Below are 60,948 nucleotides of genomic sequence, written 5' to 3'. Positions count from 1 at the left end.
GACTCACACTGGGTAAGTCAGTCTCTTTGTGTTGATATCATAATTATGTCTGTTCATACATTGAATAATAACATGTAGACTTCAATTTACCACAAATATATCACATATTCTGCATATTATTGTCATTTTCGTTATGAATAATGGTAGTTTTTATGTACCGCAGTTGATGCAATTTTATGATAACGTATTTTTTATTTCACTTAATAAATGCATATTCTAAAATATGAGTAAAATTCCCTTTTGCTTTGTGTTGGTATTGGGTCACATGGTTTATTAGGAAACTTTAACATACATACTATACTTAATACATACAATATTTTGTATTAATATACACAATATTACACTAAGAATATCAATACACTGATAAAGATCGACTATAACAATTCGATTATCAATAATGCGCTGATGATTTGTGAATAAATTGGCTAACATACAAATTGTTTAGAATAAAATAGTCTTTTATCATTATCAATACTACGGAGGTGTGGGGGCGGTATACAACCCTGTTTTGAAACTCGGGAAAATAAACCAATGTCTCGAGTACTGCGCTTAGTTTGTCAAATGTATTTTAAATATTTTTTAAATGTATGTAAACCCATCTTCGTATATCACATTTCCTAACCATTTTCTGTCCAATTGTCAAATAAAGTGTTGTTGTAGTTATTAAATCTACAAAGTATCACTTAGTTTACTCTTAATTCTTAACTTATAGTTAGCGATATAAACGACAGGATGCGATGTGGAATCATCTTTACTAGCCTCACTGGGACCATTTTTCGGAAACTTGTATTAGAAAGCGTTTTAGTCATAATGTACACCGCGATATCGATCACTGAATAACGAGCACAAATGTAATAGCTATGCCACACTTAACTATAACTAGCTCAAACCATCTCAGATAACTGCTAGAAGCAAATCCGTTGTTTCTCCCCTGCAGTCAAACTTTGCACAGATTCATCCACTTATTGACGCTACTATTATAAATTGGAATAAGATTGATTGATTGCATACATTATTGTGCAATGAAACACCCATGGATTAAGTGTAAACCTAAGGATTTGCAAGTTAGTGACACTAATTGGAACTAATTTTATAGAAACGTTGACTAAAATACCCAAGACAACTACCTATTTTGTAATAAATACAAGCAGAGAAATCGTTCACTGTCAAATAGTTTTATTGCAGTCAATATACCAAATATGACATAAATGACATTAACAAATAACGTATCGCATGTAAATAATACAGAATGCAAGGGAAAATAAATATATTGTAAATCAAAGTAAACATCTATTGCGTGTTCGACTCGTGTCGGCGCTCACGCACGGCACCAAATCGACCAGCTACACATCTTTCCTTCGGTCATCGGGCATATGTCCATAAAAATAACGGATTTTATTACGACATACATTGTGGGAAAAGATTTTCCGATCTGTGATGGTGAAACTTGTGAACGTAATAACATAGTATTTACCTTGCTATATAGTCGGTATTATTTACCTTGCTATGTAGTCGGTATTATTTACCTTGCTATGTAGTCGGTATTATTTACCTTGCTATGTAGTCGGTATTATTTACCTTGCTATGTAGTCGGTATTATTTACCTTGCTATGTAGTCGGTATTATTTACCTTGCTATGTAGTCGGTATTATTTACCTTGCTATATAGTCGATATTATTTAATTGCTTTGCTCTCTACATTAAAGCATCTACTGTGAGTTAACATTTTGAATGACTGATTTGGGATTTAATCACAATAAAACTCGTTTATAGATAAATAAATAGGCTCACATACTGTAATTTTCGTACGTTTCCACAAGTCAATAGAAAAATAGCATAACTATATTGCATACATTTATCAAAACATAACTTACATTTGTAACAATTTATTGTAATATATATCGTAATTGATGTGTAAGGTAACATACGCCTTGGTGGTTGGTCGTAGGTAACCTGGTGTACCTTGTCAAGTCATATCCATTGTTATCAACACCAGTCGTGATGTAACCATATTTTTTAGATGTGGGTCGTAAGAGTTTATGAATTGCAACATCGGTTCACGATATCATCAGATTTAATGAACAACACAGCACAACACAACACATTATATCGTAAATACCTTCTGCTATACATCTCATTGACGTCATATAATTATTTACCGGCAAGAAATTTAAAATATTATTCATATATATGGTTTAAGATTTTAACAACAACAATTATGACTACATTTCATAAAAGGATATTGCTATTTTAATTTATTTGTCAGTTGCACTAGGGGAAGCATTGTATATTGCGGTCGTCATAGCTCTGGGATATGCAAAATAGAAATCTTTTTGATGCAAATCTTCTTCAGTAATGAATGTCATCTTGATCTATGCATCCGAGAGTCAACTCATCAATCATTTATAAGCCAAGAGGGCATCCCTTCTCTCAGGTAAATTGGCCAGAACATTATGTTGAATATGAAGTACAAGAGAGGGAAGACAATACGGGCAACCTTGTCAACAAACAGGGCCCGTTTCCGCCAATATCGGGATGCATGTGTTCCACATCGTTCGCACTTCTCGATATTAATTGCTTGAGGCAGACATTTTTCGACGGCATCAGCCAGGTCATTGCCATCTTTCGTTTTCTCAACATTTATTTTTAACTGAAATGAAAAAACAAACAACAAAATCAAGAGTAGAACTGGATGCCACATACTAACATATTCTGCTAAATCATGTGTGTAAGCAGTTGGGGCATTAAACTTACCTTCGCAAATCAATGAAGGTTAACCATGTATGTGTTATATTATAGTTATTTTTGGTGTTAATTATGTACATGTTTTAATCCTATCCTATGTTTGTAGTAAACTAATTATGCAAGATACATCTAGTCATACCCAGCAGGACAATCTACTGATACATGACAGACACGTGTGAATGATGGATGAATGCTGTAAGCTGCAAGACATATTTGAACATTGATGTGTGAACTAAAATATAACACCCACAGCTTATACACATCACCTGGGACTGCATTAAGATGGTTGCGATTATGCTTGAGACATTCATAACCTTTTAGTAAATCAAATATCAAATCCGAATACCTTTTGAGAAATTATCGCGAAGTAGCGTTTGTAATACTCGCTAGATTTTCTGAGAGTCTATTGTTTTAATTGCAAGCGAAATAATGCAGACACATGATGCAATTTATGTCCGCACGAGGAATCAAATTAATAATGTTACGTAATATATTACATCTAATATTTTGAATTACGTATACCTTTTCATTAATTATTTTAGAACCCGTTGTAATTATTGATTGATAAGTTACAGTGAAATTACGATTGCCTCAATATATCGTGCATTGTATGACTCTCGGCGATTGCGTGGTATTCTGATAATACTCTAAAGCCACATCAATTAGTGATTGGAACGGTTTAACATGTATTTTGAAACACGTGAAGTATACAATAATAAACATACTAGCAAAACGAACTTGAATGTAGAAAACCCCAACCCCCTGTCAACGTTTACTTAAAATTTTTGGTTTAATTAAGTGAGATTTGAATTTCAAAATGTGTTCCCTAAACGTTTCTATATACATGTATTAACATGCTGCTATTTCTGTGAACCCAATTTCAATATTTTGTTATCAAATCCAACTTACGTCAGTTTTCTTCTTCTTTTCATTCTTTCTTAGTGATGACACGAAATTAACAAAGGCAAATTCTACCAGTGACCCGAATACAAAAAATAAACATGACGACATCCACACATCAACTGCCTACATAAATACAAAAAAAACAACAACAATTAGCATCAAAGTCATATTCTGTTGTCTGTATTTTACTTTGTGAAAAAGACGATTAATTTACTTATCTCGAATAAAGAACATATAACCACAAAGAAGGATTTAACTTACTGTGACGTAGGATACCTTAGGAAGATCGTCTCGTACTGCTATTGCCATTGTTGTTATGGTCAGAACTGTTGTTATACATAACGCAACTCTAGCGGGCGCTGCTTCTGGATTGATCCAAAACGATACCCATGATAGCACCACAAGTAGAGAACTTGGAAGAAACGTACTTATAATATAATACCCAAGTTTCCGATGAAGTGTGTAGTGTAATTCCAAAGCTGAGAAATTACCTGTAATAAGAAAACTACTACACCTATAACGGCGATCTGCTGCATGTGTGAATAATTAGACATCGTTATAGACATATTTCAACATGTAATAGACGTTGACTTGAATGAGAATGATATGCTCGTTCTCGTCATCTGTTTTACCAAACCTCATTATTAGAACAATTTAGTGTTAACTTTTGACAATAAACAAAATTGTCCAACTAAAGACACATTGGGCATTAGGCCAGACTTTTTTATTCCTTGTTTTTATGAGGCAATTTTTGTGAGGAGGGCGGAAAAAAATACAATTACTAGTAATTCTTTTTTTTCCATTAGATTTGTGTGATTCTTAAAGAATTGTGAGTGAGATCATTGATCGGAGAGAAGAAATGAAATACAATTTTATTCCATTTATAACCTTGTAAATAAAAGTCTGGCCTTAGCGTTGGTGTGTCTGACTCAAATCTTTAGCATTTTAATTTCACCATTACATTTACCATCATAAATTATATTCAAACTTAACGTTCAACACATATAGTTTAAATTATTTATATAATCCCCGGAGGGAATTACGTATCAATCATATCATCCTTTTTATAATAAATTCGGGCGTCATTAATATGATATATTGTCAATGAAAGAAACACCAGCAATTCAAATATATTTGCAGTCAGCCAGGTTTTACGACAGTATTCAGGCGAGAGACGATTCGCGAAGGTGTCAAAATTACCGCGAGCGAGCGATTTGTTTTACTAGTCACGCGTTTTTCGCAGCTCGAGCATACATTCAAATATAATACGTAATTGTCACAAAACGCCAATCAATTTTAAAGACCTCGACATTGTTTTATAATACATAAATGCCCTGGCACAGTGAACAAACAACTATATGTTTACGCCATACCCACGTGGAATTGGAATTTTGTTGAATTTCTTGTTACAGTTAACGAACAACTTAATGTTTACGCCATATCCTCGAGAGATTGGAATTTTGTTAGATCTTTTGTCACAAATAACGAACTACTAAATATATACGCCATATCCTCGAGGGACTGAAATTGTGTTTCTTGGCATAGTGAACGAACTACTAAATGTTTACGCCATATCCTCGAGACATTTGTATGGTATACATTTGGAATAGTTAGATATTACTACAATTCTGGTATAGTGAACGATCTACTAAATGATTACGTCTTACCCTGGAGAATTCGTGGAATGGAATGGAATAGAAGATGTTCTACTAAATATTTACTACACGGTCCAAAGAGGGCGAATATTGTTGAAACAAAATTTGTATATAATTATTGAAATACATGTATCGAATCCCTTTGATATACAATCTTATAGAAAGTGTGAGAATAAAATATTGTGATGATCTCAATCGTGAGTTGCTAGGGTTAGATTCGATATTCCCTAAAGTGGTTAGACAATAATGCCTTCTTTTTTGAAAGAAAAAAAATGACTCAAACACAACACACCAAATGAATTAACTTTTTTGTGTTCACGATATATTTTATTGTTGCGGAAATTTGGCGGCTATAGTTTTTTGAAAATAAATAAATAAGCTTATTATTTTCACACAGTTGTAATATGTCTTAAGAAATACATACCGGTCAACTGTAGACAAACTGTTCTTAGCGCGATTACGATAAAAATGTCAATAAGTCAATTAACCAATTAAAATATTTGGCGGATGGCGTGAAAACATTACGTACGTTAACTGAAAGTCGGGTAACAACAATTAAATATGTTTGCTGGCATATTCAAATGTGTTATCTTAAACTCTTGGAAATAGTGTAAATTAATCTTACTATACCTGTATGATACATATGGACAATCTCTATTGTCTCATTTTCTAGAATATCAAATTGTTGGAGCTCTAGATCATCTTCGTGTTGTACAGGACGGTAGTCTGTCCACACAAATACGAGTTCATCCACTGTGTAGCTATCTGTGGTGAAAAGTAAAAGAAAAAAATGATCAGTAAAATGTCAGTTATTTCATGAATTGCTGCTAGTATCTGTGATTGTCAAAGGTTTATTTTAATTTAGTGTCTGTAACTGTGTATAATTACATCATTCACTGCCCACTGTATCTATACCTAGTTTGAAAATCTGAGATTAGATTATCCACTGTGTAGATATAGGTATTTTAAAAGTGTTAATGTTACATCATACTCTACGTTGGTATCTCTACTTTAGAAGGCCGAAGGTTACGTCAACCCACTATATGGTCATTTCCAGTGTAAAACATCTAAGGTTCCATCACTCACTCTGTAGATATCTATAGCGGAAAGTCCCTTGTGTGATAGTCGACCATAAAGCTATTAGTGGTGATTGAATGGAATATCTAATAATTATAAGAACATAACCACCGGAACATTGCTTTATTCACTTCTCGTTTTTGTAATGTTCAATTATTTATGCATGAATATACTGTGTGCCAATCATATTTCTTGATATTTTGCTGTTAGTAATTAAGGTTGTTTACAGTCAGGTAATTATGTTGTGTATAATTCACTTTCATCATGTAAATGTATGTATGGCCACACTGATTTAATTTTATGGATCCTTTGAAGACCCCGAAACTAATGCGAAAGGGCAAAACAAAATCCTGCCAAAAAAAATGCTGCTAAAACCACATGACTACGGAGCTGTTATTACGAATTGAACCACAGTGTATCAAAAAACAACAACAAGTCTTTATTTGTAGGAGGCACATGTTGATGTACACATCTTGTACTGTATTACTGTCACAGGTATCATCACCTTTGATTTTAAAAAGACTAGAGGATAAGGATAGCTTTACCAAAGGCATACACATCAACTCAATAATAAAGAAAAACTTACTGTGTTGTATTGAAAAAAAAATAATTAAAAGTGAACAATAAGTTTGTCAACAGCAACCTGGAAATTACCTTCTTTGACATTCAAATTACAGTTCTTAAAGTGACACTTCAGATAGACTAAGTGTAGACACAAATGCTCTAGAACTACTTCAACTATGTAACAAATTATAAGAGGCTCGATATTGAAAAAAAAACACCAACAGAGAGTCAACAAAAATTTTGATGCAGAAAATTATGTACATGCATTTTGATGAAAATTTGTCATATGATCAAAATATTACTGACTGTATGTGCAAGCAAATTATCCGAATTAGAAAATGAAAAAAAAAATAACAAGAAACTTTTGTTCACCCCGAAAGGGGACTTCGGCCTAGGAGCTTCCGCTGCTTTCGTTGCAGTTTTATTGACTTTAATGCGGACAAAGCAACCGAATTGACTTGTCGTCTGACCTAATTTTAGGCCACCATACACCTCCATTTCTCTCATCGTTGCAGAAGAAACGCTGGACAGCTCTGGACAGTATGTCCTTAAAGCTACCGATCTCTCGTATAGCTGTTGTGTAAATGTCACATCTCCCTGGAGAACGTCGATTTCGTACCAGTCTACAACAATCCCTCCGTTTTACCTCTGAACTTTTATGCTCACGTATTTTGGTGGTGTGGCCGCCATGATGGATCATTTATGACAAAATTGGCATGTTTTGAGACAATCTCCTTCCCATAGGTCTTTGAGCTTTACGTAACGCGCATCTAACTGTGCGGAGTTTGGTTTTGAGGTAGTCCAAAACGAGTTATACGACAAGTCGGCGCTTTGCGACAATATGAGTCGGCAAGTTCTGGACAGAAAACCGATCAGTGGAGACTCGTCGTCGGAGATTTTTTTTTTGAGAACAGGCGAAAACTAATGCGCGCGCGGATGTCATCCATAAAATTAAGTCGGTGTGGCCTAGAGACTATGGAAATACAGAAGAAGAAACAACTATTAACTATTTCGTCAATAATAAATCATCAATGGGACCAATCCCATTATTTTAATTAACTTCATTAAATTAACTAATGCAAAAAATTAAAACAATTTGTGTTCTGCTCACTACTATTTGTAGACGTGCTTGTGCTTTAAAAGACGTGCTACTGTTAGTAAACGCTATATAATTCGGAAATAACAGGTACATTTAGATGGAAATATACTAGGACGGCCTGATGGTAGGCATCTTCGCCAGCCAAGGGCCATTTATTCGGCCAAAGCCTCAATATTAACCCTTGGCAGATTTCACCACGATTTACTGTATGTCGCACGCCCTCAAACGATTATTATAATATTCACTTCGGCTCATTTGCATCACCCACTCAGAACTCACGAAAAAAACGACACATTACTTGGTAAAACTAAAATGGCGGAATCAAATGGACGTGTTGCTAGCTTTTTTTGTACCTGGGAGAAATGACGTATTTGTTGCAAGCACAGTCTCTCTAGCGACTGTGTTGCAACGAAGACCGGATCGGGCAAGTCGATATGTTATCAGTTTCGACAGTTTTGTCAGTTTGTGCACAAATATTTACACATTCCATTCCATCTTTATTCGCTTGCCCACAAAACATTTTCAACGTTGGAATAACACATTTTGGAAACGTGTCAACCTTCTGTTCTTGACTCAGCGCAAAGCCTACACGCTGTCAGTGTTTTAATAAGTGATGAGCTCCCCGACCTCCAGACTTATGATACAGCAACTCTGATTGGTGGCGCCAGCTGCTTGGTGCGCCCAATCAAATGACTCAATTTAGCTGCAGTGAAATACATCTTTTCCAAACACGATCACGCACGGGTTCGTTGGCCGGTTAAGAATGGCCGGCTTTAGCGAAACTGTGCGATTCGGACGATGGATGGTAAGTGGATTTAGAAATTTGACGCCATAACAATATGTCACAGCATTCGTGATGTTCAACGGATCATGTTAGTCATTGCAATTGCGCGTGATCATTCCTATTATAGGCTCAACCAGTGAGACAAGCGTGTTTTCGAATACACCAATTTATTTATTATGATACCTACTTTTTTGTACGTTAAAAAAGCCATAAGATAATACAATAAAGATAATACAAATAACAACAGGTTAACTTGATCTTGAATATAGCTGTTAATTATTGATAACATCCCCTGATACGTCATGAGCCTATCGCTATATATATATATATATATATATATATATCAGTAATTTTAATGAAAAAAAAGTACATTTATCTTAGTAATAGTGACACCTGTTGTTTAGTGTGATGAACCCCCACGGTTGGGTACAGGAGCATAGAAGTTTTTAATTAAAATTGTTTTCCATAAGAAAAATGAAACCATCATACATGGCCTTATAAACAGCCTTTTACTTCATAGTGGGGTGGGTGGAGTAAAGCTGTGATTATTTTTATTACTTTCTGACCATCTAGTTTGCCATTTACCATGTCCATATAAACTAAAGCTCCAGCCAATATCAGATTTGACTACTTGTTTCAAGCTATGGCACTTGGAAATGAGTGTTGTGACATGTGGCAAATGTCCAACTGTCTTGGTTAATAAGATTGGCTATATTTCAACTAGAAACAGGTAAACCAGTATACCTGTATGTACGAAGCCAGTGATCGTTATTCAAGCCAAAGAAACTGCATCTATTTATATAAATACACATGGACAGAGAATATTTTCTTGGAGCACTAAATGTGACAATTGCCCTACTGTCTGTGATAAATATACCACACCAGCTACATAGTGCCCGACGAGGAGTTGGGTAGGTAGTGAAGAAAAACATTGACTGAAGCCTGGCAGAGGACTGAATTGTTGTCAACAGCAACAAACATACTGGGAAAGTCAAAGACAGTGAAAAAACAAACAAACAAAAAACACACAGGCATATAAATACTAACTTTCTAGGATCTTTATTGACTCCAAGTAATCCAGAGTAGAACGAGATGAATCAACGCTATACTCCGCCATCTTTATTTTAATATTAGATGCAACCATTATTCTGTAGGGGACAACGGGTCATAACTTGAGGGGAGTTAACACCCATGATTTTTAAAATGCCTTGATCAATAAGAGTCTAAGTTACAGGGAACATTATTTTCATTTTTCAGTGGACCAATAAATGCATTTGACAGGAAAATAGAAAAACTCTACCACAACAGCAATTAGAACAGCTTGCTGCATTATAAGTATCACTTCCCTGTCAAATTAGTGGTTCATGCTTATTTGAATCTGAACATAACAGGCCAATTCTATCACACCTTGCTAGGCTTGAACTTCCATCCAATCAGAGCATTCCAAATGAACATGATTCTCCACAAAACTAGAGGGCGCTCTGACCAAAAAATTGCCATGATCTAAATAAAAAGAACTGATATATATATATATATATATATATATATATATATACATACATACATACATACATACATAATGCAGCAGCACATAACACGGCGGTAGTAATATAGAATATGAATTGTATTTATGTAATACAGGTGATATACGACGTATGTATTTTACTAATATTCCTATCTGATTAAACCTCGTCATGCATGGAGAGCAATAACATAACTCATTTGCCACATTCAACATACAGTAATATGAATCATTTTTACAGTGAAACATTTATTTTAATCCAAATTGATCATTTTTGCCATTTTCGTGACACTGATGTAATTTCATTTCAGATGCGATGAGCAATAAAAGATCTGATTTCCGGAATGCGGATTATCCTTCATTGTAGCAGATGGTGCCATATCTAACAAGTATATACAATGTCGAGAAGCGCAGTTTTGTCGCATTTCAATATGAGGAAGGTGAAAGGTAAAACTCAGATAAGGATTTTGTAGCAATAAATTTGCATTCAAATATATATGTATAATGTAAGTATTCGATATTGGATGTACTGGTGCTTTTATATTTTAATGTATTCACGAATATCATTGCTCCTGATTTGAAGCCTAATATAGGCATTTGATGTGTCTCATTGTACACTCAGAACAGTATATGATTGAATTATACACGCAGTGTTAAAGATAGTTTCATGTTGTTAATATCGTACGATTTTGATATTGTCCAGAAAACAAGTAATATTAATTAAACATTAGAAAAATGAATAGAAAAGTATGAGTGTCTCGAGAACTGTAAAACCGATATTTTAAAAAAAGATTACCATGTTGACAGGAACCTTGGGCTAATCTGCACTGGCTCGGAAGGTTGTAAATGATTAGCTAGTTTGAATTTGCATAACAATACTGACAATGAACGTGCATTCAACGCCACAAGTTTTTTTTGTTTTTTTAGCCAATCAGAATTCATCTTCCGAGCCAGTGCAGATCAGCCGGGAACCTTCGATGGTTATTCAACGCATAGTCAACTTTACCCCCATTAATCATCATTGTTTACAGGGGAATAAAAGAACTGCCTAATAGGCCATCTGTGCATGCCCAGACGATCACGTGTTTAATGTGATCGTAGCAGATTTGTGACATCTGGCTTGCATATCACTACATGGCAAACTGTTTTCTGCACTGTATTTTAAACCACAGCCCTATTCACGTACATCACGTCAGAAATAAATACTTAACAAATTAACTATCGTCAGACATGGTATTACACAACATCTTGTTTTGCGTGTTCTTGCGTGTTGCGTGTTTTGCGTGTTCTTATTTTATGATAGCTTTTAGTGAAACATTATCAAACTTTAAAGATAATAAAACAGTCAATAGTCCATAGTGTAATATCATATGGGACAAGCATTTATCATTTAAGCTACCTACTTTCAACCTCCATGTTTTTCATTTCTGAGACTTCTACACGCAGGGAAGACGAACCTATATTCCCCAAATTAGTGCCGTTGGTACTCGGTGAACCAACGTTTTTTCCCCGAGGAGTAAAAACTTGCACCTCCCGATTTTGCACAGAAGTACTCCATATACAAACTTGCTTACGCAAACGTTTCGTGGTATAACATGCGAAGCGATGGTTTATTGCTTGATTTTAATGTGCTGAATAATCCAAATATCTAGCTGAATCGAGATCACACACAGCTATGAACAGTGTTCAACTGTTCAAAAGTTACAATACAAAATATTATCGCTCATTTTGTAAGAACGTGTACATAGTGTATTATCACATCTCACTGCTGTTACGCATGCTATGATTGGTTGAGACTCGGTCACATGACATGGAATAAAAATGGATATTACATGGTATATTGCCCGCCAAGTGGATATTACATGGGTATATCACATGGATGACGTCACTGAAATTACTGCGCAACGATACTGCGCATAACAAATTGTCGTTCGCTGCACTGGTGCTGCTCTGGCCGCTGTTGCTTTCGGGGTTGCTTTCAGGGTTTTGAAGGAACTTTAGCCATCCGAAATAGACAGTGAACGTGCCAGAATGGATATTAAGTAAGATACTCTGTTTTGATGTATAAGGTATTTTTTATATGGAGCGAAAATGTACGGCAAAGCCGCCACTGAAACGTCGCAGCCGGGGTCGCTGCAGCGCGTTCTATGCTGTGAGCATTTCTACGCGTTCCACGCCGATGCTAACCGAAAACACTCTAAAGCTGTGTTGGCTTGTGAATAGGTGTGGTACGTTCGCGGGAAAGTAATTTCAGTCACTTCCAAGGCACTCTGACATTTTTATCTGTAGAGTCATCAAATAACTTGCGTTTGAGAATTTCTCAATTCCTTTCAAAAATGTTATTCTCGATAATTTGAGTGATCCACACTGCTGAAACACGGTTCAAATAAAAAGACTATACATGGCTGAAAATAACATTTACTGAGTGTATTTCGTTGTTTTTTCAGCAAACAATGTATGTATGTTATTGAGTAATGTGAAACTTGTTATAATAGATAAAATAAAATATTGCATACTTCAATATAAGTGTTGTTATTTTGTGGGAGAGCGGGTGTGAGTGATGTATGGTAGCTGTGATTGTCATGGTGGATGTCTGTTCGATGTGATAAAATAAATAACACATGGTTATTCCGGCAATATCACGATTTGTTGTCTGACCATCATCCCTTGGGCTGGCAACAAATCGTGATATTACCCTCACAAGCATGTGTTATTATTTAATGAATAAAACAACACATGATGCCAGAATCAGAACAAAAAGCTAGAATATACACACATTTTTGGGAATTTTGCTATGCTCCCACCCTCGCAGACGTTCTATGAAATGAATTTCATGCCCCAAAATTGAAATTAAACGAGAATAGCATGGGAGGTAATATATATACAGTAATATATGGCAAATTGGACACTATTTAGTGATTTTCATAACGTGCATCTACCTCTTCAGCGCCCCTCTCCTTGTGACAGTAGTACAATTCAATTAGATCAATCAGTGATATATTCAAAAAGATTATATACTAACTATGGAATAATAATAATATTCTCCATTGTTGTCAAGGAGTATATTAGTATACATGACAGAATTTACGATGTTTGGTCTCCAAACTATGCCTGGAAAATGGGAAGCACTAGGTCAACAGACGTACACAACATATTTCGCAGTCATTGTCGAACTTATTACACTCAGTATGTAATAATTAAAAAGACATGCGTATATACATTAGTTGTGGTGCCTACAAGCAGGAGTATGTGGCATATGATCGAAATGAACTGAACCAAGCTCCAGGGTAGGTTTGTTTTTGTTTTTGGCGAACTGCATACTAGAATTGTTGACATCCGGTACACTCACAAATCTACCAGATATTCCAGTTTAATGTGTAATACATTGTATTATTCTGAAAAAAAACCACTTTTGTATTTTTATTTTAAGGTATATTGAATCACATTACAATGCCAGCCAGCCTAGTTATCACATTGTTCAATGATTGGTTGATTTTACATAAACACACGTTGCGTACTTTTGTGTATAATAAATGTTTATATAAGGTGGCTTTTGTATTTGTGTATGAACTGGTCTTGATAATGGTAATAAAGTGTTTGGTATTTTAATCATCCTTCTATAAACCCACATTTTCGATGTTTTCGAAGTAAAAACTGTCGATTATCATTCACTACATGTATTCAATTTATCCGGTTTTCACGATTTAACGTTAGCTAACATGGGGCTTTAACGGAATTCCAAAGACAGCACTTATTGGAAAATAATGTCTTGAGTTTAACCTAATGACCAACGATGATGAATCACGTTGACAAGACTATTCTTAGAAACAATTATGGTTGCAAGAGCACTGTTGTAATTGCTTACTATTGTGTACCCGAGGTCCAATGAACAATATCAATATAAATATTAATACAATCATAGTACATCACGTATGCCGAACGGTTATTATTATTCAATCAAAGTATTTAATAAGCACGAATATGTACATCGAGGATGTATTCGTGGGCTTGGACATTATAAATGAATGCTACTACCTTGTCAAATAAATTCAGTAGCTTGTCAAATTAGTGACCACCGAAAGCGTTCTAGAAATCATGTATTTTGATTGCCCAAATCCGATTCAGGTACACTAGGATATAGACTAATTAGTATTATTGTTGATACTTCACTATACACGCTTTTGAGTCCAAACCTTTATTTAATTAAGGACTGCACTTGCAAATAAGACAATCATTGCTAACGACATTAGCGAAATACTACACAATAAGAAAGTTACTTCCACCATAGTCCCTTTCAGTTTGTTCCTATTCTGTCTCACACATCTAGCCATGCAATAGCCTCTGAAATATTTAAATGAAAAAGGCATTTGCAAAGTATAAATATTGACAATAGTTATAGTAGTACCAATAAACCAATCTCCAATTATCAGTAGTCTAGAAAAAATATACTGACAAAATGGATGGAAACAGAACATCACAAACCCCCACAAGGGAGTCAGACCAGGTGCACGTTAAGGGTAAGCATCTGATGCTGGCATGCCACACCCACCGTGATGTTCCAAAGTCATGTCGGGGAAATATTTTACTGGACAAACAGCAAGTCACAAGGACAAACACGACCACATACATCAAGCAACACACAAATCTGCAATCATGTTACAGACAGGAATCCCATAGGAAGCCACCAAATCATGATGGTGACCAAAAAACTTCTTAAATGCACGTTTAAGTCGAGGAATCAGAAACCCTTGGCTTATCAACTTGGCAGTCAATAGCCGAGATCTGGTCAGGAAATCTGAATACCTAGAACATGCTCTCAAGTAACACACAAGCTGTGAAGTATAAACTCCATAAGCTGGTGATGTAGGAATGCTGCTATCGATAATAACAAAATTAAAATCGTCACGCTTGTCATACAGCCTAGTATGCAGTTTTCCACTGCTGTCAAATTCGAGTAGTAGATCAAGATATGAAGCAGAATTCAGTGTGTCAGTAGTATCTTTAATTTGAAGTTCATTAGGATAAATAGCATGTAATTAACTACTGAACTGGGGATTGTTCAGTGACAGAACATCATCAATATAACTAAATGTGAAATTGGAGGAACGAGTCAGTTTCTTGGCTTAATCTTTCATTAAACCTTCAATAAATTCCGCTTCATAAGAATACAAAAACAAATCAGCAAGCAACGGGGTGCCACGAGAATACCAACAGTTTACTGAAAGATTTGCCCACCACAAAGAACAAAATTAATATGTTGTCAATGAGAATTTTTTTACTAAATCCTCTTTAGTATATTTCTGATTTGAATCGAATGATTTTGAACAAAGTAGCAAGATATATGATTCAAGACTAAATACTTACATCGACGTCTGCCATTTACGTTAAAGAAACATTGAAAAATCAAATCTTTAAACTGGGAATGTGGTATAGACGTATAAAGTGTGGAAAAATCATGTGTATATTATGGATATTACTGAGAGAACGAGATTTTAAATTTTCCAGCAACTCAATTATCATCATAGTGATACACTGTGTGACTAGTCGTTTTCCTTATTTCCTTATTATTATAACAGGTGATATAAATAGTGTGCAGAATGCTGGTCATCGAATGATCTACCACCACAGATGCGATGCGATGTTATATTTTCTAAAAGTGGTAAATATCAAATGCAGATATGCAGAATTATAAACAACTTTAAAAAAACTTAAAAGATCATATACTATGTTATCAAAATGTTACCACACAATGCCATACCATACCATACCATACCATACCATACCATACCATACCATACCATACCATACCATACCATACCATACCACATAAGTAATTAAAATTATACAATCGAATAGGAACTGATTGTGTCCCTCTACTTGCCGACTTAGTAGTAGGCAAGTCTATGGTAACATAATGTACTGTGAATTATTCAACATTTTCTGCAGGTCATACTGATAATCACAAAATGAGTTATTTTAATCGCTTCGAGGTATCTGTATCAATACTGGCATGTCAGGTGTTTCTCGGTCCGGGTTAATTAATGTAGCAACATGGGGGGGGGGCGAGTTAAAACTATGTGAACAGTACATCTCATAGTTACTAACCCGGGAAATATAACAATCTATACATAATCTGTAAGCATGTAGTGCACATGTAGTACCGAAGTTTGTCGCCCAATTTTGTAATTGAGCCTTCTTGACTATTTCAACTATTATAAACACAGTTATTTTAGTTTCTCAATCACGCGAATGATCGTATTTACCTATTCAAGCTTTCAGATAAAGTACAGGTTGTTGTAGTAGCATGCTTAGTAACTTAGTAAAAAATATCTGAATAAAATTCAATTCCTAACTCGTGTTTCTCTTACTACCCTAATGGCAAGATGCTCTGAATTATATTTTCATAACGAACTAAAGACTCTTCTTAATTGGGCAATGACATATTGCCTTTATACGTGTGCCTTTTAATCTGACATTTGATAGTAAATTAAGAAACTTTCAATGGAAGCTCTTACATAACATTTTGAGATGAAACAATAAATTATGTAAAATATGTTTAGTTCCATCTGCGTTATGCGGTAATGATAAGGAGACTGTAATTAACTTTTTTACGATTAAAGCATTACCAATAGGCTCTGGACAAAACTCGCTAAAACAAGAAGTAAATTATTGATGGGGGACTTTGCTTTGCCTGAACTGGTTAATTTCTTTGTATTAATGTGGAAGAGTTTTCGATATTATTTTAGATGTTAAATTGTTAAATTCAAACATAACATAACACTGTTTGTACCATTCTGTTTTTGTCTTTTGTAATGCAATACATCGTATTTTTATTTTCTCGTGTATCTTTCAATTATGTTGCTGAAATAATAACAAAACACATGCCATTAATCAAATAAATCAACAGCTTTACATTTCCATACTGAAACATATTTTGTATAATAGTTGTACCAAAAGAAATGCTGATAAGTCTTGGGTCTTGTCTTTTTCAGAAGACACTGAATGTTATCTTAAATAAAAAAAAACCACACATTTCTCCTCACTTAGTGGGCAACAGCGTTATAGCATACATACTTCACAACACTTTCCTGAGGTGGAAATGATTTTCGGTGTTTTGTTCTCGACGTGATCATCACTTATTCACATGGTTGTACTGATATATTTATGTTATTATTTGCCTATAGGCATGACATTTCAAAATACCCTTATTTCTTTTTATACGCTTACATATTAGATGCGTGTTAGCCAGTCATCTCATTTATGTTGAACCATGAGTGTGTGACGTTTCGGTAACCTCGTATAATGGCAGTATAGTGCTTTATTATGTCAATATATAAAGCCAATATATAAGCTTGAACAATTCATTGCATAAAATAGGCATTATGGGTAACACGCAAACCTCACAATATGTGAAATATACATGCATACAAATATTTCCTTGCGTGCTAAAATAGAGAGTGTTAACTCCGTGTGCTTTAATTATTAATATCAGAACTAAGTATATTGCACCAATTTAATATTTCGAGAGCCAAAGCGTCTGCTGTGGGAACTTTTCTCACCGCTTCTCTCGGGAAGACGAGTGGGTGTTAAAATTGAGATGAAATTGAATAGCAGCGCTCAGCTGGTATTTGTCACTTTTGAACATAAAAATAAACGAATGACTAAGCATTAATAATATTTTAAGAGAAGACCCGGAGTTATTACATTAACACGGACAGGGCGACTAACTTGCCTCATCGCATGTTTTACTAAAGCAAACACAATAAAACAGCATGTAACACGACACGGGTGGAATTTATAGCTCATTTATTGTAAATTCATACACGTATGATACAGTAGAATTGGTTGTAGAATTTTTGCTTTGTTAAGGCCAAATATATCCTGTATAAATTGTGTGGAAATGTTATATGTTGCCAACACCTGTCATGTTTTTACACAATTCCGAGCATGATCACTACTAACCTCCAACTGCGTTGTACAGTCATTGTTTCTCGCATTTTGAATTTTCGCAATATTGCAGTTTTATTTAGCTTGCATTCAGTGTGCATATTGTGATCAGTATTAGATTGAATACAAATTAACATTTACAATATGTAGTCGCGACTGTTGATGCATATATATTAGAACTATTAAAGCGTAATCAAACAATATATTGTACACATGTTGTACACGTGGCGTGGTGCCGATATCGGCCAAGACGCGGAACGACTAACATAGACCTTTGAATAAAAAATATTCTTAGACGGTATAAGTAAATATTGCTGATACGTCTGTTAGTATTTTTATATCAGCCGTTTCTGATCTCGCACAGGAAATTAACATCGACAAATTGTGTAGTTCGCCTAAAGGAAATAAACTGGGCGAATTTCCCAGAAGGCTGTTAACAAGAGATTTGTAAGACATGACGGACATTTTCCTATCTCACTTGGAATATATTTCTGTCCTTTGGGCTATTGTCAGGTTCACGATGACGTGGTCATATTTAGTCCGTGCCAGTCATTCGTCAACATTGTAAAAAAAAAATCGCCTCATGATCAATAGATAACAAAGTGAATGTACAACTGAGATTAATCTGATAGCATAACATAGCATGAGCTTGTATTGGCTAAACAGATCAAACGAATTCATTAACGTATGTTAACAATTTCAAATACAATTTCCCTGCATTCATATATCTATTGGGGCATCTTTGAGGTTTTTAATAACTGTCTAATCCTTTAGACATCTGGCATATGTGTCTGATCACTTAGGCATCTGCAATAACCACCCACAAGATTATTGGCGCCATGGAGAGGGGTGACATGTGTGTGATTATGATTCAATACAGGCTATCCATAGGTGTCGACATGAAGCAAATTATCGGTCTGCGTGCGTGAATGAAATGCAAATGTCATGACAGACATGTTACATTATTCAATTATAACACACGGTTGGTTTGCTGACCATGCTTTGCGAATTATTCCAATTGATACAGAAAGTCGTTGAAACATCACAAAACCAATTATGTTCTCTTGTACGAGACATATACGTATATTCACTGCAGTTAGGTATATAGGTAGGCACACAACAAACACACCAGACGCATAAATACCAATACCATGTTTCTAAAAACTAATACCATTTTCTGGGAACCAATGTCTGTTAACCGAATTGGAATTATACATATGTATTTCCATATGATTTGTCACGAATGAACGTGGGGTTGATTTGACTGAAGCATTTGTAATTCTCATAAATCATCTGTTTTACATAATCAGGCACAGGTTTTGTATATTTGTATAAGTCAATCTCATATTATTGCCTGTAATAAATTATATAACGGTGAGTAATGCCATTGACATCTGACCCGAAGCGATATATCATAGGCGCTAATAATAATTTGCATACCTACCAATTACGTAACTCAATATACAAATGTACAAATGTTAGCAGTGTATAAATGCACAGTGTCATACAAACTGTTGTGTGTTGATGAGTGTCGGGTGACCTGACTGATTAGGGCATTACTTTCAAGATTTAAATTTTGACGATGGTGTATTAGCTAATAAATTACACATGTTTGCGACCGTAAAACACATTAGCCCGGCGCCGTGGTCATCATTAGAGTGAAAAGTATTCCATTACGCAATGTCCGTGTGGCTTGATGACTTTTATGTTGAAAACACACACAGTGTATCTTCGTTACGTGTGTCTGGGTAGCTATTAGATGTTGTCTGTAATGGCAGTATCGACCATTCGTCACATGTCAACGACGCGACATTTTAATGCAAAGTGTCGTTAAAAGTAAATGTCCCATTACACTTAGTTTCTTAGTTTGTTATTAGTTTACATGAGTGCACATAATTAAAGCCGGGGGGTCACCTGCGCATGTGGCAGACGGTCAAAGCCTGCGTTTTCAAACAAGCGTCTACCTATGAGCCTTCACGTTTTTAATGTGCGTTGTTATCGTCGCTTGGGACTCAATTCCCGCGCATGCGTAGGTGACGATTTTGTTTGGTTAAATATATTGCAGTTACAATTTGTGGTAAGGGTAAGAAAATTAAACACTATACTCACAGCTTTCCATTTTCAGTTTGCAGTGTTGTTCATCCATAGGGAATCGACTTAACTGCATATGACAAGCCACTGTTAAAGTGAGTCTGCAAAAAAATGTAATTATTACTATACGCTACGCAACTAAAGAAAAAACATATTTCGTTCTTAGAAAAGTCTGTGCTAAGAGTATGTGGAGGCATATAAAGTGAAAATGTGGAATAATCAAAATCAATTACAAATTTAAGATCAACCTTTCAAACAAAACGCCTGGCGACTAATATAGGTTTGCCATTTGAGATGCGGAATGCGAAAGCTGTTTATTTTAATTATTTTCGAATAACGCTCTTAGTAAAGAAATAAGAATAGCAAATTTTGATTGTACATTTGTTTTTTAGTCCAATTGAACAAGTTTGATTTAATTCTGATTATTTGAGACATTCAATATTATGATGATTTATGAAGGTTACGTGATCAATGGACCCATGTATTTACATGGACCCCCCCCCCCCTCGAGCACATTATATAGATATTGAGTTATTTGTGGAAAACCAGAACATTGTGTTCGGGTACGTATGTACCAAGTTTCATTCCAATGCAAAAATTGTGTTTTTAGATATCGGTAGAACATTTTAAAAATGTAATAATTATTATATAAATTATGCATTGATGTGCACTGACTTATTCAAAATTACTCATATCGTCTTATAATTACCTCAGTATGCACTCAGACAGCAGTGGATAGTATACTATGCAACGGTCGGTGGTAAAAGATCCGGTGGTAAGGCCGAAAATTTACTAATTATAATACACATTGGTAATAAATAAGCAAAGATTTTAACCTCAAACTAATCAGGTCTGTGCCTTTTCCCAGAGCATTTATGTAACAAGTTTCATTGAGGTGAGATTATTGGTTATTCAAACAGTAGACATATGTTTATACACATATCCATACATGGTTACTTCAAAGAATACCATTGTGTACTTCATACACGAAAGTCAATATTTGATGTATAATACTGAGTGAATAAAGCAAGGTTTGCCTGAGCATGTCAATGCAGATATATGCAATGCATTATGGGAGATAACCTCTAATTGTAAATAATGACAAATTATTATCACCCTGGAAACACATAATAAGTTATGTCAATTTTCTGAAAAGTTGTCATAATATCAAGATTCATATCAAATACAATTCACGATTTTCATTTCGATGTCACCGAGTACAATACTAAAATATGCATAAATAATATCACCATAGAAACATGTGTAAAATGACCAATTTATCATGACATTTCGGTCGCTTGTATCTGGAAAAATCGTCCGATGGGTGACTCCAATTTTATGTTTCATCTTCGATATCCTGGGGGTATTAAGCTATATTGACGATGGTATGACGGACAAGACACATAATCTCCTATTTGGCAGGACAGTTTATCATTGTTTCGGGGAAATATCCCATTATCTAAAGATAATTAGTCAAATGACATAAAACAAGGATTATAGAGATGATATATTGTTTATTACGCATCATAATTGACATCTTTTTAGTGGGTCCCATGGAAACGGCATTAACTTATCATTATTATTATTATTTTACGATTTAAAGTTCACGAGTACACATACTCACATGCGTATCAGACAACGATATTGAATCGGAATACATGCCTTATCTTGTTAAAATGTCATACGTAGTCACAGGTGTAATAAATAATAGTATTATACCCCATAGCCCTATTAGCAAATAAGATTCATGCAATTGGTGGTCGAAACATTTGCGTATTGACTTTTCAGCGGTCTAAGACGTCATATAATACGTCATAAAAATACTGAATCACCGTTGATGTTTGTCGGCGTTTTCTCTTTTCACCTCTAATTTGTTAGCAGGTCAAACAACTGCAATATTTATCGAGTAATGTTGTATGTGAAACCAGGAGATAAGCATCTAACAACATGATTATACAGTCCGACGTTAGTCACCACACTGTATGCGTAGCTAGCGCTGATTACTTAAATATCGCACGGCATTCCAGGATTTATTGACGTCGTATACCTACGAATAATGCTTCTATTTATTTCATCAAGTTAATTTATTACTCGTTTTTTATCGAACATGCATGTGCGTATTATTAAACTGTTCATTTAACCGGAAATGTGTTGTTACATTGCGTTTTATTTGTACTGCAGTGTGTTGTTTTTTGTTTGTCTTAATTAGAGTGGTTCGTGGAATATGAAGTGATTGTGCACAAAAAAGACGCATTTCTGATACAATTTTCACACCAGATGTAATACAGTCTGTAATTTCTTATTTTTCTTTCAAAACCCATGTCACACAATCCATATTGATAAAATAAACAAATACGTACATGAACGTATACTACTCTATAACGCGAGTAAATTTATTCAATAATATATCGTTAGAGCAATTTAATTTTGTAATGAGCAATATTACTTTTGATTGCTTTTCTATTATTTATTTTACTAGACTGATTTATTCACGGTTATTATCATTGGTTTTGAATTTTGTTATTCACATTCCTTCATGTCAGGAAAAGATATCTTGTACAAAACGCAATTGTAACGTGACATCTTTTTGACTCGCATATGTCGGAAAATAATATCAAAAGTCGTTTAATTAAATTTTACGACCTACACACTCTGTAATATCAATGCATCTTGTACTCACAGATGTGAAGCATAATTCAGAAACATTAGAGAATCATTTGTCCCGAACATTTACCTAAATTAGGACAAGTATTATGGCTCACCTGGCATGTATAACAAATCTTCATTAGATAGTTGTTTGGTTGGTTACCATTACAACTCCGGGTTCCTTTTGTCAATGGTGAGACATACTCAAAAAAATATTTTAAAATACAGAAAACAGGCAAAATCGGAATCTCCATAGTATGTATTATATAACTTTTTACGAAATCAGTTTCTAATCAGTTTAGATTTGTGCATATAACAGTCATTTTAATTATTAGCATCAACATTTTTGAGTGAATACAATGTGGTTAAGCAAACTGTCCATTATCTCGACTTGTGGTGTTTTTTTTGTGTTTTTTTTTTAAATAGTATTTTTGTGTCAGGGGACAGTTCCGGAAATTGAATTTCGCTGTTTTTTGTATGTGCAAGTTGCAAGTGCTAGTGTTAACACATAGTGCATTTTTGCCATATTTATGGTTGGGACTACATGGCAGGGCTGTGTCGCCATCTCTCTATCAAATGGCAATTTCAATGCGTTATCCTGGCGTCAACCAGTCTCGGTCGAACACAAGCACCTGCGGACCTTAACCAAGGTTCCCCCAAAGCCGCATTCGTTAGTGAATGAATCACGGCTAGTGGAATATGCCTTCTCATTGAGTCTGTGGCACACTCACAAAGGGCAGGGGTCGACCCGTTTGATGTTCAGCCTAATGTAGCATTTGAGCTTGGGTCTAACGGTCTTGTGGTTTTCAGTTGACCCGGACGTCATAATAATTATCTCTCACAATTGATGTTCACGCGAAACTGTCATACACTGTCTGAGAAAGAAAAAGTAAACTAACAATCACACCATTGAGCCTGCATCGATTGAACAAAGTATAATTTATATTATTTTGGTATCCGTACACCTGCATTTTGTATAACGGAAAAATATGTCAACTTGGTCATAAAATTAATCTTTTTCGTTCGCGCTCAGTAGACCGATGACTAACATTGAGCCCCATTGTCGTTACTGGTTACAGTAAATGTCATTTTTTGTAGTCACGTATTATCAGTAGCATTAGCGTGACGACACGAGTGGTTTACTGCATTGTTAATATAATTCCTACTTCCATCCTGGATTAGTCACGTTAAACAATATACATTATATGGCATCTACTCATCAAACCGTGGCGAAAATTAAAACTTACCAGGTAGACATGAATATGACTTAACAAACACAGTGACATTCAATGCAATTAAGACATAACAACAATTTCTAGTGTTTTAATCTTCGGCAATTTCTAATATATCAACAACAAAAATGTCACTTCCAAGTGCCCACGAACCTGCATTGAGTTCCTCCACTATGCACAGTGATAGTGAAGCATGTTAACATAGAAGATAGAACATCGTGACAGAAAAGCTTGTCTTGTAGGAACATCAAATGTGATGCATGACTGTTTCTTATATGTTAAGAAAGATTTGTCATGTAAGTACTTCAAGAGTGCTGCACGACAATTCCGTGTACGTTAAAAAGATTTGTTATGTATGTACTTTAATAAGAGTGCTACACGACAATTCCGTATACGTTAAGAAAGACTTGGTAGGTACTTTCATAGGAGTGCTAAATGACAATTGTGTATGTTAAGAAAGATTTGGCATATAGGTACTTTAATAAGAGTGCTACACGACAATTCCGTGTACGTTAAGAAAGACTTGGTAGGTACTTTCATAGGAGTGCTAAATGACAATTGTGTATGTTAAGAAAGATTTGTCATATAGGTACTTTCATAAGAGTGCTACACGACAATTCCGTGTACGTTAAAAAGATTTGTCATGTAGGTACTTTCATAGAAGTGCTAAATGACAATTGTGCATGTTAAGAAAGATTTGTCATATAGGTACTTTAATAAGAGTGCTACACGACAATTCCGTGTACGTTAAGAAAGACTTGGTAGGTACTTTCATAGGAGTGCTACACGACAATTCCGTGTACGTTAAGAAAGTCTTGGTAGGTACTTTCATAGGAGTGCTACACGACAATTCCGTGTACGTTAAGAAAGACTTGGTAGGTACTTTAATAAGAGTGCTACACGATAATTCCGTGTACGTTAAGAAAGACTTGGTAGGTACTTTAATAAGAGTGCTACACGATAATTCCGTGTACGTTAAGAAAGACTTGGTAGGTACTTTAATAAGAGTGCTACACGACAATTCCGTGTACGTTAAGAAATACTTGGTAGGTACTTTCATAGGAGTGCTACATGACAATTGTGTACGTTGGGAAAGGCTCGTTCTGTAGGTACTTCAAGAGTGCTACACGACCCGGGTACATAAAGAAAGGCTATTCATGAACATACGTCAGGGGTGCTTCATGACCATTTCTTGTACATGAAAGATGCCTCGTTATTGATTCATGACGTGGCTGCAACATAATCATTTCTTGTGCGTGAAGGAAGGTTTGTTATATAGGTGATTATGATACTGTTTTTTTTTACGTGGAGGAAGTGACCCAGCGTCAAAGGTACGTGATAGTTTCTTGCATGTGTTGAGACTTGTTGACGCCTTGTACAGTAATTTCTATTGATTCATTTCTTTATGCAAGTTTCATGAATATTTTGCTAGTGATTTTGATGCTTGATTTTGGTGTTCTAGCATGAAATTTCATCAGGAATTCCTAACACACCTTTGGAGCCCTAAGGCTTAATAAGTCCCTGTCATTATAGCACAATCATTATAAACTCATCACATTCTCATTAGATTTCCTATTGAGATCATGATCGACAGTTTTCTCTTCGCTTTCCACGTTTCGCTACACTATTTGTTCACCAGATCAGTGTATTGATAAATTGGGTGTATGGGTAAATTGCATTATAAGTAAACAAGTGACATAAAAACAATTGAACTAACATAGTATAATCTTCTATTGTCCACTATTCAAAGAATATATACTGCGAGGGCATGACAAATGTTCTCTGATATGTACACTGTAATATGACGTGAATGTAGAGTTCTAAAATACCCTGTTTGGCCTCAACCAGAACTATTAGACATAGTGTTCATTGACAAAATGTTATTCTCTACAATGTTCATGACCTGGGATAGACATTTTACATATATTGTCCTTACGTTCGCGTGTGAAATAACCATACAAATTATTGTTCATACTTTGAATGATTTTGACAGGGATTAAAGGGTGGTAGTCGTCGTGCCGCGTCCTGTTCGATATGGAACTCATAGCGACGTATACAACGCGTGTAAAATACATTGTTTGTTTATATGAAATTCGAACACGTGCTGCGCGACGACCACCGCCCTTTAAGTAGTTATATAACCATGCCTTTTAGTTGAACATGTAATGACATGACACCTTAGTGTGAATATTGATAGTTATTTTGACATCCCACTACTTTCCACGAGCAAATGTTACGATGTGGTGTTATTGTTCGATATGATTTGGATAGAAATCACAACGTAAATTGTTTTTCGTTGCTTTTGATTATATTGCCTACACCGCTGGCGGATTTGTGAGAATCAAAAGGTTTGCTAGGATCAGTTCTCACTTGTTATTCGAATGTGTTACAGCGCGGTGAACTTGAAAGGAAACTTAAACAAACAAACATTATAACATATACATAGACAATATCATGATAATCAAAATAATATTACAGAAACAATAACAGAGTCCCTGGTTTATTATCTGACCGATAAAGACGATAAATCTGTATCGATTATGATCTTCTCGTGACGTCAATTGTAGGGATCATGCAAGTAGACGAAACTTCGGCGAATCACACCATATTTGTTATTATTTCCATAAATTCACAGTATGTAGTGATTTTGTCCTTCCATGGAGAATTTGTAATACTGTTTATTCTATGCTCCTATTCTTCAATGTGTTTAGTAGGTGCTTGGTGTTCACTATTTGACAGACTTATTCTCATTGTGTGAATGATTGTGTTTCTTCTCACTTATGTGACGATGCATTGATGGCATATTCCATATACCAGCGGACGTTAAATTGTTTTCCAGTACAAATTCATGTTTTTTTTGTAATGTTTATTTTCATTAAGCAAATATACATATTACATACATTCTATGTCAGAAAACTAAAATAAATAAAATCGTATTTGGATTTGGTAAATTCGACATAAAGTGACTGTACGTGTTTAGTTTGGTTACGAATAAGATATTTGTTAGATTTACTGTATGTGAATATCATTCAACAAAGGTTCGTTGTCATGGACTTACACACACATGTAACGTATCTGTTATTATTTTATGTTGTATATCTACATTTCCAATTATTCGGTGTCCTTTTGATCTGTCACAGATGCAGAAACATTATTAAAAAAACTGCTTTCGGTAAATTGAAATAGGATTGCATTATTATCTGCAATCCATTGATCATATGCGTGTATACAAATCACTTATTGTATTCGTCTCAGATATTTATCCACATTTCCATCAACAAGGTGTGAATATTGTTTCTGCACTGTTCCTTGGAACGTCGAATATATCTGCCTCCCTTCCCTGGCTATTTCTTATTTTATTGCACGATGTAACGTAGCACTAATTGATTATGTATTCATATGAATACAAACTGTTTATAAGCCTATAACATAAGGTGCATTAAGTTTAACCTTTCACCCATTGTTTTTCACTTGTGCGCATATGCTGTATTCAATTATATATTTACATGCCTAATGCGAACAATATTTAAACAAGCGACACACACGTTTCGATTTGAAGACCACGACAAAGCACCGCGTCGCTATAGTTAGACGTGCACCTAATTACGCTATTCCAACCACCGTAAAAGACGGCTCGAAATGGCGTGTAGTGTACGCGGATGTACAGTGACTAGCTAAACATGATAATTCATACCCGCTACTGATTTTACATATTTTGCTAATGTTACTCATATTTCGAGCAATATAATAAACCCCGAGTTTTTAATATTTATATATAATCCTACAACGGTTGACGTCAGTAGATACGAGTGATTTGGTATCAATCCGAGCCTAAGAGAACATGGTGAAGGAATATATATGTATCACGTGCATATTTTTACAGTACAATATAGTAAAACGGCGGAGTGTTGACAGTAGAAATATTGCTGGAATAAAATCTAATGTATGGTGACATTTTTTCCGGAAATACAAACGGGAGCTTTCTTTTAAGCAATTGAACATTTTAAATATTTACAATTATACTTTCTATACCTTACCTACCTGGTACTATAAAGTATTTCCCCAGATGGAGAAATTCGAAGTAGCACATTGTCCCTTGTCTGGTCATGGAAGTGGGAATCTTTCTCGTTGGTGAAGAACATATCAGGAACCCAGATACGCTCCAAGAGTTCACTAGTTGGGGGTATATGTTGCTTTACAGCATTGTACTCTAGCCGTGTATCTACCCATGTCTGTCGTAGGACAATTGTGATTCCGTAATCCTGTAAAGAAATGTATGAAAGAACATCTTTGTAGGATATATTATGCAACAAATTCAAATTATAAATGACGTAATCAATGTTTGTATTTGGATAAATTGCCATTTTAGGGTACAAAATTGGCAAGAATATTAGGTAAATTGGATTATAAAGCAAAACAAATTGGCGTGCATATGAAACCAGCATTGAGCAATTGTTAATTGTTCTCAGTTGTAATGTGTGAATAAAGTATATGCATTTAGGTGCATGAACGCTGAAAACAGAATAAAATATTCTACATGAGTTATAAATAAATTGTTCGAGCGGGATTTCACCACGTCTGTAATTTATAAAGGTTATTTTTTTTTATTAAATATTGTTTCAAACTTACTACTTGCGTCCTTTTTACTTTAGGCTGGTCACGACATATTAATGTTTGACCCCAATACTGTACAAGATTTAATTTAATTGCCAACATTGTTAAAGAACCCAACTAAGAGGTTGACGTTACCTAATTTAACTTGCTTGTGTGCGTATAGTAAAGATACCTTACGCATGTTGGGGAAATATTGTTAATGACCTCTTGACAAGCTATATCAGTTACAGAAAAAACTATTCAGTCTGAAGACGCATAATTTCTTGCGAAATTGAAATGTACTATGTGTACGAAAACGTATTCATGTATAGATATATAAATCTTGTTATTCCTAATGATCAATGATTTGAAATTTGTTCTTCCGGTGTTTAATGTTTCAAGAACGCATTTAAGACATGCTAGTTAATCCAGTGTAATCATTTTACCCACGACTCATTTATCCTAATTATATTAACTGCGAGTTGATTTTTTTTTCCAAAAAAACTAATTTATTGTGATTTTATAGTCTTTTCATTCTCCCACTGTGTAATTATTATGATTGTAATTGATTCAATTGTGTTCAGAGTGAAAATAAAAATAAAACAGATATATCGATCTGTCTACCGAAGGGTTATATTTGAAATTATTCTTTTATCAGGAAAGTTATATTTATTTTATATAGAATTGTTCGAATTAAAAATGATCATCATTGACTAGGTTTGCCGCACAATTACCGTTACCATGGCTATAGTCATGCAACCTTTATGTATGTTGTATGCTCCGAAAGAAGCTTAAAATATTAAATAATACTGATTGTTATATGCCACAGTATCAAAGTAATCTATCGTTGTAATCTTCCCTCACAAATGATTGATGAGACAAATACAATCTTTTTATTGACAGTGGCGAACTAAAAGTAAAACTCGCATCACTGTATTAATGTGTTTTTTTAAATAAAAATCTTGTTCTAAGCTGAAGGAATTGCAGCTCGACTTCTATAAAGTAACATACACAATTACATGCATACATAGCCTAGCATCAAGAACAAGATTTGAGTGAAATATAAAGAGCCCTTGTGAGTTTCTACTAAATCCTCAATTATTATTCAGGTATTTTTTGTTCACTGGAGTTCACTATCTTTTAAATAACCACACATGCATTCAACATTTCCCACCTCGGGTATGTAATCCAAATTTCAGGCACATTTACGAACATATAAACATTTCGAATTCGAAACTCGTAAACTGGCATTTCCTCACCTTTCTCGTCTCTAACAATTAGGAAAAGTGGACAATGCCGTAACTGATTCGCACATGCTTCTTATACATAATCGCTGTTCGAAATGCTGTTAGAATCACATATATTGGATATGATTTTGCAATGTGAACAAAAATGTGCTTTAAATGACAAAAATCATTACTTGAATTCTGAAATCGATAGTTGGCATGATTATTACCTAATTATTACAAATATTTTGAGACACAGCATTTTTCACAGGTAGGTGGTAAAATGCTTCAATGAAACATAAGTTTGGTTATTTTTTCGACCATATGTAATGTAGCCAAAAAATGAAGATCTCGCTGCACATGTGTCAGCTGTCATTATCAATCAGTGTTTACATGGTCTACATAAGTGCATTGGGACAGTATAGAATCACAATTACTATTATAGTTGCCAACAGGCCTAACATTTTAATGAGACTAGTTATTCAATCTCCGACGAAGCCTTATATAATAGTTTATGAAAGTTTTCATTTTGAAAACTCTGGTATGCACATATTCTGAGTTGCAATGGTCTGTCATTTACCGCATGTCCTTTTTTTGTTCAGACAAAGGCGTTTCCATGGCAACGTACGTAAATTAGTAATGCATGTCGGTGATTCATATATTAATTTTGTAAGAACAAGAGTCCTACTCAACCGACGAGTTCGTAATCGACCCGTGTCCACTCACTTATAAAAGCAACATTGCATCAGAAGCTCTGTGACTGGCTTCAATGGGTTGTCATATCATTTATTCTGTACGTTTTGTTCACCAATTGAATAATTCACGCTCACACTAACTAACTAATTATAAACAAACATACGTGGAATGCAAATAACACTAAAAGCATGTATATCAAGTCAGCTGCGAATAAAATGATCGATGATCAAGTTATATTACGTCCTAGTTCGAATATAGAGTTTACAGTAAGTATACAAAATATGAAGTAGATGTTAATTAATGGTAATAATCTTACCATATAGCTGGTGATAAACGAAACATTGATGAGACATTTGAACAGCAGATGATAAACCGAACCTCGTTATGCCAATACACATAAAATGTCTCTTGTATATTAAATATTAAATTATATTTATCACAATCTGCGCGCACAAACCTTGCATTCAATCATTCTATTCACATGTACAATCAATTCATAAATTATGCTTAACCCCGTGATTAAATCATATAAATTGCAATTAGATATAAATTAACAGTAACAAGTTAAAGATAAATTATTGATAATTAATATTCTCTTAAACTATGATTATAATTTTCTGACACGTGTATGCATTATGTTGTTAACACATTGTGTAGTTATATTATTTATGTGAGATAATTGTTGACAGATACAAATTACATTAACGGACTACCGTACATACTTTGAATATAGTAACAACTGCCCTAGAATAAGTATTTAAGGTAGTCACGTCAGACGATTTGTAAATGTAATTTAACATTTGATGTGGATCACGTAGGTACGACCATGATATATTTTGTCACTCCGAAAAACTAAAGCAAGGGGAAATATACATAATTTAGTTTAAATTGTTCTTTTATGATTGTATAATTCTATTAACATTCGAATATTCGCTCCATCGAGACCATGTAGTGTTTTATGATTACAAGAATGCATATACGTCGTGCTAGTTAATACAGTTTAATAGTTTTACCTCTGACTCATTTATCTTTATTATATTATTTAGTGCGGGTTTATTTTTTCCAATAATCTAATTCATGGGGATTTTTTAGCCCTTTGATTTTCCAAGTGTGTCATTATTCACAGAGAATGCCTGTAATTGATTCAATCGTGTTCAGAGTGGAAATTAACTGAAACAAAAAAAACAGACTGTATTATTCATATGTTATTAAATAAATATCATGTTCTTAGCTCAAGGGAAATGCAGCTAGACATCTATAAAATCACATACACAATTACATACATACATAGCCTAACAAGAACAACAAAATGTGAGTGAAATATAAATGGAACTTAGAAGATTCTTCTAAACACTAAATTATACAGCTATTTTTTCACTGTCTTTTCAATAACTACACATACATTCAAAATTTATCATCTCAATGCATTAAATGGCATAACACACCGGGTATGTAATCAAAATTACAGGCAAATTTACGAACATATGAATATTTCGGGATTCGAACTCTCAACTTGTGAACTGGCATTTTCTGTTGTTTTTTCTCGCCTCAAACAATTAAGAAAAGTGTGCAATGCTGTAACTAATCATGCTTCTTATATATTATCACTATTATAATTTGTCACAGATATGACATAATATTTTGCAATGTAAAACAAATTGCTTCAAATGACAAAAATAAAATTTACTTAAATTCTGAAATCGATAGTTGGAATGATTACCTAATTACAACAAATAAAACAGTAATTTTCAGAAACTTCAATTATAGTACAGGTAAATGCCAAAGTAAAATAACTTTGGTTTGAATATAATTTCTTTCATATATAATTTAGCCAAGAAATGCTGTAAATGATAATGCACAAGTGTCAGTTGTCATTACCAATCAAAGCCCTAATGAATAGGTCTGTTCCTAACAGAAACAGAGTATGAATTTGATTTTTTGAGTCAAAATAAACGTAACGGTATAGGTTCGAATAATCTGCAGGCTAAGTGGTTCTTTGATTGTCAGTTGAATATATAGTTGAAATATAATCACTTGATGAATGTCAAATTAAAATAAGCTTTTATTTATTTCCAGAATAAGTTATGCATCATGCCAATGAATGACATTTTTATTTTTACTGACGTAAACGTTTTTTTACGTCCATAAAATATGTTCAATCTATGTTGCAAAAATATTGTATTGAAATAAGAATTACGAGTAGATAGTAGTTTCTAGATGGTATTTATGAAACATAAAAGTAATTTTAATTGAATCACGAATATATACATAACATTCAGTTCAGTTTTCCGGAAATCCGATTGAAGTATTATTCAAAACATGTACATAACTGCTATGAGAGGTATATCAACTTATAGTGACATAATGATAAAATAACCATTGTAGATGAGCCAGCTTGATTTATAGTGATTTGATTATTTGTCACAGATAGAATACAAAAAGCCTTGAGACTTTCTCGCATTAAAGACACCGCGGGAGAAAAGATAAAGCTAAAATAATATGTAACACGTTCCTTGAGTACTTGTTAACGTGTCTTTAGAAAAGTGAAAATAACTACCCAACCATATAATATTGAACAAAAGTGACATATCAAAATTACTAGTCCATGATTTAAAACAACACCTAGATACCACGTTAAAACAGTGAAAAAAATTATACATGGAAGTATGAAAAGATGGCACATAGTATTTTTGAAGCCTCTATTTGATAGTAGATGACTCGGCAATACATTTCCATGGTGTTTTATGATACCGAATAAAACTATGCAAGGTACCCACGCAGTTATGTCATCCTTGATACTTGTATATGGCATAAATGACTTGTGAATAACAAATGTTTCAGTTTCGTTAGAGGTTGTATGTTCTTTGGTAGATTTACTATTACATCGAGTCAAAGTTTTTTAAGGCACTTATATTAATGTGACTTTCAAACAAATACCATGATATTGGAAGCATTATCTGTGGGAATAACATAATGTATCATTAAGATCAGACAGCCGCTTGAGTAGATCACAACTATGGTCATTTGTGGAAGAATGTATCAAGTTCATTAATGCGAAACACGTTTCATTTATCGCCTTCATCCACGCAAACAAGATTAATTTAATGTTAATTTGTTAGATGTTCTGAATAAACTGCTTCGATTTTATATAGTCTCAGAAGGTTTTGAATGTAGAGTTGACGTATGTTCAGCTGTCATCGAATATAAATATGGATCCCATGACGTTAACTTCACGGCATCCATGATTAGACAGATAACCAATATTGAATATGTTGTAATTACACTGGTAAGACATAATCACAGGACATGGAGTTCATGAATAACTAATGTTTAGTAATTTAGTGGGTCATGCAAATTACGTTTACTCTACTCATTAGTGGTTTCGATATGTTCAGGCATGCATTTGTAAATACCGAGTATTCTCATATTTGTTTTCACTATGGACCTTTTGCATTTCTATGCTCGTGTATTACGTAATGGTTTTACTGAATAATAGATAATGGCATTTAGTCCTATGATACCACTGTGTCACTTATTATTAGCCATAGTTTGTTCAGACAAAGCGTTGTCCTGGCAACGTAGCGCATAATGATAAGTGAATTAGTTAAGCATTTTGGTGACTGGATTCAATAGGTCGTCCTATAATATATTTTGTACATTTTGTTCAACAATTGAATAATTCACGCATTCATCAAACATTTTAACTCCATGTTGCAAAATATTGTATTAAAATATGAATAGATAGTATTTTCTAGATGGTATTTATGATATACACGGCTACACATTAGTTATTCATGAGTTTCATGTGCTCTGATTATACCTTGCTCGTGCAATTACAACATATCCAACATTGATATACCGTCTAGTCGATCGATGATCAAGTTATACTATGTCCTAGTTCGTATATACAGTTTACAGGAAGAATACGAAATATGAAGTAGATGTTAATAAATGGTAATGATCTTAACATAAAGCCGAGTACATATACACTTTATATTATTTATAATATTTAATTTTTAAGAATGAAATGCAATTCACATCGCACAACATGTGTCGTCGATTGTGATAAATGTAAACATTGATGAGACAATTGAACAGTAGATGATAAACTTAACCTCGTTATATGTGATGGATTCATAAGTTATTGAAAATATTGAATTATATTTATCACTATCTGCACACACAAAACTTGCATTCAATCATTCTGTTCACATGTACAATCAATTCTGATTGGATTACGGTCCCTTGTGTTTCAATTCATAAATCAGATTACACCCGTGAGTAAATCAGTTAATTTGTGACAATTGGCAAACAGATATAAATTAACGGTAAAAAGTTAAAGATAAAATATTGATGCGATTATTATTCACTTAAATTGTGATTTTAATTTTCAGACACATGTATGCATTATGTTGTTAACACATTGTGTAGTTATATTATCTAAGTGAGATAATTGTTGACAGATACAAATTACATTAACTGGCTACTGACTAGCATACATACTTTGAATATACAAACAACTGTCCTAGAATAAGTATTTTACATAGTCACTTCAGACGATTGTAAATTTAGTTTAGCATTTAAATCGCATAGTTTCCATCATGGTAGCTTTTGTTACTCTTAGAAACTGAAACAAGGTGAAATATACATAGTTGTTTTTAGGAACTAATGGGCAATGTACTATAATGAAAGGTGTTCTATTGTGGGAAATGAACGTAATCTGTTGAACCAATGAATAAGTGACAGTTCTATTATTATATCAAATAGCAAACTTAGCTGTCACTCTGGATTATGCAAATTCTACTCTTGTTTTGTTCGCGTAATTAACATTGTTGATAAACCCCAAATAACAAACTAATTAAATCTGTGTTGACTTATTTACAGAGCCTTTTCAGCAACAACGATGCTAGGCAAAATTAGCCAAGAGTCCCGATGTTGTTTTATTTGAACAATAAATCATCGCCTTGCATGATCTACCACGATATTTTGCATCGAGGCACGATGTTTTAGTATTGGTATCAGCACGGGACAGTGGGATGTAGCCCGAAATAATACCCCATCGCCTATGTTGTTCCTGACCTATACATTGGCTGCTTCAATTTAATGTAAAGTAATAGACAAGGCCAACACCATAATTCTCACCATCAGCTAACACTGATCACCCAAAAGCCAGAAACACACCTGCTTTACGACTTCATTACCAACAACTCAACAACGACTTTGAAGCTTTAGTGTCAGCTGCTTTGAAGTCTGAAGCGGGGAAATTATGGCCAGTAGCACCATTGCATGTCTCGCATCACCGACGCTGATGACGATTGACTACTCGCGGTGTTAATCACCACGCAGGTGTATACTAATCACCACGCAGGTGTATACTTGTATCATATTATATTATTATATTGATTGTGTGCTCAGCAGAAACAAAAGAAAGCGTTTTGGATGAGAGTGTTGTTTGCGTTGTTTTGAAATGCGACTTCTAATTTAAACCTAATTCCGTCCAAATATGATAAAATCCACAATTTATTTTATTTTCTTAAAATAATTAAACAATATACCTGGAGTAGTCATAGCATATGGTATTTATTATTCGGGTCTAAGTAAGATTGACGTAGGATGTATAGTCAACATCGACAAACCATGTAGGGAGAGTTAAGTTTACATGCATGATCCACCATGTTGAAGCTAACTACCACATACGAACATGTAAACACGCAACAATGAATTTAAACTCGCAACCACGAGAAAATGCCTCGCTCCTGTAAGTAGATGCGCACTTCATTGGAACAGAGAAAAGTCTGTTCAAAATGGCGTACAATTAACGGGGTTCTAAAGTCATTTGCAGGATGTGTTTATGCTGAATATCCGACGTCAAAGACATCCACATGATTGATTATCGATTGATTGGTTCAATCACGTAGAGACATCACTGGCAGGTGGCGATGCGTAACATGTGTTGATGTGAGATATTTTCTGATATTACACTTCATACAATAGGTGCGCTGCGATACAGTTCTTGAAATATAACACTACACAGCTTAGTGCAACGCAACACCTTTACGCAGCGCAACGAAGCACAGACTAACAGCATCACAATATTACAATAGTTACCATTGTGACTTCATTGATGTTATCAATCCTGCTGATGAGCATATCTACTGTCACATTCACTGGGTCACCTGTGTGAAAAGTAAATAACAAATCAAAATTATTATCGGTATTATCAAGGTGTTCTAAATATAATATGAGGTTATTACGAGGATACCTCAAATTATGCACGAAGACAGTACAGCGGCAGTATTGACAGACGCGCTACTGTCTGATTTCGCATTTCATATTATGGTACAATGAATATGCCCTGTAAAATACGGCAAATTACGACACACTGTAACCTATGGCGGTACGGTAACATATGTAGAATAATTGTATATATTAAACAGACTAATGTTGACTAGTTATGGATTGATATGATTTAGGGTACAAAAACATAAACGTGCAGTTATATCAATTCCCAAAACGAGTTTAACGGCTCACATTAGTGGATGTATTACTCCGCATCACAAAATACTCTCCCTATTTTGAATCACAGTGTTTACAAGCTTAGCATGAATTTATAATTACAAATAACAACCACACCGGAAGCGTCTACAGCGCCTTGCTACTGCAGGCGGAAGCGCTAATCACAGAACCAAATAGTAATATAATCTAAAAATTTATATCATAATTTTATAATGATCTGTAATGAACACGCACACAGTGACTACATGGAAATACACGAGCCTCCGGCGACACAGACATCCGATAGCATTTTCAATATACACATGTACTCATGATTCAGTGCGAACTAGATATATGTATTCAATTGGCAGACGAAACAAGAATGTCAAAGTACAGCGCGCGCGGGTGCGTGACGATGGCGATCCTACAGGTAGTAACTCCAGCGAATTTTTTTCTTCTGTCGAATGACTCACATCTTCTGCGTGCGAAACAACAATTATAACACATTGTTGTTATTCCCAATAGGGTCTGCATTTGGTAATCATATTACCCTGAAATGTTCATTCGTCTAGCCTGTCAATATGGGCATTCCCTGTGGTAAGCTATTCTTCATTTGTGAAGCCGTGTATTATTAACGTTGCTTTGACAGCGCCTGTTCACTTTTTAATCACGGTTCATATGTTACGCATCGCGCCATTGGACAGTATTTTAACGTCACAGTCGATCTATTAATGTTATCAAATCACAGAACACATTACAAAATCGATTCATGTACGCTAATGAGAACAGATAGTTGGATCGAGTTGTTTTCAACATTGGTATTCATAGACTTCCAAAACTCCCGACAAATCATTTTCGAACGACTTGTCAGAATTAACATTCATAAACAGGTCAATAGCATCCTGCCATAATCACAAATTTGTTCTTTGTTGAGTAGTGACGTTTTGATTGTATTTTATAGTGGAGTCTTCGAGAATGTGTTCTCAGCTGTTAAATACTGTGGCAATTAGTTGATATTGTGAATTTTTATACCGAAAGATTCTAAACAATTTGCCGTCGCATTGAGTATCAAATCTCATATCGGAAAAATGCGAGTATCTGGCAGACGTATGCTGTGATGCTGTATACAACTTAACCGGGATGTCAAACTAATTTTAGCAGAATTCATGGCGTATAATACTAATCATTGAAGATTGTTAACACGTACATGTTTTAGAAGGTAATAGTCATTTAAGTTGTCGTGATGAAAACATAACATGCTGACTCGTACCTTGAATTGCATTTTTAAATTCAATTTTAAATTCACAAATATAACTATGTAAAACGTGAACTATTGACATTATATTATATAATGCAATTATGTGTAATCACCTCTGTCAGCACCCTTAACTCACCTCAAACTCTGCAAATAGAAATGTGCAATGCCTAGTGATAAGGAAAGGAAAATTGGAAACTACCAGGTGATTTACATAACAAAGGATGTTTACGATCTACGGAGTTGCCTACGTGAGACAGCTGCTAGCAAGACCACATTCTGATTAGCTCATGTGGAAACCCAGGTGGTGACCCTAAATCTGGACCATTTACGCCTATAAATATGACCGAGGACAGTTGGGGTCCATCATTTCAACTGAGTTCTCTGTGTGTTGCTACAGCTGCAATATTGTGAGACAACTGATACAGGCTTCAATCATATTACTGTGAGATTTGTATGAACTGCTCTGCGATCTTATGTTTTCAGCGGTGTCCTCCAGAAGAACAGCGTTCCTCTGCAAGCAAAAATTTCTTCGTTGTTGTGTTGCAGAAGCCATTGACTGTCATCCATCTCTACATCCTGGAACTGAGTTATCACTAATGCACACTTCCCTAGGCAATCCCATATTTCAATGAATGTACTCATTGTATTTTTCTGTGCTTTGTTTCTTGTAATTACTGAGAGATATTAAAGCCAGGGGCTTTAACCTGATATTTTGGTGCATGTGTATTTCATTTCCAGTACTATTGTCTTGTCTATTGCCCATTGTGAGTTACGTGGGTGGCCCCTCTCAATAGCAATAAGCAGGCCTTGCACCTATATGCTGAAGCTACTACGATACGTGCGTGATGATCATGGCAATTGGCTCTTATGCATCTTATTCCAAAATAATTATGCTTCAAGGAGACGTTCTTGAAATTAAAACAATCTGCTTGAAAATAAGTCGACGCACGAATATCCCAGGGTATTGTACATTAACATGTAATTATCGTATTATTAATATCATTATTGCAACGGGCAGTTACACAAACTTCTTGAAATAAAAACGAACGTAATATAATTATCCATGTCGAGGTTAGATGTGCCTTACATTAACGAAATAGGCATGCCGAATGGAATTACATATCTAATTTTATGTATAACAACAATTATAACCCCGAAAGAAAACAGCCGGGAGAGCAACGGCGCTACGAACGACAATTTTGTATGTGCAATATCGTTGCACAGTATTTTCATGACGTCATCCATGAAATATCCTATGTAATGTCCACTTGGCGAGCAATATACCATGTGACATCCATTTTTATTCAATGTCATGTGACCGAGTATCAAACAATCAAAGCATGCGTAAAAACAAATGTGAAATGTGATAAAACCTTGTAATAGCAGCTTAGTGAGTGGTGCGTCGCATTCGACATAGACATTCTAGTGTTAACAAGAATAAGCATTACTTTTTATTAAATGTTGTATTACAGTATCACGAATGTGATATCCTCTCATCTCCCATATCTACATACTAACGCCGAAAACATGGTTCGTGGAGCGTTTATCTTATTTGTATGCACGATATATTTTTGCGAACACATATATAATTCATTGACTTATGCGGTTAAAGAGATTATAATTTGTAGCCGTTAATATACTTATGGCTTAGCGATGCACTGGTAACATTGTAACCGTCCCTTGGGTAAATTTAATCCCTAACGTAATCACCAATTATACTTTGGTTGGGAGAATTATATAATGTATGGCTTTATCACATATACCCGAAACGAACAGAATATTGAATACATTAATGTAACGAATAACAATCAAGCATACTGAGATTATCAAAAGCTCCCATTTGACCAAAATACTTTTTAATACACATATTAAAAATTATTACAATGCTTTATCACATTGAATTTGTCATCATATATGAGATAACGTAATTACTACTTTATAAAACCCGACTTAAGATAAGTTGGACAGATTATTTAATGGTGAAATAAATTGGTTTATTGCGCCTTGGGTGACTCGTATTTTCAGTTACACACAAAGGAAGGATGCCTTGGTTTAGTTGTTCATTTATCGCATAATGATCGCAATCCTATACGTTCACATCAAACCTATTTTGTGAATATGTTGAAACTAATCCATGCCCACGTTAAAGTCTGACTGAGATTGAGAATAGCGATAGTTTTGTTTTACTACGATGTTCTTTAACTGAACAGATAACAGATATGTCAACTTCACTATTTAGACACTTTCTGTGACAAGTCATACAGGCTACAACCATCTTTCTGTGAGACTTGTATGAACTGTTCTGCGATCTCCTGTATTCAGAGGTGCCCTCCAGAATATGAGCGTTCCTCTCCAAGCAAGACTCCTGTATTTCTTCGTGGTTGTGTTGCAGAAGCCATTGACTGTCGTCCATTACTACATCCTGGAACTGCGAGTTATCACCAATGTACACTTCCCTAAGCAATCCCCTTATTTAGTGACTTATTCATTGTATTTTTCTGTGCCTTATTTCTTGTAATTATTTTAAGAGGTATTAAAGCCAGGAGCTTTAACTCGATATTTTGGTGTATGTGTATATCATTTCCAGTACTATTGTCTTGCCTACCCCATACTAGCAGTGAAAGAACCCCCTGTCCAGTGTGAGTTCTGTTGGTGCCCTCTCATTAGCAATAAACAGGCCTTACACTGTGACACTTTCTATATCTTTAAATGACCTTAAAAATAAGAAAAGGTCGGAGAACAGGTTACGATAAGGTTTATTAACAGGTTTATATAGTTATTTTAGTAATCATGTGATTATTGAAACGACATTTCAAGGAAAAATAATCTTACTGTGATGTGTTAAATAAACCGAGCACGAACACATCACGAAAAGCTGGAACATTATCAATTGAGTATATTGTAGCACTTTGACAGATTATTTGCTTGGTTGTTTCACATAAAGCTATTTCTCTCTCTGCATGCTCTTTAACTATACAATTCATATGAATTCATACACATTATGAGTATATGCTATTGTTTAGCTGCACTTGGAAGGTTGACTGTGTCACAGGTGCGTAGTGCCAATGTTCTGCTTACGTGATTGATCCAATCTGATTTGACGTGAAATATTTCCGGCTCGCTCAAAGATGGTAATACGATAGAATAGACGTAAGGTTGTCGATTAGTTAGACTGAAACGTTTGTCTAGGAGGAGATTTGGTATCAAAATAATATTTCGAGTAATTAGAAACCATCATCTTTTGTACTGTAAAAGCAAACGCATCATGTTTACAATAGCAGGATATTCAATAGTTACATTATTTTACTTAAATCAACAACACAGTTTTTAATTAAATCGAACGAATCGATACGAAACTGTCTCACGTAAGTAAACAAATGTATATTGCATCAATCAGTGTTTAGATAAATTATTAATAAAGCTGTGATGTAAATTATTAAATTTCACTCTATAGTATGTCCTGTATTTACTACGGTGAGAAAATACGATTTATAGAATACCCAGTGGAACATGTTTTGACATTCGGGACGCATTCTTATAATTAGAGTCTCTATTGGATTCATTAAAATTGATTTGATATATGACTGATACATACTATTTTCAGCTCGTCAATTTAAGGCGCGGTCGGAAACACCTTCTGGGCCGTGTTGTTTCGAATTTGCATTGGGTTGCACATAATTTGGGTGAAATTTGACAAAACAATACTGCGGGCACAGGATTATTTTGTTCATTTACAACGAGTATTTGTATTTGTTGTTAGGAGCAGGTGATTTTCATGTGTTAATTTCATATGAATTGAACCCTAGGAAATAAACTGACTAACTGGGGGCACATTTGAGATGGTCGAGGGGGTCTCAGATGTTCAGCTGGCAATATGAACAGCGTTTAATCTCCGCTCTAGATTGTAAACTGATCAATCTAAGTGAAACTGACTTGACATCATTGAATAAAGCCTTAAAGTGTGCTTTCAATAACTACAAACTCACACAAGACACATTGTAAATATACAACATGTTACACAAGTAATATTGATGTCCCATATGTGCATGTCGTTTTACTATTGAAAATAAATATATATCTATACTCGGAGTACGTTGGATAGTGGTGCAATACACATATAAATATTATTACAGTATTATTAGAGTATTACTGTATTAGCTTATAGTTTATGGAGAAACCTTGGAAATCATGTTATAATATTTATGGTAAAAAACCCACATATTTAGGCGTACATCCATCCTATGATAAACACATACCTTACTTTTTTTATAAAATTACTGTCCGTCTTATGTGGTGCAATTTTTCAAGGGCTTTTTAGGCATGGTAACCACGTGATCACGTCAGTAGTTTGATATCATTGTCTGATTACCTGTTTGGCATACCATTGTTGAAGGCTGATTTAGGAATAAGTGCTGACTGTATGTGAGTTAAGTTCCCACGTCCACCGATGTCTTTTCGTAATATCGCCATGTTTGTGCAGTATGGCGGTCTTTACAACAAATGTTGATGTCATTACAATACGTATAACTTTTGAAGAAAGATTGTGGTCTCTCCTCGGTCGACATGCCATTCGTTTTTGGAAATATAAAAGTGAACGAGTACATATAGTTTACCGGTTACCCAAGCTAAGCGAATTGGCGACATTATAATGATTCAAGATCACATGTCATCCTAGCACTGTGTAGCGATATACAAATTTCCGCATCAGCATTTTAACATCTCACTGATTGTCTTCTAGATACTAATGATCATCATATTAACCTGTAACTATCTAATCTGTAGCGACTTGAGAACATTATGTAATTTCAACGCATCAATGATTACATTTACAAACCTGTAATAACTATCAGATTCATGTAATCATAACCTCAATACAAAATTCACAACAATTTTAGATAAGTATGATCATTCTAAAAATATGATTACTATTATTTTTTTATTATGACGTATGCAACTTTCAAGCCATTACTCTGCACACAAATATTGAAAATAACATTATTTGTAATATATAGTGAACATTTATTTCATTAACATAAGTGTTTATCAAGTGAATTTATAGAATTGTTTTACCGTGAGGTCTTTCAACTGCAGCGTATTCTTCTGCTTGCCTTGTATATGCGTTTGAGAAGAGACCCCTTACATCACAGCCTTGGAGCATACATTCTCGTGGTCGATATATATTATTACATTAAACACATTTATTACAGCTTCAAGAACTTAATTGCTAACATACTACTAAAATTGAATTTTACTACAACGCTTCATGACACCGCACTCGGTGACTGGCGCGGTGAAAGTCCACTGGGAATCATTCTGCAATGTTTATAATTAGACAACTTGACTTTATTCACAATGCTGCGATTAATTTGTTTAAGTGTTTTGGTACTGTTATCTACATGCTCTCAAGGTCATAGCTATGTATATATTAAACAATGCTTACCGTCAAAGTTAGGTCGTATTCTTTTGTCATAGGTCTTTAAAAGCGTGTTCAAAAATGTTGATGTCGACGTTACGTTATGGGATGAGTGGTCGCCGTCTTCCTCTGTATTAGCATCAGTACTAACTCCATGCACGGCCAACGTGAGAAGAAGAAGCAAAATACTCCATAAACGCTGATTCTCCCTTTTTGAGTAAGAGTTGTCGCCGTACGTGTTTTTCCCTTGTCGAGGCTTACGAGCAATCATAGTGTAGTTGGCATAGACAGTTCCAAGCCGTTCTTACTGATAGGCTTTGATTCAACAACAACGGTATAATGTGACAGGTGGGCAATGCTCACTCATCAGAGGACACCAGTGCGGTTCTCCCGGCGAACACCGACTATAGACTGGTTATGGTAATTATATGCAAATGACTGTAACGATGGTGACGAATCAAACCAGCAAATAGGTGGCCCAATGGTGCTCTGTCTTCTGACATACAGTCTAATGGCACCGATTCATCAAGGCTGTCACGAACTTTTTATGCAATGCGTATAAGCAGAATGCGATTATATGACCAACATCCAATAAAAACATGAAATGTTATAGAGCGCCACGACATTCAATATGGAACGTTTCAAAGCGGTTGAACCTGTATGACGTTAATCGCAGATTATAGATTATAATAATAATTGTTGTTTTGAAAATAAATTATTAATGGTTAATACATACACAAATCAGCGAAATGATTAAAGCTAAACAAACGTTGTATATGTATTATGTTTATTATCTCGTTTCTCGCTTGGCGCGATCTGTCGACAAATACACACTCGTTGCAGCTGAACTGAACTGTTCCTAAAACTGACTTCCCTAACAACGCTACGGCAACCAACGATTCGAACCATCGTATAACACGGTGAGCTGATATAAACCGTAAAGTCACATCCCGAATCATTAGTAATTGCCTTGATTTCAAACAAATTGACTCGATCCAGCGGCTTGTATACCGTATGTATGTGATGGCGCCGGCGGTGCGTATAAGTTGCAATTCGGTAGCAGGAATCTTCACGTTGTCGTCAATGAATGAAATTCCCTGACGACCGATCATGTTAATATTCTTCTATTCCCATGTTATTACTTATCCATTTTCTTAACGTATTTTTTATAATTTGATATATAAATCATGTCATGGTCTATGGGTATGATAAATGCTCTTTACAGTTCAATGGAGTCATGACATCAACTAGTTGAGGGAATTTGTCGCTATGTATCTCTATCACTATTAATGATGTTATCCTTATTGTGTAAGAGAATATTATAATATATTCGGCTAGTTTGTTTTGAATATTACTTCAATGGAAATTAAGTGACACGAAAAAGTAATATAAAGTAAATTTTGCCATTTTTTGTTACATGTGTTTGCGGTATCACAACGACAATGTACGAATGAACGATTGCTCAACGCTGAATCTTCTGTCTTCCATTATCAACATTGGGGGCGCTACACAATCATGTGTCGAAAAGTTAATGCACGTTATTGACATGTGGTTTATTATCGACGCTGGTTTTAAACAAGTATTACCTTGAATGTTTGAACTCTCAAATTAACGGGCACTATGTTACTTGCCGTCGATTAGATATGTATGTGTGTCTTATGTAAATGGACATTTTTATAGTTAATTTGTGGTATACGTCACAGCTCGATTGCTCACTCGTGATTGCCATTGATTAAATTACTTAGATAGTGTGTTTTCCATTTGAGTCATTTCTCTACAAATATTGATCGTTCGTCTTTATGGTCCCACGTCACAATAAGACGCGGTGTAGACGATAATATAGGAACTTAAAAATTATTATGGTATACCTAATAACTGTTTTATAGCATCGAAAAAAAAACGTTTTACTTCCCTATAACAAGACAAAATGAATGTGAATTGATTTTTTTTTTTTTGATGTTTCGAATTTATTTCAGCGTGACGCGAAATGTCGGTATTGTGTATCCTATTGAATAAAAATCACATGTACACATACACTACGTTGATTAAAATAACATATATACTATGGTGAATAAAATAACACATACACTACGTTGAATAAAATAACACATACACTACGTTGAATAAAATAACACATACACTACGTTGACTAAAATAACACATACACTACGGTGAATAAAATAACACATACACTACGTTGAATAAAATAACACATACACTACGTTGAATAAAATAACACATACGCTACGTTGAATAAAATAACACATACACTACGTTGAATAAAATAACACATACTCCATGGTGAATAAAATAACACATACTCTATGGTGAATAAAATAACGCATACACTATGGTGAATAAAATAACGCATACACATACACTACGTTAAATAAATAACACATGCACTATGGTGAATAAAATAACACATACACTACGTTGACTAAAATAACACATACACTACGGTGAATAAAATAACACATACACTACGTTGAATAAAATAACACATACACTACGTTGAATAAAATAACACATACGCTACGTTGAATAAAATAACACATACACTACGTTGAATAAAATAACACATACTCCATGGTGAATAAAATAACACATACTCTATGGTGAATAAAATAACGCATACACTATGGTGAATAAAATAACGCATACACATACACTACGTTAAATAAATAACACATGCACTATGGTGAATAAAATAACACATACACTATGGTGAATAAAATAACGCATACACTGTGGTGAATAAAATAACACATACACTATGGTGAATAAAATAACACATACACTATGGTGAATATAATAACGCATACACTATGGTGAATACAATAACACATGCACTATGGTGAATAAATTAACACATGCACTATGGTGAATAAAATAACACATGCACTATGGTGAATAAAATAACACATGCACTATGGTGAATAAAATAACACATACACTATGGTGACATGCACTATGGTGAATAAAATAACACATGCACTATGGTGAATAAAATAACGCATACACTATGGTGAATAAAATAACGCATACACTATAGTGAACAAAATAACGCATACACTATGGTGAATAAAATAACGCATACACTATGGTGAATAAAAAACACATACACTATGGTGAATAAAATAACGCATGCACATACACATACACTATGGTGAATAAAATAACACATACACTATGGTGAATAAAATAACACATACTCTATGGCAAATAAAATAACACATACACTATGGCGAATAAAATAACACATACACTATGGCGAATAAAATAACACATACACTACGTTAAATAAGATAACACATACACTATGGTGAATAAAATAACACATACACTACGTTAAATATAAAATAACACATACACTATTATGGATAAAATAACACATACACTATTATGGATAAAATAACACATACACTATGTTAAATGAAAAACAACACATACACTATGGTGAATAAAATAACACATACACTACGTTAAATAAAATAACACATACACTACGTTAAATAAAATAACACATACACTACGTTAAATAAAATAACACATACACTACGTTAAATAAAATAACACATACACTATGTTAAATAAATAACACATACACTATGTTAAATAAAATAACACATACACTACGTTAAATAAATAACACATACACTATGGTGAATAAAATACCACATACACTACGTTAAATAAAATAACACATACACTACGTTAAATAAAATAACGCATACACTACGTTAAATAAAATAACGCATACACATACAACTATGTTAAATAAAATAACAGATACACTATGTTAAATAAAATAACACATACACTACGTTAAATAATAACACATACACTATGGTGAATAAAATAACATATACACTATGGTGAATAAAATAACACATACACTATGTTAAATAAAATAACGCATACACTATGGTGACTAAAATAACACATACACTATGCTGAATAAAATAACACATACACTATGTTAAATAAAATAACACATACACTATGTTAAATAAAATAACAGATACACTATGTTAAATAAAATAACACATACACTATTGTGGATAAAATACCGTATGTGTACACTGAGCAAATCTATTTGGAGAATGGATGATATATAATATATAGGTTCTACTGTGATGTGATGATTTAATGTGTCTTTTTTTCAATTACTCGGTCGATGACTTCTGTGTCAAATTCAATTGATGAAATCAGTTCGGAGCAAACTACATTTGAACGACTTTTGTTTAATTCCTGTCATATAAAAGATAACAGCACAGAACGGAAATTCCCTCTATTATTTCCGGTCTCGATAAAATCTTATCATGCAAACCGCTCTTTTTGAGTCAGCCTACATAAAGCAGATTCTGTATCTTCTTTCTGATCTCTCACTGTAATGTATCCGTGCCGTTCAACGAATAATTTTATACAAGAACGCATGAAATTGTCGTGTAATGTGACAATATGACATTCTTATGGAAAAAGAAGATGATCGATTTGGAATAATAAATGCTATAATTTTACATTCACGTTCATCAATAAAAAAAAAAGGGACATTTAAAGGGCGGCAGTAGTCGCACCGCGTCCTGTTCGATATGGGACTCACAGCGACGTATACAACGCGTGTAAAATAGATTGTTTATTTACATGAAATTCGAACACGCGCTGCGCGACGACCACCGCGCTTTAAGTTCATAAAAAGAGTAATTTAATTCGTGGGTGAATACTTTATGAACGGAGGATACACTACAAGTCTCGAGAGAAGGTTTCGAAAATGGTAAGATGGATGGATTATTAAAAACGATTCATCCATGTAACAAAAACGAAGCAATTCCAATTGCTAGATATGGTTTGTTTATTTTAATAGGTTTCAGAATTTAATGAAACTAAAAAGTTTACCGAGATTACTTCTTTAAGGCAGAAGCCGATAGCGGTTGGTGGGATTGAAAGTATCACATATATGCAGCTTTATATCACACATGCGTTTCAGCCGACATCTGAAACTACCAGAAATATTTGAATTGATATCCTTTATAATAATTTAAAAAGTATTGTGTTAATTCGCAATATGGCGAGATACTGCCTTATCTTGCAATAAAGTCAGCCATTATGTCAAAAGGTTTATGTGCTTTCTTGGAAAAATCGTGATTTGTATTACACAGTGTGAATATATAGGGAATTATTACACTGCTTTACTAAACTGCCATGATTTATAAATGATTTTATTATTTGTTTCCAACTATTAATTAACTATTGAATTAGAAACATGTCCCTGGCACTCTAATTCCTCGAATACGTGAACAACCTTCGTAAACCACTGTACTGTACCGTGTATGAATATTTCAAGGACACAGCAAAATGACACATTTGACGTCAGATTGCCCACAATACTTATTCGACGACAACAACACGTATACTACACCTTTGTCCACAACACATGTAATACACAGTTGACGTCAGGCTGCCTACAACACATGTAATACACAGTTGCCGCCAGGCTGGCCACAATACAAGTAATACACAGTTGACGTCAGGCTGCCTACAACACATGTAATACACAGTTGACGTCAGGCTGCCCGCAACACATGTAATACACAGTTGACGTCAGGCTGCCTACAACACATGGAATACACAGTTGACGTCAAGTTGCCTACAACACATGTAATACACAGTTGACGTCAGGCTGCCTACAACACATGCATTACACAGTTGACGTCAGGCTGCCTACAACACATGTAATACACAGTCAACACCAGGCCGCCTACAACACATGTAATACACAGTTCGTCAGGCTGGCTACAACACACGTAATACACAGTTGAAGTCAGGCTGCCTACAACACATTTAATACACAGTTGACGTCAGGCTGCCTACAACATATGTAATACACAGTTGACGTCAGGTTGCCTACAACACATGTATTACACAGTTGACGTCAGGCTGCCTACAACACATGTAATACACAGTTGACGTCAGGCTGCCTACAACACATGTAATACACAGTTGACGTCAGGCTGCCCGCAACACATGTAATACACAGTTGATGTCAGGCTGCCTACAACACATGGAATACACAGTTGACGTCAAGTTGCCTACAACACATGTAATACACAGTCGACGTCAGGCTGCCTACAACACATGGAATACACAGTTGACGTCAGGCTGTCCGCAACACATGTAATACACAGTTGACGTCAGGCTGCCTACAACACATGGAATACACAGTTGACGTCAGGCTGTCCGCAACACATGTAATACACAGTTGACGTCAGGCTTCTTGGCACATAAACTCATTCATTTGTTTTCATCTGCTATTCTCACTCAGATTTGAATTAAGACATATTTCAGATAATTAAGATATTGTTTTAAGAATGCATTTGACATACCAAATACAAGAAATGAAGTCAGACTAACTATGTTTGATAGATTAGACAGCCTGGTGTTTGTCTTCACTATCTATGTTGATTTGGAAATATATTTCTCAATCAATTTTCAATGTAGCTCTTTTTAAATCACCAACTTAGATACTTAATTACACGATTCTTAAATGCTTTGATATATTGAAACTTGTATTCTGATACAATATTAACTTGTTTACTTATGTTACACATTTTGATGGTAGTAAAATTGAAAATTACACAAGCAAATATTGAAGAACATCTTGAACGCAGATAAACTGACAATCACTTCGGTGTAATTAGCAAATATTCATACTTTCACCTACGACTAGATCAACAAAACAAATATAATATCACCTATTGGAGTAACATTAATAAACTGTGCCGTTACTAGATGGAGTTGTAAAGTTTGACAGTGAAAATGTGAATAAAGCACACAACGTTGTGATTCCCGCAATATTCGTCAGCATAGATTATTGTAACCATCTTTGGACACTTGTACCAAAGTTGGTACCCTCTAAACACATTCCCGTGTAATTTGTATTCAGTCACTTGACCAAGCAACACAAGTCTTCATGCTATCTACTTTATTTTATTTAGCAGGAACATGGAATTTAAATGTCTCGTTATGTAACGATTTACGGTTATGACTTTTGTAGTGACAGAAACAAACAGAAGACTCGTTTCAGTTGTATGGTGATTTATAAACACAGTGTAACGCCTTTCCTTCTTAGTAAAAGTACGCATATATACATATATGATGAATTATGTGAACTGTTAGGAGGTAACCTACTGACGCAACACACTCAAATTCACTTTTTTATGACCTACTAAATGATACTGTTGTTTTGTTAGGAAGTCTGTATACGATTATTTTGCATGTGAAAAGGTTATAGTGACAGAATTGAATTCTTTAATGTACTCATTGAAAATCAGGTACGCGAGTTTCTCATAGAAGAAGAGTACATGTTTTGGTGGTAAGTTTGCATTTTCTCGATTGCTACAATATTGTAATTTTATAATAAAGCAACTAAATGTTACTGAGCTGGTTAATCATTCAGTAACCAGCACAATCAATTACTTTTTCCAAAACCTTGATACTGATGGAGAATTATGCGCGTAGAATGACCTCATCTGTAGTCAATTATTGCGTAACCGTCACCTCGCGGTGTTTTTTGTTTGGATGTATCAATATGAAATTTTAAGTTGTTCATTTGATCTCAATCTATTTTGAAGCAAAAAAATGAATGGAAATTATAGAAACAGTCGATCCACTTTTACTACATGTATTTGAACTAAAATATATGCAAAAATCGAAACTCCGATACGAATCTAAAAATTCCCTTGACCAGTTATTTTGTAAATAAAACACGCCTAATGCAGGGCAAAAACATAAGATTTATCAGGAACCTTTACAACGAAAAAACAAAAGCTGGGTTTTTAATTCATTTTTAAAATGCTATGAGCTCACATTATCCGCATGCGATGTTTTGCAAAGGGTCGGCAAGGGGTATTGTAGATTTGAAAAAATACCCGGGTTAACGAGATGTTGTAATTGAACTATGATCTGATAATATGGATATTTATTTGTAGCTAGTGCGTGTGTACGTCGTACAGGTTTGTGTTTTTTTTATAAATACAGTATAAGTTATTATATAATCAATGCATTGGACAAACATTAACACAGAAGTGGGGGGAAACAGCCAAAGCAGCGGTAAAAAGAAAACGTTGATCGTCGGCAAGCTAGAAACGATGAGACATCAAACCAATAAAAATAATGAGTAAAATTAACTGTCTGCGACAAAAATAAAACCCATTCAAATCATCGTAATGAATTTGTTAGCAATGACAAGTGCCAGCACACGTGAAAGTATAGCAGTATAGAAGTAGAAAAGTGGCAAGGAAGGAAAGCCCATATTCAGAGAATTATTGGGACAAATAATAAACTAAAAGTCAGTCAAAAAGATATTCTTACAGAGCTGAGAAGATTCTACATCGATTTATATACCTCTAAAGTGGCAAATGATAGGAATATCTCAGATCATGATTATTTTCTCAATGACAATATCCCAAAACTAGCAGATAATATGGCAGATCATTGCGAGAAAATAATATCAATTAATGAGGCATACTTTGTGCTTATTACTATGGTAAAAAATAAAACTCCAGGGAATGATGGAATTCCATTTGAATTTTATACTACTTTCTGGCCTAAGGCGGGCAGTTGGTGGTTGAATCACTTAATTGTGCATTTGAGCAAAGAACACTATTTAACTCACAACGACAAGGAGTAATTTCTATGATTGAAAAAAAGAGTAGAGATTCAAGATACATTAAAAACTGGCGTCCAATATCTCTCATTAACATTGATGCTAAGATGGGATCTAAATGTCTAGCCAAAAGTCTACAGTCAATCTTGCTACACCTTATAGATTGTGAACAAAGTGTATTTGTTAAGGGTAGAGATATTTGTGACTATATACGTTTAAGGTAGTGATGCAGGTTCGTGGGCACTTGGGAGTGTTTTTTTTTTTTTTGCTTTTTATTATCCAAACAGACTTGGCTATAGACTGTTAAAATTTTGTAGAATTGTGAATAGCGGAACATACTCAAAAAAACATTTTAAAATATATATAAACATTCTCTCTTTTTAATGCTTAGCAAGATTTAGCAAGGTTGTACATAAATAATAAAAATGAAACATGGTGAAAAAAAGAAATGACGGGATTTCCATATTATGCACTATATTTAACTTTTAACAAAATGATAATACATTTAAATTGGAACTGTTACAGCCATTTAATTATGAGCATTAGCAAACTTCTTACTGAGCGAATTGTTATGCAAATTAGCAATTATCTCAGCTTCTTTTTAGTGCACATCCCAGAACGTTAAAAAATAGCTCCTAGACCCTTTGACCTTTTGTTTTGAAATTTTCACAAATGAGTGACAATGTGTTTATCTTCAAAACGCCGTCGGGGCATTGTTTTTAATCACTTTAACCAAAAAAGCACATTTTTGTGCATATTTCAAATTGCAGTTTCCATAAAAAAAATACTAACAAACTTTTAAAATTTATACAATAAGCTTTCCGAAAATATATAGTTTTGTGGACAAGGGAGGTCATCTTGGTTTCCTAATTAACTAATTTAAATACCTGTCAGGTAATCTGCATCTCTACCTTAATAGAAGAAATCCTGTCATATAAAAATGAAAATAATCTACCAGGGATTCTACTTGCAATAGATTTTGAAAAAAACATTTGACAGTGTTGAATGAGATTATCTCAAAGAATGTTTGAATATATATAAATTTGGCCCAAAATTTGAACAATGGATAGATACCTACTATACAAATTTGAGCAGTTGTGTGATGACGAATGGCTTTAGTACTGGGTATTTTGACATACGCCGAGGCGTAAGGCAGGGGGGGGGCGTTGGTATCTTTTCATCCTCTCACTTGAGATTTCTGATTAATCTCAGGAATAACAAGAACATAAATTGCATTCAAATCAACTCATTAGAAGTAAAGTATTCTGCATTTGCGGATGACCTCTCATGTTTTGTCAGAGATGAAAATCCTGTAAATACATGTTCAAAATGCTGAAAGATTTCCACCTAATGTCAGGCTTGAAAATTATGGCTGGGTAGATGGGCAAGAAGGAAGAAAAAGCCTTTCCGTATTAAATGGTCAATTCAACCAATTAGGATAGCAGGAAAATTTATCTCTTACAACTATCAGTTAAATAAGGAATTAAACTTTGCTGGGCCTCTAAACAATATTGAAAATGTCCTAAAGTTATGGAAGAAAAGGTCATTAACCTTGCTTGGTAAAATACTGAAGTCATTTGTTCTGTCACAACTCACTTATGTTATGAGAATGGTAAGCATACCTGATGATATCCTTCAAAAGGTTAAGCAGTTGGTATTTAACTTTATTTGCACTTGAAAAGATAAAATTGCAAGAGAAGTGATGGTTAGGGAGATCTCCAAGCACCTGATATTAAAATAACTCATAAATTGGTTCATATTATTCTTATCAAAAGATATCTCAATGAAGAAATTTCACATCCATGGAAATTGATTCTTGACCATCGCTTGGTCGGAAATATCTTTTCAAATGTAATTTTGATATTAAGACTCTTAAACCAGTACTCTCAGAATTTTATATTGAAGCATTAGAAGCATGGTCATTGTCCAATGAATCTGATGAGAATTATGATATAGATGTATCTAGTCAAATAATTTGGAACAACAGGCATATTACTGTAGGAGGGAGATCAATCTTTCACAGGAATCTCAGGCAGAAAGGCATTGAATATGTTTCTAATTTACAAAATAGGAACAACTTTATGACCTGGCAAGACTTGCATTTAAAAAAAACTTAATTGTAATGAAATATTTATGCTTTATGGATTAATAAGGTCTATTCTTAGAGAATGGGAAGAAATTGATAACAATGACTCTCCTACGGCAACAGTAGATCAGTATTTTTTTTATTGTGGTTTCATAGAACTTGACAAAATCTCAAAAAATGTAATAAAAAAAATATTCATTAAGAGAAATAAGGAAAAGCCAGTCAATGAAAAATACTATGAAATGGAGTTTAATTATACTGTTTTTTGGAGTCTTAAATATGGTCTACCATTCAAGGTTGCTATTTTATTTACAAATTATTATCTGTCTAGAAGGGGTATTAATCAATCACCTCTTTGAACATTTTGTGGGGATGAAAACGAAACTCTGGACCATCTTTTCTATTCATGTAAATTCACTGCTAAATTCTGGGATGATTTTTTTAAATGTTTATAAAAAACAATGATGTTGGTACAGAAACCCACTCTTGATGTGATCATATTCTGTAATTTACAACTACCTTATGTTAATTGCCAATAAGAGACACATTTATGCTGCAAAGATGAAAAAGTCCAAACCCCATTCTCCCTTATTCAAACTCCTAGTGAAGTCTAATTATCAGTTAGAATATTAAATTGCTACATAAAGAGATAAACTTGATACACATTGTCAGAAACTGATAGACATTATTCAAGAAATTAGTGAATAGTATGGCAGTGCAATATCACAGTTGGTAACTAAACAATTAGAGACAATATTTAGCTTGGCTTAACATTGCAATTTTTCCAACAACAAAAACAGTGTGAGAAGAAAAAGTAAATCTCATATTTTCGTACTACTTTCTACAGACAATTTACAACGTAGGACACGTCGGAGCACATGATTAATTTGGTATAAATGCCCAAAATTTAGTACTGGTATGGAAGGATGGAGTTATATTAAGTTATATGGAGTTGTATTAACAAAATATGCAAGGTGCGTTTTTTATATTAAGATGGAAAGAAATGACAAGATGACAAGAAAAAAATGATCGCAAGCTAGAAGATTCAATCTAATCAAAATACTGGATGAACATGCAATCCAGAGAAGAATTGAACAATTAGGCGATAGAATTCTAACAGTAAAAGCTATTGACAAAGTAGCTATCGTACTTTAATTATAGAATATATTCATCTAATGTGAAAATACATATTTTCCTCCTCCTTTGTATAAAACCCTTTTTTTCCAAAGCAAGCTTGCCTCACAGGGCTCAATAATACCAAGCTAGAAAAATTTGATTATCTCAGTAAAAATCTAGATGACAAAAGAATCTATGAGTTCACAGATGCAGAGAGAGAGAACTCATTGTGTACACCAATGAAGCAAACTTTAAATTAAAACACGTACGATCGTTTCCAACAAAAATCGTGCATAAAAATTAATTCTAAAATTATCGACCTTACACGGTTGTTACTGGTAAAATTGTCACCACCACATTTATACTGCTCAATAACAGTAAGTCGGCTGATGCCAATAATAGAGGGGAATGAAATAAATACTTAATAGATAATATTAAGAATTATTGGCCAAATCACTGCAATCATATTTTTATTGTCCACTAACTATAAACTCTCCTAGAATGATTCACCGAAAATATTAGATCGAATTGAAACGAGCGATGCTCGAATGTTATGCGGTCATTGACCTCGCCTGCAGCTAATATCAATAAATACCCAAGAGTGCCCAACACTATGGCCAATAAAATGACAAAAAGGCAAAAGAGGAAAACGTATTCTGGGGGAGGCCAATATCAATATTTATCAAATGACTCGATGGATAATAATGTCGTATACTTTGTGAATTTCTTGTTATTTATATTTTATTTCTTAAACAAACCATATCCTCATCATTGGATGTTTTATGACCAGTAAATGTTTAGATGACAATCAAAGGCTCATAACTGAAGATTTAACGAGTCGATGGAGATAATTTTCATATATAGAACGTGCGGTTCCTTTGATTCCATATTCCCCGACTCGTTAAATACGAAACATATTTTTACTGTGCGGTCTAAACTATGTATTTGTAATTACTTTAATTAATCCAATGCTATTATTACAACAGGACAAAAATGTATTATTCGTGACAAAGTTCTTGTTAGCATTCCATGGTCGACCCTGAACGAATTATAACACTTTATTCGCGGCAGTTGGCGGGTATTGACAATTGAACAGTGCAAACTCCCTTATCACACTTAAAACGTTAGGTTGAACTTTTGTATGTACTTTCACATTCCATTAATCGTACAGGTACTATTCAAACCGCATATAGAGTAGACAGTTATATTATTTCAACCAATTTAACACTTTCAAAATCGTTACAAAAATTGTGTACGTCAAATAGGTAGTCATTATGGCGTCGTATTTCAGTCACAATTAGAATATGCCATGTAATGGTATGCTGACTAACAACATGTCATTCTACGAGATTCAGTATCTGTATTACAAGTCCACAATGCGTCGTGCCATACAACTATTAAAGCGAGTTTCGAGTAAGTGTGTTGCAAATTCACAATGTGTCTTGCTATTCAACTATATGTAAACAAATTAAGCACTCAACTGGAGGTTTGAGAAATTTGTGGTGTCTAGTTTCTATTTTTAGACAATGGATACTTTCCAAAATGTACATGTTCTGTAAATTCTTAGTTTATATTGGGAATTGATTTGTCTATTTTTTAAAATTTTCATTGCACATTGTTTCACAAATGATTATATGACGTCTGGATCATATAATTAAATTGAACATATGATTGAACTCGAAGATTTTGTTACTAGTAATTTTGGGTACAATTTTTACAATTAATGGGGGGTAGGGGGAAATTTGCGAGTGTGTATAGTGTTTTTTCCCAGTGGTTGTTGCGTCTCGCGTTTGTCAGGTTTATTTTGATAACAGTGATATTCCCACAACCCGATTTGCTTTCCCAAGGGCAAGTATGAATGCAACTTTCAATCCCAAGAACCCCCGATGCGTTCTAATCATTCAGGGAATCATCTAGCTAAAATGTGTAGGTATGCTAATTTAATTTTTGTTATCAGCGTGCCAGGAACACGTGTTTTTCATGTCTGAAATTATCTTAACAATGTTAGTGTGCAAATGTGAATGTTTTTAACAATATATTATGAAAATTCAATGTACATGGTGCAATGGCGCTATATGAGAAAAACGCAGTTAAAATTACAACGAAACAGCCATACACTATCCGGGAAGACTTTCTCTACCCGGCAATGGATTGATTATAATACATACCTTGCGATTCGCTCACACACTAACGGCAATCGTTTACTAGTTCGTTTGATGTTGGAAACTGTTATATAACCAAGATATTTGAATTGCCACCAAGCAATAAGCAGCGTATAACTGCCAATATTGTGTGAATTTCTGATCTCAGTCATAGTAGTAAATTCATTTACTTTAAATTTGTATGGTTTGCTGAAGTTACGCTAGCGAGAATCGCACATTGCTCAATGTATTCAGGATTATGAAAAAAGAGTGCCAATTTTAATCACTAAAGCAATATAATCAAATTTGTATATGTAAGAATAAATTCCCAAATTGAAAATGGTAAGATTCAGAGATGAGCATGGAATATTAAAGATATTTATAGTCTGCCGTCATATGTATATTCTTCTATGTGCCTTGTGGTCTAGGCACTATGCCTCTTGTGTATTGACCCTATATCCTTCGAATATCGTCGGTCCTATGTCTGCTTTCACAAGTACTCTGTCTTACTCTTATCAGCTTTATCTGAGTTATTATCAAACGCTTCAGCGTGGTATTAAGAGTTTGTTTTCAGGGGTGGGTGATACCAAGGTGGAAAATGAATGCACATATGGGGTTAATTCCTGGAATTGCAATATAGAGGGTTCAGGCTGAAATACAATATATAGTGTTTTCATGTTTCGTCTGATGTTTCTGTGGTATTCTGCTGCTGTAAATAATGCACGATTTGTTCCGAAATTCAGTGTGTTGTGTGCACTTCAGGGTTATTCGTTTTTTGCTGAAAACACCCCTATTCTTTAATGGCAGAGTCGAATAGTTTCACTCCCACTGGGAAATCGGCATTGTTGCTTGAATGAGAGCTGATTAAACACATTTTCCAGACCGGCGAAAAAGTATGCAACAGCCAATTTTAACAACCTGTCACGTGATTTTACTCTGAATGTCAACATGAAAAGAGGCTAGTCCATTTTACGCAGGAGTAATTGGGAGTAGAATATGTGAGGGATAGTATCAACAGAGATGTATATAGTGAAAAGTAATAACTATCCTTCTTTTGCATCGCTGAACATTTCTGTTTTAGTACACGGGTTTGAAAATGTTGAACATGCATTTTTTGCGATGTTTTTTTTACTGAAACTCCCCTATTGATCGAATCCCGGGTTTGAAGGAGAACGGCACACCACGTTATTTGTTTGAATACAATGGTAAAGGTAGACTGGCAATGTCGGGACTTCTTTTTTGTTTTACAAAAAGAAATAATTAATTGTTTTTTAGTCCTTTTAGTGTGATCGGGAAAACTAACCTGACTGCTAAAGAAAGGATTTCTTTCGCAGTCACGCTAGTTTTCGCGATCACGTTAAAAAGGCTAAATTGACAATCAATACTATTTTGTTTTTGTAAGACAAAAAAGAAGTCCCGACTTTGCCAGTCTATGGTGAAGGCAAATATGCCGTGCTACTGCGGTACTCCACTGACGGAATGACTTACTAGTACTGCACGCTTCAACTTCGCTTGTGATGTTGCTTGTTAGCCGTGGATTAAATGAATCTTGATTATTGCTCATTTGGCGTTGGTAATCTTTATGTGGAACTAGGCAACGCCGCAACGTCGCCAGCAGAAACCTCCTGGTACTTTGATTTTGATGGTCGTCCCTCAATGGTAATCGCTAATTTTACTGTGGGTGGATCTTCCAAGAGCCCTTCAGGATTTATAAAACTCAGTCAACATACATCAAGTTGTAGTATTCCATGTGATGTACACCTAATATGCCAAAAATGTTGCTGAACGATTTGAACTGGATAAAATTAGCAGACAAAATTTGTTTACAAAATAAAAATAGTTCGGTTGCCAATGAAAACAAGCCGATAGGCTGGTTGGCGATCCGCTCCGCTAAAAAAAACAAGCAATATGTTATCGGCTGTTGCTAATGTAGAACATGAACGTGAAGCTAACGTCGGTTTATAACTAAAACCGGGCACCGTATACAAAGTTCGCAAAAAAACATTCAGTCTTTATTTTATTGCTAGGAGTAGGACGTATTCTGCTGTTAAATTGATTATTTCCAACCGTTTTGGGATAGTATTTTCTAGATTGGAGACAGCATTTACATTTCATTCAAAGTTGCGTTGAGATTACTTTGATACAGTGTAACGATGTCGGCGCCGGTGATCTCTTACCGGTGTGCAACGTAGCCAAAATAAAAGGCATGATCATTTGAACATTACAAGACTGGTAGGAGGTAATAAATTTGGGGCGAAAGTATTCAAAAAACAGTTTTTGGCTGTTGCCATGGAGGCTGTGGGCCAGGATTGTTTTTCCAATAATTGACGGTACGACTTCCTGTCAGGTATGAACAAAATTAGCAAAGCCAAAAAAAATCTCAGAGGAGTTAAAAGCCATAGCTGGGGAAAGTTACCCCAACGTTGGGGTCAATTTTCTCGGTAATGAAAATAGACATAAAAAACAGTAAATTGTTGCCCACAATCAAGCCGAGTAGAATGAGCTACGTCCATGCTTTTTAATCATAGAAATGTAGGGTGTGATACATTTGGCGTGAAGGTATTCAACAAATCAGTTTTTAGCTGTTGCCATGGAAACGCTGGTCAAAATTTGAATTTGTTTTCAGATTTTACAAATAGTCACTTTGTGCCCACACTCAAGCTGAGTAGAATGAGCTAGGTCTGAGGTGTTATAGCCTAAGTTTGTAGCAAGAGATACATTTAGCGCGAAGCTGTTGTTTCATTTCACTCGGCAAGTATATTCATGTACCCAAAGGTAAAATATAGTACTTCTAAATATTGTTTATTTCTGCTATGTTTCGAAAAACGCTACTCTTGAAAGGACTACTTTGTTTGCTCCCAGACCTCATTTGCATATGGGGTGTAGTAATACCGATTTTGATTTCAGGGACGAATCAAAATAAACTGCAGTACATTTCAATGTAAACATTTTTCCGCTAAAATTCCAGTGAAAATTTCCCTCATACTTTATT

At 34.5% G+C, this 60,948-nt stretch overlaps 1 protein-coding gene across 1 annotated transcript; it reads right to left on the bottom strand.

The window, feature by feature from the left end:
• Window positions 1-1,159: 1,159 nt before the first annotated feature.
• LOC100313621 (glycine receptor alpha 3 subunit-like protein) lies at window positions 1,160-44,313 on the bottom strand. The gene is given in 8 exon segments (NM_001168085.1): window positions 1,160-2,649; window positions 3,654-3,770; window positions 3,909-4,138; window positions 5,933-6,067; window positions 20,405-20,487; window positions 28,306-28,526; window positions 36,888-36,955; window positions 43,973-44,313. Coding segments are annotated over 8 exon segments (1,353 nt in total). The 5' UTR covers window positions 44,217-44,313; the 3' UTR covers window positions 1,160-2,394.
• Window positions 44,314-60,948: the final 16,635 nt, after the last annotated feature.

The sequence above is a fragment of the Saccoglossus kowalevskii genome, chromosome 13 (genome assembly GCF_978046115.1).
Source record: "Saccoglossus kowalevskii chromosome 13, keSacKowa6.1, whole genome shotgun sequence".
NCBI lineage: Eukaryota > Metazoa > Hemichordata > Enteropneusta > Harrimaniidae > Saccoglossus > Saccoglossus kowalevskii.
This window is presented reverse-complemented; position numbering and strand designations above follow the sequence as displayed.